At 40.8% G+C, this 72,089-nt stretch overlaps 1 protein-coding gene across 1 annotated transcript; it reads left to right on the plus strand.

The window, feature by feature from the left end:
• The first annotated feature begins 459 nt into the window (after positions 1-459).
• Positions 460-33,700, plus strand: CDC7 (cell division cycle 7). The gene is made up of 11 exons (XM_021690045.2): positions 460-574; positions 17,463-17,546; positions 19,277-19,412; positions 22,947-23,040; positions 23,126-23,268; positions 24,240-24,492; positions 25,109-25,204; positions 25,985-26,163; positions 27,206-27,288; positions 29,520-29,669; positions 31,950-33,700. Exons 1-11 carry the CDS (start codon positions 460-462, stop codon positions 32,342-32,344), a joined length of 1,728 nt encoding a protein of 575 aa, XP_021545720.1. The 3' UTR covers positions 32,345-33,700.
• Positions 33,701-72,089: the final 38,389 nt, after the last annotated feature.

Here is a 72,089-nt window from a genome sequence, read left to right on the forward strand (position 1 = left end):
AAACGATTTCCTCCTTCAGTCCTCTCCCTCAGGTCAAACCGCTCTCCCCACAAGGCCTACCGCAACCTGTCCCTGCTCCCCCATTCTCCAGCTGGCTGGTGCCGGGGCGGTCTGCCACCCCGGTTCCCACCAACACCCTTTCCTCTGCCGCCGGCCGCCGAGGAAGCTCCCCTGACTAGGACATTTTCCCCTCGTTCCCCCTGCTTGTGTTTCTGGAAGGTGAAAGTGAAGCAAATGGAATCCTTAGAAATGGCCCACAGGTTTCCCACCTTTGGGGATTTAGACATAGGGTGCACTCTTAAATGTTTGCCCCTTTGGGGAGAGTGGCATTTTTTAGTGCTTGGTTCAGTGAGTGATTTAAACTTCTCATCTTCTCCAGTATTCTAATTTTCACAGCTGCTTTGTTCCCCCTGTGGACATGACCCCTTAGCTGGCATTTTGCATCCCAGTTGTTTTGTGATGGAGGCGTCTTTGGGGATTCAGATGGATGAACCAATGGCTTTTTCTCCCCAGCGTGACCAGATTCAGGTGGATGGCTCCTTAAAAAAACATGAGCAGAATTTTAAACTACCAGGTATGTGTTTAATTCCAAGGATGTGCGGGCAACAATTCTGTGATTTCGATTATTTTTTTTAAAGGGAACTTCCTGAATGGTAAAGTGAGTTGTATGATTATATGGGAGCATTTTACAAATCAGTAAAGCATCCTAGGATCTAGATTTAGGATTGGGTTGCTATCCAGTGGATGGATAGCAATGGATTACAGTCCATCCACGTCATTTTACAGATGAAGTTGCTAAGGTGGTTATCCAAGAACACAGTTTGTTGATACTCAGACTAGAATTTCTTTTCTCCTAGGCCTATGTTCTTATCTCTCCTCACCATATTGCATTAAACTTGGATTTAGAAGTCAACATTGGAGGGATTTTCAGTTAAAGTGTTGAAAAGCAGAATTCACTGACAAAAATAAATGGTTTAGCAATAGTAAAGCACTGTTTCTCCGTGTACCTTATGAAGTGTTGTTTGACCCTAATCCAGACCCTGAAGTGAGAAGGAGGGGGACAAACAGTACTTGATCTTGTACACTAAAATGTGCACCTTCATTCCTGCTCTAGCAGTGCCTGGGACATAATAGACCTTTAATAAATACTTGTTAAATAGGGGAGTCCCAGTTGACCATTTTTCTTTTTCCTAAAAGGTAGCTAAATCTTTTCCATCTTTGTTTTAAGCGTATTTAGTGCTTGTCCAAAAGATATTAATTTGACCTTCTATCCATGATATATACTTATTCACTACAAAATAGACTTTAACAACACCCTAGAAGAATGACATCACTTGCTTTTGCTTTTTGACTGAAACTAAACTCTTTCAAAATGAGTACCCTTTCTGATGTCCCTATTTTTGGTGGTGAAAGCCACTATTATTCCAGTTATCTATGCTTAAAACTTTAAAGATGTCTTCACTTGTGATTTGTATTTGCTCCCCATATTCGGTTACCCAGCTTTATCTTCTTTTTAATATGTATGGCATTGCTTCTTTCCATTCCCACTTCTACCACAGTAACTTGTTCCCTTACACTTTGCTCCTGAATTGCAATGAAGTTTCTTATCTAAACTGCCTGCTTTCACTTCTTTTCCATCCTCCAGTTCATCTGGTACACTGCTACTAGAGTAATCTTAAAATGCCACTTCATCCAGTTTCATGGATGCTGTCCCTCTTCCATTTATCCTGTTCTTCCCAATTCAGCTTTCCCCTATGTCATTGGACACATAATACAATAACAGAGTCATTGTATTATCGTTTTTGTATTTTTTAGCACTCCGTGTAATTTGTCTTTTCAGTTATACTGTAAGCTCCTTGGAGGCAGTATCTCATACAGCTCCTGGTGTATGTTGTACATTAGGCAGAGTATATGAACAGATGAATCTGACTTGGTTCTAGTATTATGTTCAAGTGAAGGCTACTGTTCTAATATTCTTCTGAAAACCTGAGAAATAGAGAGAGATGAATTTTATTCTAAATTTCTAAAGTTTTATGGCTTTTACGTATCAGAACATTGAACCTTATAAGCACTACCTTTTTTTTTTTTTTTTAAAGATTTCATTTATTTATTTATTTGACAGAGAGAGAGACACAGCGAGAGAGGGAACACAAGCAGTGGGAGCGGGAGAGGGAGAAGCAGACTTCCTGCTGAACAGGGAGCCCGATGCGGGGCTTGATCCCAGGACCCTGGGATCATGATCTGAGCCGAAGGCAGACACTTAACCAACTGAGCCACCCAGGTGCCCCAAGCAGTACCTTTGATAATTCATAAAACATGCTGAAATTTTAGTAATACCTTTTTTCTAATGACTCTTAGTAAAAGCTAAGGTTATATCAAAAACAACTTCAGTCAGGAGTAAAGCTGATGAGATCCAGGCCCATAACTGTCTCATGATCTAATATGATTTACTTTCCCTTGATGGAATAACTTTTGAGTGGTGGGAACTTTTTATGTATCTTTGTATTCCCAGAACCTAATAGTGTCTAGCACATAGTAGGTGCTTGAAAATACTTGAATGAATGGTTTATTTTCTTCTAAAGATTTTATTTATTCATCTGAGAGAGAGAGAGCACAAGCAGGGGAGGGACAGAGGGAGAAGCAGACTCCTCGCTGAGCGGGGAGCTGGACTTGGGGCTCCATTCTAGGACCCCAAGATCATGACCTGAGCTGGAGACAGATGCCCAGGTGTCCCTGAGCCACCCACGCACCCCCAGTGAATGGCTTAATGCAAGGATATAAAGTAAAATACTTAGTGTAATGGATGAATAACAGGATCTTTTGTTTGGGGATATTTGTCAGTTTTTTATAGCTTTTTTTTTGATAAAAAAATTATACATGCTTATTGAAGAAAACTTAGAAAGTATATAGAAAGCCAAAATAAGGAAATAGTATCCCACTATACAAATATGGCCACTGTTGACATTTTGTTACAGTCCTTTAGTCTTCCTGTGCATACAGAGGTACATTTAAGAAAAGAATAAATTAGGAATGTAACCAACTTATTTCTAATCTTTATTTTTTTACTTAGCAATATGTAACTTGAGCATTTCTTATGTAATTAAATCTACAGCTTGATTTAAATTGACTGCCTAATGTTTCATTGCATAGTATGCTATAATTTAATTACCTTCTTTATTGAACCTTTAGATTGTTTTCCATTTTTACCTATTAAGAAAAATGCTCCAATGAACAAAGTACTGGGCATAATATTGTATCAAATGTTTATTTTCCTTTGTATTGTTGAACTATACCATAAGGCATGCATTTGGTGTGTTATGTGGATGCTCTTAGTTGATACTACTAAAATAGGTTATATGTGCCATATGATTTGCCTGGGACAGATCCAGTTTATGCCTCTTGTCACACTGTCCTTATTATTAGCACCCCTTTTCACTCTCAAGAGTGCCTCAGTTTGGGTTAAATTACATGATCTTCCTAGTTTAAGAGATGTAAGTCAGGCAGTACATGAAACTCCAGAATAAACATCACATATATTCCTGGAGTGTCAGTTTTACTCCTTGGTAAGTAATTGAAAACATTTCATTTATATGATGAATATTAAATGTTTATTCTGTGCAGTTACTTCTCTAGGTGCTGGGATAAATCAGTGCATAAAATAGACAAAAATCAATGTCCTCATTCTAGGGGAAAGATAGACAATAAAGAAATATTCAAAGGTGGTTAGTACTGTGAAGAAAAAATAGAAGGGAAGTGGAGATAGGAAGCGTTGGTGGAGGAGATTGTGATTTTAATAAGTGTAATTGGTCAGAGAAGACTTCAGTGTGATAACAGTTGAACTAAGACTTGAAGGTGTTAAAGGAGTGAGTTATGTAGAAATCTGGGGGAGCATTCCCTGGCAGAGGAAACAGCAAGGGAGAAGGCCCTGAGATGGGAGGTGCCTAGCACTTAGGAGTAGCAAAGAGGTCCTTGTGAGTGGAAGCTGGAGGGTGATGGGAGTGATGGCAGAGAGGTGTGAAGAGAGGAGGTAGTTCCTCGGCTTTTATACGAAGCGAGTTATGAAACTATTAGTTTGAGCAAAATAGTGACATGGTGACTTAGCTTTCACAGGATCACTCTGGCTATGTTACAAATAGATTATACAGGCCAGCAATGATGAAAACAGTGAGTATAGTGGCTTTATTAAAACCACTTGGATATGTTTGGGAAAAAAAATAATAAAATTACTTACTTGGATATATTATGTAGCAGGAAAAAAAATTTTACTTAAAATTTCAAAACAGAAGCCTAGACCTTTATGTTTAAAATATAGGCACTTAATTTTTTGACTTGTAGACTTTTCACAGTCTTGCCCTAATCCTCAAAGTATATATTCATTCATCTCTGCCTTTAGTAGTAGTTTCCATTGTTTAACATTAACGCTCTCTTCCGCTGTTTACTCTTATCTCCACTTTAGATTGGAGGATTTTGCATTCAGTTTGGTTGTCAGAAAGTTTTGCTGTTGTTTAAAAATGTCAGAGTTGCTGTGTAGTGACAGGAAACTAAGCATATTTTGAGTTTTGTAAAGACAGGTAAGTACATAGCAAGTTAGTAGTGAGTGGTATGGAAGCACATTGAGCTTACACAGTCATTCACATGGTTTGTGCATTACAGTAGTTCCTTATTACATATATTTTTCTCTGGTGATTTCTTATAGTTAACCAGCATCTCTACTACTAACTGCCAGCTCATGCTACTACAGAGGGAAGTTCCAAAATATGGAACTTGTAGACTTGGAAGTAAAGTTCGTCTAACCTGACCCCTTTGATTTGCAGGTTAAGAAACTGGACATTAATGTAGTTTAGTGATAAGAGCTGGATCTAGGCTCTCTTCTATATCAGCACTCCAGTAGTACCTTCTGTGATAATGGAAATGTCTCTGTTGTCACCTGTGGCTAGTGTGACTGAGAAAATTTTTAATTTTTTTAAATTTTAGCTTAAATCTTGAATAGTCGCATGAAACTAGTAGACAGCACAACTCTGTGTCATACTCCTACAGAGCTTTTGGTGTTATGATTTATTTATTTATTAGAGAGAGCATGAGAGGGGGGAAGGGCAGAGGGAGAAGCAGACTCCCCGCCGAGCAAGGAGCCCGATGTGGGACTCGATCCCGGGACTCCAGGATCATGACCTGAGCCGAAGGCAGTCGCTTAACCAACTGAGCCACCCAGGCACCCTGGTGTTATTAATCATATATACACATAAAACAAAAGATGCACACAAACACTTCAATACATTTAGTAATAAAAAGACTACAAACAGGCTTCTTAACATACTCCGTCGTATGGAAGTATCATTGTTAGATACACCATTTTATATACTGCTCAGAAATGCTGCCAGTTATACCATGACACAATGCTTTCTTAGCACCGGAATTTTTTATTTTATACTTTTTGAAAGAGTTCTTTTAGATCTAATTAGATAAATAATTGTATGTCTCTGGTACATAATTAAAAAGGAAAACAAACATTTCACCTCTTTCTCTTCTGAATCAATTTAGGACTTAGACTCACCGACATCCTATTTTCCCCCCTCACAATATTGTTCTCTATACATTAGTGATGCAGAATTTCTTTGAAGTTTATTTATTATTTATTTATTTATTATTATTTTTTTAAAGATTTTATTTATTTGAGACAGAGAGAATGAGAGACAGAGAGCATGAGAGGGAGGAGGGTCAGAGGGACAAGCAGACTCCCTGCCCAGCAGGGAGCCCGATGCGGGACTCGATCCCGGGACCCCAGGATCATGATCTGAGCCGAAGGCAGTCGCTTAACCAACTGAGCCACCCAGGCGCCCCTGAAGTTTATTTTTTTAAAGCCATTGTTAATGGACTCCTAAAAGCCCAATTATGTGGAGTTGTCCTACATTTGATTTCTCCTTCACCACCTTTACCATTTCTCCCTACAACCATCTGCGCTTAAGGGTTAAATGTGAATGCGCCTTTATGATTCCTTGGATTTTCTTTAAGGTACTGATACCTGTTCTGCAAGTTTGTTGATGCTGGCTGACAATAATTGTAGGTTGCATCCCAATTTCAGAGTTTTAAAAATTGTTTTTCAGAATCAAGGTAATATAAAATTGAACATATCATTTTAGTACCTTTCATGGTACCTTTCCTATAACACTGGAATTTGAAGCTGGTTGGAATTGACACTCATTAGAAAAGATTGTAATTGACTGTGGCAACTATCACTGCTAGAAAGCTGGCTTTACCCCCCAGGCCTTGGTTTTGGTTTTTAGAGTGAAGTAGTGTGGTAGCTGATAGTGAGGTAGCTGCTACTGTCTTTGGCTTCACTCTTTTGTAACTTCTAAACTTTTATTTTTTTTTTTCCTCACAGCTATCTCTGAATGCCCCATAATGATAGTAATAATTCATTCATTGAACAAACATGCCAGTCGTTTCTAACTAGGAGCTGAATGTACTATGGTAAATTACATAAATAGGGAAATGTACTGGTGGAGCTTATATTCTAGTGGGAGGAGGCAGACAGCAAACAAACAAAAAAACAGGATGATTTTATAGTGAGTAAGTACTCTAAAGACAATAAGCAGGGTAATGTGAGTAATGAGAGGAATGCTGTTTTAAATAGGGTGTCAGAGAAGACTGAACATTGAGCCAGCCACATGAAATTATATGAGAAAAAGATTTCAAGTAGAGGGAATAATAAAAGCAAAAGTGCTAAAGAAATAATGTTAATAACAATAATTACAACAATAAGAATGATCACTTTTATTTAATATTTACTACATGCCAGGCATTGTTGTTAAAAGTTTCTCTTATGTATATTATTTCATTTAATCCTCACAGTATCTCAGTGGCATGGGTACAGTTATTACCCCTTTTCTGTAGATGGGGAGACTAAGGTTCAAAGTGATAAGCTGTGTGCTCAAGGAAGGTCATACTGCCTGTTAAATATTGGAGCCAGGATTTTAATTTAGGCCTCCCATCTCCAAAACTGGTACGCATAGTTACGGTTATATTCTTGCCTCTTGTATTGAAACCCATAAAGCTTCTCCACTTCACCTATGAAGTAGATGGGAAAGTAATCCTCATATGGATTGATATAGTGGAAAGAATATTGGACTAGATCTTCTTGGCCTGTTACATAGTTCCAGCTCTTTTTTTTTTTTTTATTCATTTGAGAGAATGTGTGTGCACACCCACCCACACACACTAGAGCATGGGGGGAGGTCAGAGGGAGAGGGAGAAGCAGACTTCCCACTGAGCAGGGAGTCCCATGCGGGACTTGATCCCAGGACCCTAGGTTCATGACCTAAGCCAAAGGCAGCCACTTAACCAACTGAGGCACCCCTAGTCTCTGAAAGATCTTAATGTTGTTCTTCCTCTCCCTCAAATTTGTCCTCTTCTTATCATCCTGCTTAAAAATCTCCATGGCTTTCACTTGCATTCTCTGTCTTTCCCTTCTTCAGCCACATTGAATTTCATTACTTCCCTCACCCACCTCTCCCCACAAAATAATCCACGTCTTTTTCCTTTTCCATGTCTTTACATACATAGTTCCTTCTTCCTAAAATGCCTCATCCACTTTTTCTACTTGGTGAGTGCTTCAAAACACAGCTTAACTGTCAACCTGAAGCTTCCTGGTACCTTCAGATGTGTTCATTCCCCTCCGCCTCCTTCTATCTAGTAAAATATGCATTCGTGTATTATTATAATTACTGTCTTGTATTCAGAGTGAGCTTTTAAAATCTGTCTTTTCCACTAGACTGAGCTCCTAGAGAACAGGGGCTGCACCAAATTTGTTAAATTTTTTTTAACTACCCATTGCTAAGCATTTTTAAAAATACAGTGTTTGTTAAATGGACAAATGATTTCACTTCCCTGAGTAGGGTTTCTTATCTGAAAATCAGGATAATACCTGTTCTGCCAATATCTCAGTGCTATTGTGAAGATCTGAAAAGATAATACATTGAAAACGGTTTGAAAATGTCTTTTTTTTTTTTTTTTTAAAGATTTATTTATTTATTTGAGAGAGCGAGAGTACATGAGAGGGGGGAGGGTTAGAGGGAGAAGCAGGCTCCTTGCTGAGCAGGGAGCCCGATGCGGGACTTGATCCAGGGACTCCAGGATCATGACCTGAGCCGAAGGCAGTCGCTTAACCAACTGAGCCACCCAGGCGCCCCTGAAAATGTTTTAAACCATTATATACACTATTCAAATTATTATTATAACTGAAAAAGTAGCTGATGGTTGGCTTAGATACTGTAATAAAATCCAATGACTTTTTGTTATTATGTTAATCACCATACATTACATCATTAGTTGTTTTTTTTTTAAAGATTTTATTTATTTATTTGACAGAGAGATACAGCGATAGAGGGAACACAAGCAAGGGCGAGTGGGAGAGGGAGAAGCAGGCTTCCTGCCGAGCAGGGAGCCCAATGTGAGACTTGATCCCAGGACCCTGGGACCCTGGCCTGAGCCGAAGGCAGACGCCTAACGACTGAGCCACCCAGGCGCCCCACATCATTAGTTTTTGATGTAGTGTTCCATGATTCATTGTTTGCGTATAACACCCAGTGTTCCATTCAATACGTGCCCTCTTTAATACCCGTCACCAGGCTAAACCATCCCCCCACTCCCCTCCCCTCTAGAACCCTCAGTTTGTTTCTCAGAGTCCATAGTCTCTCATGGTTCGTCTCCCCCTCCGATTTCCCGCCCTTCATTTTTCCCTTCCTGCTATGTTCTTTTTTTTTTTTTTTTAACATATAATGTATTATTTGTTTCAGAGGTAGAGGTCTGTGATTCAACAGTCTTACACAATTCATAGTGCTCACCATAGCACATACCCTCCCCAATGTCTTATCACCCAGCCACCCCATCCCTCCCACCCCCCCACCACTCCAGCAACCCTCAGTTTGTTTCCTGAGATTAAGAATTCCTCATATCAGTGAGGTCCTATGATACATGTCTTTCTCCGATTGACTTATTTCGCTCAGCATAATACCCTCCAGTTCCATCCATGTCGTTGCAAATGGCAAGATTTCATTCCTTTTGATGGCTGCATAATATTCCGTTGTATATATATACCAAATCTTCTTTATCCATTCATCTGTCAATGGACATCTTGGCTCTTTCCATAGTTTGGCTATTGTGGACGTTGCTGCTATCAACATTGGGGTGCACGTACCCCTTTGGATCCCTACATTTGTATCTTTGGGGTAAATACCCGGTAGTGCAATTGCTGGATCGTATGGTAGCTCTATTTTCAACTTTTTGAGGAACCTCCATACTATTTCCAGAATGGCTGCACCAGCTTGCATTCCCACCAACAGTGTAGGAGGGTTCCCCTTTCTCCGCATCCTCGCCAACATGTGTCGTTTCCTGACTTGTTAATTTTAGCCATTCTGACTGGTGTGAGGTGGTAGCTCATTGAGGTTTTGATTTGGATTTCCCTGATGCCGAGTGATGTTGAGCACTTTTTCATGTGTCTGTTGGCCATTTGGATGTCTTTTTTTTTTTTTTTTAAGATTTATTCATTTATTTGAGAGCGAGAATGAGAGAGAGTACATGGGAGGGGGGAGGATCAGAGGGAGAAGCAGACTCCCTGCCGAGCAGGGAGCCCAATGCGGGACTCGATCCCAGGACCCTGGGATCATGACCTGAGCCGAAGGCAGTCGCTCAACCAATGAGCCACCCAGGCGCCCTGGATGTCTTCTTTGGAAAAATGTCTGTTCATGTCTTCTGCCCATTTCTTGATTGGATCATTTGTTCTTTGGGTGTTGAGTTTGTAAGTTCTTTATAGATTTTGGATACTAGCCCTTTATCTGATAGGTCATTTACAAATATCTTCTCCCATTCTGTCGGTTGTCTTTTGGTTTTGTTGACTGTTTCTTCTGCTGTGCAAAAGCTTTTTATCTTGATGAAGTCCCAATAGTTCATTTTTGCCCTTGCTTCCCTTGCGTTTGGTGATGTTTCTAGGAAAAAGGTGCTGTGGCTAAGGTCGAAGAGGTTGCTGCCTGTGTTCTCCTCAAGGATTTTGATGGACTCCTGTCTCACATTTAGGTCTTTCAACCATTTTGAGTCTATTTTTGTGTGTGGTGTAAGGAAGTGGTCCAGTTTCATTCTTCTGCATGTGGCTGTCCAATTTTCCCAACACCATTTGTTGAAGAGACTTTTTTCCGTTGGACATTCTTTCCTGCTTTGTCGAAGATTAGTTGACCATAGAGTTGAGGGTCCATTTCTGGGCTCTCTACTCTGTTCCATTGATCTATGTGTCTGTTTTTGTGCCAGAACCATACTGTCTTGATGATGACAGCTTTGTAATAGAGCTTGAAGTCCGGAATTGTGATGCCACCAGCTTTGCTTTTCTTTTTCAACATTCCTCTGGCTTTTCGGGGTCTTTTCTGGTTCCATACAAATTTTAGGATTATTTGTTCCAGCTCTGTGGAAAATGTTGATGGTATTTTGATAGGGATTGCATTGAATGTGTAGATTGCTCTAGGTAGCCATTGACATCTTCACAACATTTGTTCTTCCGATCCATGAGCATGGCACGTTTTTTCCATTTCTTTGTGTCTTCCTCAATTTCTTTCATGAGTATTTTATAGTTTTCTGAGTAAAGATTCTTTGCCTATTTGGTTAGATTTATTCCTAGGTATCTTATGGTTTTGGGTGTAATTATAAATGGGATCGACTCCTTACTTTCTCTTTCTTCTGTCTTGGTGGTGGTGTATAGGAATGCCACTGATTTCTGTGCATTGATTTTATATCCTGCCACTTGACTGAATTCCTGTATGAGTTCTAGCCATTTTGGGGTGGAGTCTTTTGGGTTTTCCACATAAAGTATCATATCATCTGCAAAGAGTGAGAGTTTGACTTCTTCTTTGCCGATTCGGATGCCTTTTATTTCTTTTTGTTGTCTGATTGCTGTGGCTAGGACTTCTAATACTATGTTGAATAGCAGTGGTGATAGTGGACATCCCTGCTGTGTTCCTGACCTTAGGGAAAAGCTCTCAGTTTTTCCCCATTGAGAATGATATTCGCTGTGGGTTTTTCATAGATGGCTTTTATGATATTGAGATATGTACCCTCTATGCCTATACTCTGAAGAGTTTTGATCAAGAGAGGATGCTGTACTTTGTCAAATGCTTTTTTCTGCATCTATTGAGAGGATCATATGGTTCTTGTTCTTTCTTTTATTAATGTATCACATTAATTGATTTGCAGATGTTGAACTAAACTTGCAGCCCAGGCATAAATCCCACTTAGTTGTGATGAATAATCCTTTTAATGTACTATTGGATCCTGTTGGCTAGTATTTTGGTGAGAATTTTTGCATCCATGTTCATCAAGGATATTGGTCTGTAATTCTCCTTTTTGGTCTTTGGTTTGGGGATCAAGGTAATGGTGGCCTCATAAAATGAGTTTGGAAGTTTTCCTTCCATTTCTATTTTTTGGAACAGTTTCAGAAGAATAGGTATTAATTCTTCTTTAAATGTTTGGTAGAATTCCCCTGGGAAGCCATCTGGCCCTGGGCTCTTGTTTGTTGGGAGATTTTTGATTACTGCTTCAATTTCCTTAGTGGTTATAGGTCTGTTCAGGTTTTCTATTTCTTCCTGGTTCAGTTTTGGTAGTTGATACATCTTTAGGAATGCATCCATTTTTTCCAGATTATCTGATTTACTGGCATATAGTTGCTCCTAATATGTTCTTATAATTGTTTGTGTTTATTTGGTGTTGGTTGTGATCTCTCCTCTTTCATTCATGATTTTATTTATTTGGGTCATTTCTCTTTTCTTTTTGATAAGTCTGGCCAGGGGTTTATCAATCTTGTTAATTCTTTCCAAGAACCAGCTCCTAGTTTCGTTGATCTGTTCAACTGTTCTTTTGGTTTCTATTTCATTGATTTCTGCTCTGATCTTTATTATTTCTCTTCTCCTGCTGGCTTTAGGCTTTATCTGCTGTTGTTTCTCCAGCTCCTTTAGGTGTAGGGTTAGGTTGTGTATTTGAGACCTTTCTTGTTTCTTGAGAAAAGCTTGTATTGCTATATACTTTACTCTTAGGACCGCCTTTGCTGCATCCCAAAGATTTTGAACAGTTGTGTTTTCATTTTCATTTGTTTCCATGAATTTTTTTAATTCTTCTTTAATTTCCTGGTTGACCCATTCTTTCTTTAGTAGGATGCTCTTTAGCCTCCATGTATTTGAGTTCTTTCCATCTTTCCTCTTGTGATTGAGTTCTAGTTTCAAAGCATTGTGGCCTGAAAATATGCAGGGAATGATCCCAATCTTTTGGTACCGGTTGAGACCTGATTTGTGACCTAGGATGTGATCTATTCTGGAGAATGTTCCATGGGCACTAGAGAAGAATGTGTATTCTGTTGCTTTGGGATGGAATGTTCTGAATATATCTGTGAGGTCCATTTGGTCCAGTGTGTCATTTAAAGTCTTTATTTCCTTGTTGATCTTTTGCTTAGATGATCTGTCCATTTCAGTAAGGGGGTGTTAAAGTCCCCCCCTATTATTGTATTGTTGTCAATGTGTTTCTTTGCTTTTGTTATTAATTGGCGTATATAATTGGCTGCTCCCATGTTAGGGCATAGATATTTACAATTGTTAGATCTTGTTGGGTAGACCCTTTAAGTATGATATAGTGTCCTTCCTCATCTCTTATTATAGTCTTTGGTTTAAAATCTAATTTGTCTGATATAAGGATTACCACCCCAGCTTTCTTTTGGTGTCCCATCACCATGGTAAATGGTTTTCCACCCCCTCACTCTCAATCTGGGGGTGTCTGTGGGTCTAAAATGAGACTCTTGCAGACAGCATATCAATGGGTCTTGTTTTTTTATCCATTCTGATAGCCTGTGTCTTTTGATTGGGGCATTTAGCCCATTTACATTCAGGGTTTACTATTGAAAGATATGAATTTAGTGCCATTGTATTGCCTGTAAGGTGACTGTTACTGTATATTGTCTGTGTTCCTTTCTAGTGTATGTTACTTTTAGGCTCTCTCTGCTTAGAGGACCCCTTTCAATATTTCTTGTAGGGCTGGTTTCGTGTTTCCAAATTCCTTTTGTTTTCGTTTGTCCTGGAAGCTTTTTATCTCTCCTTCTATTTTCTTTCTTTTTTTTTTTAAGATTTTATTTATTTATTTTACAGAGAGCGAGACAGTGAGAGAGGGAACACAGCAGGGGGAGTGGGAGAGGGAGAAGCAGGCTTCCCGCTGAGCTGGGAGCCCAATGCGGGGCTCGATCCCAGGACCCTGGGATCATGACCCGAGCCAAAGGCAGATGCTTAACAACTGAGCCACCCAGGTGCCCCTCTCCTTCTATTTTCAATGAAGGCCTAGCTGGATATAGTATTCTTGGCTGCATATTTTTCTCATTTAGTGCTCTGAATATATCATGCCAGTCCTTTCTGGCCTGCCAGGTCTCTGTGGATAGGTCTGTTGCCAATCTAACGTTTCTACCATTGTAGGTTACAGATCTCTTCTCCTGAGGTGCTTTCAGGATTTTCTCTTTGTCTCTGAGACTCGTAAGTTTTCTATTAGATGTCGGGGTGTTGACCTATTTTTATTGATTTTGAGGGGGGTTCTCTGTGCCTCCTGGATTTTGATGCCTGTTTCCTTCCCCAAATTAGGGAAGTTCTCTGCTATAATTTGCTCCAGTATACCTTCTGCCCCTCTCTCTTTCTTCTTCTTCCGGGATCCCAATTACTCTAATATTGTTTCGTCTCATGGTATCACTTATCTCTCGAATTCTGCCTTCGTGATCCAGTAGTTGTTTATCTCTCTTTTTCTCAGCTTCTTTATTTTCCATCATTTGGTCTTCTATATCGCTAATTCTCTCTTCTGCCTCATTTATCCTAGCAGTTAGAGCCTCCATTTTGGATTGCACCTCATTAATAGCCTTTTTGATTTTGACTTGGTTAGATTTTAGTTCTTTTATTTCTCCAGAAAGCATTTCTCTAATATCTTCCATGCTTTTTTCAAGCCCAGCTAGTATCTTTAAAATCATCATTCTGAACTCTAGTTCTGACATCTTACTCATGTCCGTATTGATTAGGTCCCTGGCAGTTGGTACTGCCTCTTGTTCTTTTTGTTGAGGTGGTTTTTTCCGTCTTGTCATTTTGTCCAGAGGAGAATAGATGAATGAGAGAACAAAATGGTAACAGGTAACAACGTCCCCAGAAAAATATACACTAAACAAATGAGAAGAGACCTGAAACCGGGGGAAGAGAAAGGGAAAGAAAGAAAAGAGAAAAAGAAAAAGATAAAAACAAACAACAAAAACAACAACAAAACAGAATATGATCAAATATGATCAGGCTGGTGCATAGATCAGTGCCACACACCAGATTTTGGGCATATTTTGGTCTGTTAGAAGAAAGTGACTTCCAAAATTTTAAAGAAAGAAAAACTTATATATGTACAAAAATAAGGGTTAATACGATGAAGGGATGGAATATGACTGTAAAGATGAAAATTATAAAAGATTTTATAAAAGGAATTGATAAGAAGTTGGTTGAGGGCGCCTGGGTGGCTCAGTTGGTTAAGCGACTGCCTTCAGCTCAGGTCATGATCCTGGAGTCCCTGGATCGAGTCCCGCATCGGGTTCCCTGCTCAGCAAGGAGCCTGCTTCTCCCTCTCACCCTCCCCCCTCTCATGTGCTCTCTCTCTCTCATTCTCTCTGTCTCAAATAAATAAATAAAATCTTAAAAAAAAAAAAAGTTGGTTGAAAAAAGAGGATTTAAAAAAAAAAAAGAGAATGTGATCAGGCAGGAGACTAGAACAAAGCCATACACTAGAGATTTAGGGTATATTTTGGTCTGTTAGAAGAAACTGTATCCCCACGTTTTAAAGAGAGAACAACTTATGTATATATATATATATATATACACATATATATACCAAAAATAAGGTTAACTACTATGAAGGGATAGAATATGACTCTAAAAATGAAAAATAGGGGCGCCTGGGTGGCTCAGTCGTTAAGTGTCTGCCTTTGGCTCAGGTCATGATCCCGGGGTCCTGGGATTGAGCCCCACATCGGGCTCCCTGCTCTGCGGGAAGCCTGCTTCTCCCTGTCTCGCTGTGTGTCTCTCTGTCAAAAAATAAATAAAATCTTAAAAAATATGTATATATATTAAAAATGAAAAATAAAAAGGGATTGATAAGATGTTGATTAAAAAAGGGAAAAAGAAAAATTCAAAAAAGAAAAAGTAAAAAAAAAAAAAATTAACTTTGAAAGACTAAAGAATCATGGGGAAAAAAGCCATGAATTTTATGTGCAGTATTCCCCTAGCGCTGGAGTTCTGCTGTTCTTATTGATAGGTGAAGTTGGTCTTGGCTGGCTGTTCTTGCTGATCTTCTGGGGGAGGAGCCTGTTGCTGTGGTTCCCAAATGTCTTTGCCGGAGGCAGAATTTCCCCGCCCTTGCTGGGTCCGGGCTAGGTAATCTGCTCAGGTTTGCTCTCTGTAGCTTTTGTTTCCTGCAAGCTTTCCGTACAGCTTTGGAGGATGAGAGTGAAATGGCGGCCTCCCAATCTCTGCCCTGGAGGAGCTGAGAACTCGGGGCTCTACTCCTCCATGAGCCCCAGAGAAAACCAGTCAATCACTCCCAGCTCCCTGGTCTCCGGCCGCACTCCGTGCTCACCTTGCCTGTGACCAAGCGTTTCTGTCTCTGGCACCTGACCCAGTGTGGAGTCTCCAAACCCAGCAGATGCCTGCAGTGTGCTCCCACGCTGCTCCTCCCCGGGGGGAGGAAGGGGAGTCTCCCCGGATCTGCCGCTTGTTGGGTCCCTGATGGAAGAGCAGTGGCCCGACTGTGCCACGGATCTCGGTTTATGGCAACCCCGAGCTGAGAGCCCCCTCCTCGGCTCCGTCTCTGCCCCCGGCTTCCCTGCTCCAATCCCTGGGAACTCTGCCACACTCAGGCACCCCTGGTCTTTCTGTGACCCCGAGGGTCCTGAGGCCCCACTGTCCCAGCAAGGGTTCCACCCCCTGCTTAGCCACTGGAGTGACATCCCCCAGCAGAGCAGATTTCTGGAAGTTCCGATTTTGTGCTCCGCTACTCTATCACTTGCCAGAAGCAGCCAACGGAGGCCCCCTCCCCCGCTGTCTATCCTCCCGAATATCGCCTCAGATTCACTTCTCCACACGTCCTACCTTCCAGAAAGTGGTCGCTTTTCTGTTCAGAGAGTTGCTGCTATTCTTCTCTTAGATCTCCTGTTGAGTTCGTAGGTGTTCAGAATGGTTTGATCCCTATCTAGCTGAATTCCTTGGGACCAGACATAATTTAGGTCTCCTACTCCTCTGCCATCTTGCTCCTCCCTCCCAAAATCCAATGACTCTTAATAAGTATGTAGTTTTCTTTTATATCCAGTAGTTTATCACAACAGGTATTATTGCCTCTCCTTATTTTAACCACGTGTATTTTTGCAAAGAGCTTATATTTATTTAAAAGTAGCAATTTATTGGGGCGCCTGGGTGGCTCAGTCGTTAAGCGTCTGCCTTCGGCTCAGGTCATGATCCCAGGGTCCTGGGATCGAGCCCCACATTGGGCTCCCTGCTCTGTGGGAAGCCTGCTTCTCCCTCTCCCATTCTCCCTGATTGTGTTCCCTCTTTCACTGTGTCTCTCTCTGTCAAATGAATAAATAAAATCTTAAAAAAAAAAAAAGGTAGCAATTTATCGTATTTGCTCTCAAGAATAGAGGATACTATTGATAATTGGGACAATTTTTTTTTTTTTAAAGATTTTATTTATTTATTTGAGAGAGAGAGAATGAGAGACAGAGAGCATGAGAGGGAGGAGGGTCAGAGGGAGAAGCAGACTCCCTGCTGAGCTGGGAGCCCGATGCGGGACTCGATCCTGGGACTCCAGGATCATGACCTGAGCCGAAGGCAGTCACTTAACCAACTGAGCCACCCAGGCGCCCCTGGGACAATTCTTTAAAAATATTTCTAACATTCCTGAGAGCTTTGGTAGACTTTTCTCTTGGAGGTACACTGTGAATATTCAATATATAAAACTTTCCCAAGTCTGTAAGATTTTGTGTCTTTGGGGGAAAGAAATAGTTTTAAAGAAGATTGCATTATGTCCTTGTCATGCCATCTAGTGATCACAGGACAAATTGTTAGTTTTTTAATTTAGCTTCTTTATTGTGTTGTACTCTGTGCAGTGACAATGTATCTGCTAGTATGTAATTCCAGAATAATACCAGTTTGATGTGTGTGATTCTGGGACTTACCAGTTTTATCTGTTTGTTCAAGAGGTGTGTGTGTTACAGCAATTTAACGGGATTTTAAGTATTTTTATCATGATTTTGAGATTTAGCATAGCAATTTTTAAATTTGTAATTTAATTACTCGTTTTAGGATTTATTTCGAGTTGATTTTAACTTAAAGTATAAAATATACTCTCATTAATTATAACTATAAATTCTTCCTCCTTGATAGGTGTTAAAAAAGATATTGAGAAGCTTTATGAAGCTGTACCACAGCTTGGTAATCTGTTTAAGATTAAGGACAAAATTGGAGAAGGTAACTTAGAGATATACTTTATTTTTAAGTTTCTTTTCCTTACATTTTCCTTTGTATAATCTTGATTTTCATTACTATTTCCTATTGAAAAGTATATCCTTTCTAAAATATTAAGACCATGGTCATATTACTAATTATGACATCAGGTTTTCATTTTCCCCTGGAAAGAGTGAAAGAATAAGTATTTACAGTAAAATGAATAGTCCTATTTTAATCTTTATGCTGTTATACCATTAAAAGTATTGATATACTAATATATCATTAATAATAATTATTAAAAATGAGAAATTGTAAATTCATATGGAGGAATTTGATCAAAGGAAGTCAGCTCCTTTTCCTTTCTCCATTATAGTTAGGTAGAACTGTACATTGAAACATGTATGAAACCTAACGTGGCAAAATAGATGAAAATAAAGTGGTACGATGTTTATAAAATAGTCAGTATTGGGGTGGCTCAGTTGGTTAAGTGTCCGACTCTTGGTTTCGGCTCAGGTCACGATCTCAGGGTCGAAGGATTGAGCCCTGCATCGGGCTCCACACTCAGTGGGGAGTCTGCTTGAGATTCTCTTTTCCTCCCCCCCAATAAATTTTTAAAAAAAGAATGGTGTTAACATAAATGTCATTGAGAGACTGGCAATCTTGTTGACTGAATGAAGGGTAAATTTATCAATTGTGAAGTGAATGAGAAGGTAAAAGATAATAGAAGTTTTTGGTGGCTATATTGGGAAATGCCTAAATAGTTAAAAACAAAAAACCTTCCACTTACTTCATTGTTTGCTTTTGACAACGAAAAGCGTCAGACAAGAAAAGGCTGGGTCATTGGGGGCAGAAGAATTAGAAGATGAGATGATTTGGGATGTAAGAAGTAGATCTTTCCATCTTTTCCTTACCTTTTTTGTTTTTTTAGAAATTTTTAAAAAAGATTTTATTTATTTCAGACAGAAAGAGCATGAGCAGGGCGGAGGGGTAGAGGGAGAGAGAGAAGAAACTCTGTGCTGAACAGGGTGCGGGACTGAATCCCAGTGTGTTCTGACTTAGTGCTCAGAACTCTGTTCTGGAATCCACTGGTGTCCTCCTAACAAATTGATAGCTATTCTTGGAGGGGGGAAGGAGGAGGAGAGTGTTCTATGGCTAAATAAGTTGGAAAATGTAGTAGGTATAGCTCCCTTTTGGTTATTCGTGATGTACTTAAAACACATTAAAGCTCTGGAAAATTTTGTAGTAGAGAAATTTATCAATTTGTTTTAACTCAGTATTTCTCACATTTAACTGGCCACTAACTCTTTTATGTTTTCTGTTTAGTTTAATGCTGAATTTAAAAGCCTAGGTGTTTTTGTAGGTTTTTTTCCCTGAAGACTATTAACATTTCTGCTTCTAACAGACCTGTATCCACATCGTAAGAAAGTAATTTCAAATGACAGTATTATAGAAAAATAGTTATTAGAATGGATTGTGACCATGGAAAAATTTTATTTTAACCCAGGCAAATAGATTTGCTGTAGAGCTTTGGTAAATTAATATACCCTGTAAAGAACTGAGAGCAGTTAAGAATTTATTAAAAATTGAAAGTTGTATTTATGAATGTTACTCTTCGTGTTTAATATCATTAAATATATTAATGATTAGGATAATTTTATGGATTCCAAACAGTTTTTAGGATCTATTTTAGCATCGTTTCATTGACATTTTTAAAAACCAAATATTGAAAAATCTAATAAATTGTTTTACAGGCACTTTTAGCTCTGTTTATTTGGCCACAGCACAGTTACAAGTAGGACCTGAAGAGAAAATTGCTCTAAAACACTTAATTCCAACAAGTCATCCTATAAGAATTGCAGCTGAACTTCAGTGCCTAACAGTGGCTGGGTAGGTAATTTAAAGATATTTTAATTGAACTGGCTGTGTATAATTTTTAAGATTTTTTAAGGGATATCTAACAGGGATGATGAGGTTATCCATGAATTAAACATTTTTCAGTCAGATGTTTGCAATTTGGTAGCATTTTTCCTCTAACGTTGGGATGGTTAATTAAATTTATATTTTTAGAGTGGATTACCCTTGAGGCTTAGCTTGACTTCCTGTTCTCTTACTGCTTTTTCTAATCTTCCTGCTAAATCCTAAACCATGATCTAGATATTTTTTAAAATGTGGGGAATTCATATTTCATTATCTCCTCAGCTATTGACAGCCTCATTTCATACTTTAATTTTGAACAACAGAAACATCTGCCATGTCTTTCTTATTGGTCTCTCTCTTCTAGGTCATTCCTGTCAACCAAGGTACATGATCTGGTATCTCTTATGCCCCTGTATTGCCATCCCTCTTCCAGCTGCTCTGTCAAGTCTTTGCTGCCCTTCCCAGCCAGACTTCCCAAAAATGATCTACATAAACTGTTTTCACTTTCACACCCCACCTTCACTACTCACAGTGTCTGCTGTCCTCTGTGCTAAACCGAAGCTGCTTTAGATAGAGTCAACCATGACTTCTGTTTTGCCAGTTTTCTTTTTCTGTTCATACGAACATAGGCAGTGTTTAACATCATTGATTTGAACCATTGTCTTTTTTTTTTTTTTTAAAGATTTTATTTATTTGACAGAGAGAGAGACACAGTGAGAGAGGGAACACAGCAGGAGGAGAGGGAGAGGGAGAAGGAGGCTTCCCGCCGAGCAGGGAGCCCGATGTGGGGCTCGATCCCAGGACCCTGGGACCATGACCTGAGCCGAAGGCAGATGCTTAACGACTGAGCCACCTAGGCACCCTAGAACCATTGTCTTTTGACTTCTGTACTGCCACACACTCCTTGTTTTCTTCCTGCTTTATTTGGCTTTTCATTTTCAGTATCCTTTGGCCAGTTCTTCCTCTTCTACCTGACGTCTAAACGTTGGAGTGCCTATCTTGGGCTTTCTTGCTCCGGACTCTTCTGTAGGTAGTATGTATTTCCATGTGGCTTTCATGTATGGTAAGGATTCCCATAAGTATGTGTCTTGCCTCAGACCTCTTACCTGCAGATTTGTATATACCCACCTGCTGATTTGACATACCCACTTGAGCACCTAATAAATATCTCAAACATATTCTGTAAACTAAATTTTAATACTCCTTTGCCTGCCCAAAAACCCCTATTGCAACAGCCTATTTTATCTGCTCATTTTGGCATCGATCATCAGGTCTTGGCCATTTTACCTCCAAAATATATCTAAAAATCCATCCATGTTTTTCTGTCTTCTCAACCACTACCTCAGACCAAGCCTAGACTGCTAAACTAGGCTGCTTCTTCTCTTTCCCCCTGAAACCCATCGTTAACAAAACAGCCAGAGTGATTTTTAAAGTATAAAAATTTGTGTGTGTGTGTGTGTGTGTATATATATATATATAATGTAAATTGTATACTGTTAGTTCCATCCCTTAAAATCCTTCAGTGATTTTCCAGTGTCCTTTGAAAAAAAAAAAAAAAAATCCAGCCTTATCAATACCACTCTCAATGCCACTCTTCCCATCTCCCTCTCTCTGTGCTCTAGTTTCTTTAGTTCCTCAAATTTGTCTCAAGCTTTCTCATCTTAGTGTCACTACCCATACTGTTCCCCAGTAAGACCTCTCCCAGTCTTTGCATACTGACCTCTCTTCTTTCTGATCTGAGCAAGAGTGGCACCACTTCAAAGATGTCTTCTGAGGGGCACCCAGGTGGCTCAGTTAAGCATCTGACTCTTGATTTCACCTCAGGTCTTGATCTCAGGGTCCTGAGTTTAGGCCTCGAGTTGGGGTCCACTCCAGGCCTGGAGCCTACTTAAAAACAAAAAACAAAGATGTCTTCTGAATTAAATTAGATTCACTTATTTGTTATTTTCACAGCACCTTTTGATCTCTTTCAAACCCTTATAATCTGTCATGTGTTATTTTATTATCTGTTATTGCTCATTAGATAATAAACTCCATGAGGGCAGAAATCATGTTAATTTTAATTCACCTTCCCTTTCCTAATATCTAACATAATGTCTGCCACATACCTGTGCCCACTAAATATTTATTGGATGAATGGACAAGCCTATTTCTTTGTTTCACCCCTCTGTTTATTAGAGCAGACAAGAGGATGAGATGGCCTCTCTAAGGCAGAATTACATATGTTCTAATCACTTGAATATAATTGTTACTTTTTCCATATTTTAAATATTTTCTCTACCATTTTTCCTTTCTGAGTACTTCAAAAAAGTGCATGCTAAAAAAAAAAAAATCTTTATCTGATCTTGCTTCCTTTCTAGCTCCCACACTGGTTTTTCTTTGCCAGATATTTCAGGGAAATTGAGTGTTCTGCTTCCATTGTATCCTGTTTTTCCTCAAGTCCTGTTTGGCCTCTTCCTTTCCACTTAAATTGCTTTCTGAAAAATCACCAGTTAATTCCTCTTTGCCAAACTAAAAGACCTCCCTCAGTCCTTATTCTCGTGACCTTCATATTGATTACTACCTTCCTTTAAAACTCCTCATCTGGGTGACATCCCTTTCTGGGCTTTCTGCCTCTTCTTCCTTATTTTGCCCTCCAACTTGAGACTTTTCTAAGACTCAGGTTTTCTCTCAAATCATTTTCAGAGCTTTAGGTATCACTTCTCAAGTACTGTCACTGACCTCTCACTTCTCACATAAGATATAATTTTGTATCTAGAAATTTTTATCAAAATGTCTTGTTTTTCAATGCTTCTTTTCCTGATTTCTCCACATATTTTGTTGGTATCCATGTTGTTTTACTAATTGGGCTCAAAACCATGGAAGTCAGCTTTACCCTGTTTTCCTCATCTTTTATGATGCACTATAGCATAGCAATTTAGAGCACAGATCTAGAGCAGACTATCCAGATTCAAATCCTGTCTCCATGACTTACTAGTTTAGTGTCTTTGGGAACGTTCCTGAACTTCTCTGTGCCTCAATTTCCTTATCTGTACAAAAGGGGGAGGAAATAATGGCATTGTCTTGATAGAGCTGTTGTGAGGATTCAGTGAATTAGTTAATAAATGTAAAGGCTTACTTAAATCAAAGCTTGACATAGTGAATGCTCAATAAATGTTAGCTATTATTTTTTAATTAACTTATTTATTATTACCATTTTATTGGCTACTAAGACTTGTTAATTCATTCTTGTTATTCGTGTTGTGCTTCTCATTCTGTCATTTCCCCAATTTAAAACTATAATTATCTCATGTTTGAATTATTATAGTAACCTCATAACTGGTGCTTTCTTTTTTAAACTTTATCGTGTACAGGTTAAACATGAATACTATCCTACAAGTTGGTTTTAAGTAGTTTTCTAGCATTATTTATGCATTGCTAAAATTTCATTTTTAAAGAAACTGAGCACAAAATTTCAATTCTTTTGACCTTTCTTCTAAAGTTCATTATGCATTTTTCCACTAGGGGGCAAGACAATGTCATGGGAGTTAAATACTGCTTTAGGAAAAATGATCATGTGGTTATTGCTATGCCGTATCTGGAGCATGAGTCCTTTTTGGTAGGTTTTAATACTTCCTGAATTTTTATTGGCTAAATATTTAATTGAAAACAATTCTATGACCTTATTCATAACTTTATTTTAGGACATTTTGAATTCTCTTTCCTTTCAAGAAGTACGGGAATATATGTTTAATCTGTTCAAAGCTTTGAAACGCATTCATCAGTTTGGTATTGTTCACCGTGATGTTAAACCCAGCAATTTTTTATATAATAGGCGCCTGAAAAAGTAAGTATGAAAAGTTACCAGAATATAACTACACTTGAAAGAATTTGTGCTATGGGGTTCATCTCGGAGATACAGAACATACTGCAACAGCCGTGCACAGAATTTTTTTTTTTTTCTTTCAAATTTTCATTGTGGTTGGGGAACGGAAATACAGTGAAAGAAGAGATAAAATTGTATTGGTAAAGCAGTGTACATCATTAGATATACCATGGTTCAGTGGAAATAGCACTTAGCTAAAAGAAACTTAGAAAAGGTCTAGGCCTTTTTGACCTTCACATTGCTCTTATCTCTGGCTTTTATTTTTCTTTTCTAGTAAAGGAGAGGATTGCCCACATGATAGCCAATTTCCTGTTTCAACGCTAAAGTTGTGTTTTTATGTATGTTTATATTGTATATGTTTATATATGTGTGTGTGTGTGTTTTATACGGATAGAGACATTGTAAGCTGAAAACCTAACTTTAATACTGTTCAGTATACAATCGGTCACACTGAGGATGGTAGGGAGTATAGAATTATAACTTCTTTTCTTGAATTTTATACTTCGGACTTGTCTCTTTAATTTTCTTTAATTAAATCAAATTTTAAACACATGATTTTAAATTTTTTAAGCTTGTTTAATTAAAAATTATCTACTATGATGCCATCTCTGCCATTGTAAGAGAACAAAGGATTGGGCTTCTATCCTGCAGTCCTTGTCTGCCTTGTTAGCACAGGCCATTGGAGAAAGGGCAGAAAGATTTTTGTGTGTGTATGGGATGTATCATTTCTTAATTTTCAAGCCTAGTTAGCTACTAAATCATTACCTTGTCTATAAACTCATTTTTCTTGTCTTTTTTCAAGAATGTTATAAATTCTTAATTGATCCCGTAAAGAATTAACTTTTTGTATGAATATGACTTGAGCGTATTATGATGTTATTAAGCTTTAGTTGTTACAAAGAAGTAAAAATGCTTACTTTTGTCTGTCTTAGGTACGCATTGGTAGACTTTGGTTTGGCCCAAGGAACCCATGATACGAAAATAGAGCTTCTCAAATTTGTCCAGTCTGAAGCTCAGCAGGAAAGTTGTTCACAAAATAAATCCCATGTAATCACAGGAAACAAGATTTCATTGAGTGGCCCAGCAGCACCTAAGGAGTTGGATCAGCAGTCCACCATGAAAACTTCTGTTAAAAGGCCCTACACAAATGCACAAAGTCAGATTAAACAAGGAAAAGATGGAAAGGTTCTATCTCTTTTATTTCTTAAATACTAATAAGGTTTTAGAAATGTACTTCCTCATCCAACAGAGGGAGATATAATACTAGGATAATACTTGCAATTAAAAAAATTATTTTTACATTTGTTACACATCAAATGGATTAGATTCCACTAAGATTTATAATGGATTGTTTTACCATTTCAAAACTGAAATTACTTGGTAGATTTACAATGTCTCTGTTATTACGTTATGTAACAAATATGGAAAATAACAAATTTTCCCTGCATGTTCTAAAGTTGATTAATTATCCTTTTTAAAAGAAAACATTAGTTATAGGGGAAAAATTCTGAAGTGTCTATCTCCATTTTAGCTGCACAGCAAATATGTAACATCCATGCAGGTGGTTTTTAAATTCTTTAGTTATATATTATTTGTAGATTATGATTAACATTGTATGGGTGTTAAGAGTTCTGTCTAGACTATTCTCTCCTTTCACAGAAGTGTTTTGGTGCCTGAAAATGACTTGGATGCAGCTGTTTTTGTTTCATGTCACTTAACTCTTTCAAAACTGGCAGAGTACGGCTGGCAGAAAGTGTTACAGATATAATCCTTATTTTCCTTGTTTTTGTTGGTATTGTAGGAGGGATCTGTAGGCCTTTCTGTCCAGCGCTCTGTTTTTGGAGAAAGAAATTTCAATATACACAGCTCCATTTCACATGAGAGCCCTGCAGTGAAAGTAAGTAATGTAGCTTAATAGTGCAATCATCAGTCGTACAGTGAAGAGAATTTAGGGATTGGTAGATTAGTATTTATTATCACTAAGTTTTTAAAAGTAGAGTTTTGCTGTGGCAGACGGTATTAACTGCTTTGAGCATCTTGTCAACACTTTTATTTTCTCCAGTTTTTTTCCCTGAACTTTTCTGGTGGAATTTTTCATCATTTTTGGTTAGCTGACTGTTGTTGCTCTTTTCTAAAGGAACATTTAGAACATTAAGGCCTTTTCTCTCATTGGCTAGAATGTGAGCTCCTAATAACTAACACATTTCTGACACACAGGTGATAGTGTAAAGATGTTTGTCAAGTTTACGAAATTGTAATCAATATTAAATGGTTTTAAATTGACTTATGATATCCTGTAACAGCTAGATAGCATGAGCAACAAATTAAAACTCTGATTTTAGCCAATGTAATTGTGCAGTTTACAGTTCTGAAATGGAGTTAGACACTAGAACATAACTATGTTATACTTTTGTAACATAAATCAGGAAAAGTTCTGATAAAGTGTAAGTCAAGTATTTACCAATTGAGGACTATTTAGTAAATTTTAAAATGTTTATTCAACAGGAAAACCTAAAAAGATCTAAAATACTTTAATAGACAACTGTTTACTTAAAATCCAACAGCACATTCGGCAGTTTTAAAAGTTATGTTTCTACTGTTAACGTTTTGCCATACTAGCATTTGAAGTATCATGTTAAATATCATGAAAATAGGAAATATGACTTTTCTTTTACAGCTTATGAAGCAGTCAAAGACTGGGGATGTACTATCTAGAAAGTTAGCAACAAAAAAGAAGGCTATTTCTACAAAAGTTATGAATAGTGGTGTGATGAGGAAAACTGCCAGTTCTTGCCCAGCTAGCCTGACCTGTGACTGTTATGCAACAGATAAAGTTTGCAGTATTTGCCTTTCAAGGTAATGTGTTTTGATGGTGCTATAAAATCACCAGCATGCTGCCAGACAAGATTAGAAATTGCAATGATTTTGGTGGGTAATTAATTTAGTGTGAGAAAAGAAACAACACATGCTGATGTCGGGAGAGGTACCTTGAAGAGCAAATGATAACTATTGTCATGTATTGTTCATTTGACATTTACATGCTCTTTGAAAAACACATTTGCTCTTATATGCAAATAATTTTGGTGGGGGTAGGGGTAGTTTTTTTGGAACCTTAGAATCACACATTTTGTTTGCTAATTTAATCTTTTCTTTCTTTATTCCCACCTATGTAGAATAACCAGAACCAGATAATAGAGTGTCTCTCTCACTCCCACTTCCTACTCTTAGCCCCATAAATTCCTTTCTTTCAAAAGTTGCATGAGCTTTCATGAACCTCTCCTAACCCAAATATATGAGAATAAGTATATCAGAAACTTTCTGATATCAGTCCAAACAGAAATGAATTTTTATATCTCTGAATTCTGTTGTATTCAGTTTTGTTGTATTACATTTTTCTGTTAGGGTCCTTATCATCTACTACCTATTTTTTTTTTTTTTTTTAAAGATTTTTATTTCTTTGTTTGTTTAACACAGAGAGAGAGAGCACAAGTAGGCAGAGCAGCAGAGAGAGGGAGAGGGAGAAGCAGGCTCTCCGCCGAGCAGGGAGCCTGATGCGGGGCTCGATCCCAGGACCCTGGGACCACGACCTGAGCCGAAGGCAGCCGCTTAACGACTGAGCCACCCGGGCGCCCCCATCTACTACCTATTTTTATACCTGGAAGTTACCTTAAAATTTTTCTGGAATATGGCCTGGTTATTTGTGGGGTAGAGGGGGAAGGGACCAGTAGAAACAAAATCTAGGATTTTCATCACACTGGATTATCTTTTGCTTTATAAATAACTTTTATTTATATAGATATCAAGGCAGAATTTACTATGAAATAGATCAATAAATGTTACTTTTTGGTTTTAAATAAACTTTAACATAACTAGAAAAATCTTATTTCATCATCATAAGGAGGCAACAGGTTGCCCCTAGGGCAGGTACACCGGGATTCAGAGCACCAGAGGTTTTGACAAAGTGCCCCAATCAAACTACAGGTATGTTGCACTACAAATACAGAACTCAATTAGAATTGGTTATCCCAGGTATATTTTATTTTATGATCTTTATGTTTTACTAATATTAGTGTTTTTTCTGCTTTTAATAAATTATATAAGTGGTTCTAGCAGTGTGGGCAGTCCCATTTTTGAGATCATGCTATTAATGAAAATTTCTACTAGTGTTGCCTTTTTTTTTTTTTTTTTGGTAACAAATTTTTTCCTATAGATTACATCTTATCTATTTACAAGATGATTTTTGCCAGGAATTTTGTTTTGGAAGAAAAATTGTGTTTAGTAGTCTTTGCTAACTTGAGACTTGGCAGCATTTTATCTGTTTGCCCAGTACCCCAAAAGTCTTCTGTGATGCGCTTGTGTGATTAAAATTATTTTTTGTTAATGTGAAAATAATACAGTAGCATTCAAGAGTTTTAAAAAAGGAAAAGGTTTATAATCTACAAAAGTTATCATGGAGCCAAAACCCAGGAAAAGTCTTGAGTAAATGAATCCTACCATTCGCTTGGATTATGGACTTCAAAGAAATACATTCACCCATTGTGTATATTCTAACTTGCTAATGATACAAAAAAATGAATGAAAGTGTCTGCTTACTGTCCAAATAATAATTAATAACCTGTTGAGGATGGTTATAAATCTTTACACAAGGTATTTTAGGGATACCTAACTGTTCTTACCTGAAGGGAGTATGGAAGGAAATTTACAGAAGGAACCTCTGAGAAGAGATGTAAATTGGAGTGGGTGGTTGGCATTGATAAATGAGCAGAGGATCTCAAGAAACAGAATGGTCTAGTCATATAGGAAACAGTAAGTGTAGTGTTGCTAGAATGTAAGATGGAAATGAAGGAATCGTGAGAAATAAACCTGATAATAGGTAGACAGGTCAAATCACACATGTTAAACAGCTTGGACTGTATCCTGTAAGTGTTGGAAAGTTATTCAAGGGAAAGACATGGTATTAATTATGTTCTAACTGGATCATTCTGGCAGGTATACAGAGCGGATAGGTTTTGGAGAGTGGTGGCTTACAGTGGATTACAGTGGTCCAAGTGAGAGATGCTGAAAGCCTGAATGAGGGCATCATTAATAGGAATGAAAAGAAAGGTGAAGGATTGGAAAGGTGGAACTTGGTAGATAATTGGGTGTGGGATTTGGGTTTGGGATGGTGAAGGAAAAGGCACCCGGGATGTTTATCAGATTTCTAGCTTAGGGGACTTGAATGGGTATCATTCACAAAGGTGGAGAATAAACAACTGGTTTACAAGGAAAGATAAGGTGGATTGGGGCATAATTGGCTTGAGATATTTGTGAGACACAGAAATGTCCAACAGAATAAAAGTCAAGCTCAGGGAAGTCCGGGCTGGAAACATAGTTGAATGCCATCAGTGCAGAAAAGATCATTAAAGCCATGAGGTAGATGGATCCAATCAGGGAGAGTATACAGGGGAAGAAGAGGTTGGAACTCTGGGGAACCTCAGCCTTAAGGCTTGGAGAGAATGTCGAAGGAGGAAGCAGATGTACAGAGGGAACGAAGAAAGGCAGGTGATACAAAAGCCAAGGGAATGGAGAGCAAATAACTTGGACTTACTAGGAGGTCAACAATTAGGAGAAATGTCCCTAAAAGAAAAAAATAGTTTCTAAATGTGAGCCTGGGCTGGTCTTAATGTTAATTGCCAGAATTCTAGAGATTAAAGTTTCTATAGCAGAAGTTAGGGTTAGTACCTGGCTGAAGAAAAGCTTCTGATGTTCAATACTTTTCACTAAAATAAACCACTTTCACTATGGTGGGTAATTCTTGAGGAGCATCCAGATTTTTCCCATATAGCTATTTTTGTATTTCTTTTGATCTTATAAAATACATATCTACTTACTGTTTTCTAATGATGAAATATCCTTTAAACTTACTAACATGTTGCTTAAGAAAGAAGACATTGTATTTTGTATTAAGAATGTTGGACCAGGGTTTCTCAGTCCTGATATCACATTATAGCATCTGAGGAACTTAAAAAAAATACTGATGCCTGAGCCATACTCCAGAACAATTAAGTCAGAATCTCTGAGGGAGTGGGCCTGGGCATCAGAATTTTTCTAAGGATCAAGATAATTTGCACAACAAAAGTTGAGAACTATGGATGTAACATTGGTATAAACTGACTACTGGTGATAAAATTACAGATTTGGGATTTTTTTTTAAAGTTTGTTTTCTGTTACAGCAATTGACATGTGGTCTGCAGGTGTCATATTCCTTTCTTTGCTTAGTGGGCGATATCCATTTTATAAAGCAAGTGATGATTTAACGGCTTTGGCTCAAATTATGACAATTCGTGGATCCAGGGAAACTATCCAAGCTGCTAAAACTTTTGGTAAGCAGTTTTATTTTCTAGAACAAAACAAATGCCTTTATTATCTCCTATAAATCAAATTATTATGAAATTCTCTTTACAAATAAACATATTTTGTGTTCGTAAAATTCTCTGATGTTAGGTACAAAATTTCTCTTGCTCTAATTAATTGCATTGTGTAAGAAAATAATTTATCACTTTTCTTCTATATAATCATTTAATCTTACCGAGCACAAAGTGCTATTTAAATATTTAAATTAAAATTCAACTTTATAATCTTAAAATAAGGAATAATTCCCTGTAGTTATGGTTTGACTTTATTATATATTTTTAATAGTATGTTTTAATTTATTATATATTTATTAAGCATCAGGTGTTCTTGGGCCTGCCTTAAGTGATCTCAGTCTATACTAACAATAAACAGTTAATAAAATATGTGTTAGTTGTTAGATTCCTTAGGGTTAGGGTAGCAAGAGGAGAAATGAGCAGAACACCTTTGCTGATGGAGTTATTATTGTAAGCATATATTGGACATGGGAAATCCTCTCCTTAGCTATCCAAATTCTTACACTTCCAAGACTGGGATATGCAGTGTACTTCAATAGGGCACCTGAGAATTATCTCAGCCTTGTTCTGGCCAATGACTTGAAATCAAATGCTCACCTTGTATTTATTCTCCATGTACAATTATAGTTAATGTTTTCCAAAGTGGGTGCCTGTGATTGAGTCAGCATGCTACCACATGATATAGAACACCCGTGTGGGACAAAATTTCAGGCAGCCCACTTCAAAAGTAGCTGGGCTGCTTTGTGCCCAGCCCCAGGATCAGTGGGTCTTCCATCAGGGGTCCAGATCAAAATTATCTGAGGAACTTTCTCACCCCACTCCTTCCTGGAAAATAAGATTCAGAAAAATATGATAGGAAGGTCCAGGCTTGTTTGAAAAATCAAGTGATTTTGACCAAGAACAACTTCAAAGAACCACTGCAAAAATGATTGCCCCTTACTTAGACACCACTGCTACGGTCTAATCCCATCAGAAAAACTTGGTGGTGGTTGTGAAGAAAGCTTTGTGATAGAGGCTTACCAAAAAGTGTTTCTGCATCAAAGTCAATCCACAACTTGTAGCTTTCTTGCACCTACTATAAGAAAATTTTATCTGAGGTAATACGGTGAAATAGTACACACATACAAAGGGAAAGTGACAATAAATGGAAGGCAAGATTGAGAACTTGGAAATTATATTCTTAGACATTCTTACATATACTTATTCTCAACTGATTGAGAAAACTTTTCATCTGCTGTTGAATAACTTCCTGAGAACTTTATGAACATGAAGTTTATCAGAGAGTGAACACCAAAACATTTTGTTGAAGAGCTTAAATCTCCCCTATCTGTAGTCAAAGAATGAGGATCAACAATGGAAGCACAACATGCGACACAAAAACATTCTAGGGTAAGTGTCAGGATAGCAGGCAAGGGCTTTTAAAGGTTTATCATTGTAATGCTTGTTCTCATATTAGAAAAATAATAATGCCACGTAGTACTTGTCTCAGTTTTATTAGTAGGACTTCTTCAGCTGTTTCAGTCAAATCTTACTGTAACTTTGGGCTGAGTACAGAAGGACTCAAAACTTCAGTAGTCACAGTTCTCCTTTAAGACCCAAAGAAATGACTTGCTTGGGATTAGCAGTGGGAGTACTTTTACTTCTATTGTGTATAACTTACCTCACTGTCCTCAACTCATAGAGCTGGCCCCACTGTGGATTGTCATCAAGTACTTGTTGAGTTCTGTCAAAGAAATTCAGAAAAACCTTGAGCTAAAACAAATGCCTGACATGGTCTGTAACAAAATATTTTTTTAAAGATTTATTTATTTGAGAGAGAGTGGGGGAGGGGCAGAGGAAGAGAATTTCAAGCAGACCAGCTGAACAGGGAACCCCACATGGGGCTCAATCCCAGGACCCTAAGATCATGACCTGAGCTGAAGTCCCATCTTAACCGACCGAGCCACCCAGGCGCCCCCACATTTCTGTTTAATAAGGAAATATAAGGCCAAGATAATACACTACTGCCTGTTTGTGTGATTTCTACTTACTACTATGTAGTACAAAACAGAACGTAAATATGAGCATGTGGTGCTTTCTCACACACAGTGTAAATATATCCACAAAGTGCATGGTTGGACTTGCATGATTCTTATGAGAGAGAGATTCTTATAGACTTGCATGATTCTTATGAGAGATTCTTATGATTCTGATATATTCAGATAATATAAAATACATGTACTTTCTCCTTTTTAGGCAAATCAATATTGTGTAGCAAAGAAGTCCCAGCACAAGACTTGAGAAAACTCTGTGAGAAGCTCAGAGGTATCGATTCTAAGACTCCCAAATTAACAAGTGATATACAGGGGCTTGCTTCTCGTGACCCAACTTTTTCAGAGAAGATTGACCATAAAGCCTCTCACCTTATACAAACACCTCAAGCACAGCACTCAGGGAATTCCTTGTATAAAGGGGACAGTAATGGCTGTGGGGGTAGTTTGAATACGGATACTACCGATTTAGAAGGCTGGAATGAGGTACCTGATGAAGCTTACGACCTGCTTGATAAACTTCTAGATCTAAATCCAGCTTCAAGAATAACAGCAGAAGAGGCTTTGTTGCACCCTTTTTTTAAAGATATGAGCTTGTGATTATCGTTCATCATGTAATGTTTGATGTTTTGTGTTATGAGACGGGGTGAAAAAGAGTTCTTTGTAATAGCTGTAACTTCTTGATTGGAGACCAGGGCAAGCAGGATGAATAATTTATTTTAAAATTTCAGTATTTGCTCTTTGGCAGATTCTAAAATATGGATTAAGATTACTTAAAATGCCTGGGATAGTTCTTTGGGCTAACTACGTGATCTTTGAGTTAGATCTACCCAAGTAGAATCAGATCTTTAGCTTCCCTAATTACTTGTCACTGCCATACACAGAAAAAGAAGCTGTTTCAGCCTAGTACATAGGAGTTTCAGGTGTAAGTCTTAAAATTAATGGATGTGATCAGGACTAAATGAGTCAAAAGATGTTACTGGTTTCTTTAAACTGTGAGCTATGTGTACTTCTGGAAAACTCAACCTGGTGCTGGTGCTCTAACCATTCTGTAGGTAAAGGAGATCATTTCCTCTTCTAGAGACATATACTTCCGAACACTAAAACAATTAATGAGAAAATGTTGGGGGTAATATCACTTAAAATTGAATTTATCCATTTTTCAAAGTATTTTGTTAAAGCATATTTTGTGTGAATTGCCATGTTTTTCTTAATGGTTTCTCTCTTGATTTTTCCACTTTTTCTTTCCCCACCTAACACATTCTCCTTGGAAATAATATGGTGCTTTCCACAAAGTTTCTGGGTCTTTGTTAAATATTGCATGTGTTTACAGTTGGGAATTCACTGTGTACACTGGTTGTTTAAAGGGAAGCTGCAGAGCCAAGGTGAATACTGATATCCAAAATGGTTTTCTTTTTCTCGCCGTCTTAGGTGTAATTAGGTAGCTGGCTAAAAGGAAAAATAAATACAACCTTGAGAATATTGTTGGAGATTTTTTTCCTCTGCATAGTGTCATCAGGATCTCTGTATTCTGTTATAACTAAATTGGTCCTGCTCAGAGAAGGTTGATTACTAGAGTCTTGGGTGTGTTGGGAAGAGAGAGATAAGTGGGTAAAGTAGAAGAGGACCAGAGATGGAGGCTTACTATATTCCAAAATGATAAATATCATTGACAATATATCAAACTCTTTCTGTGGGAGATAAGTCTAGGGGTGTATGGATCTGCTGAGAAGTTTCCCATTTAGTAGGGATAGAGTATAGAAACAGCCTAGGGATATAAAACATACATTGTTATTTTGTGCATTCAAGTCAGTATGTCCACCTACTCTCTTTGGTAAGTATAGTATATACAGAAACCACTACCGCTGATGTGCTGTCCTCTCATACTGTAATCTTTAAAAACAACAAAACTTGAATGTTCTTGAATTTATATGTTTAATAAAGTTATTCTTTTATATTTTTTATGTCTGACTACTCATTTGAAAAATACCCTTTAAAAAAAAAGTATTGATCACTGGAAATATTTTCCTTCTGAGACTGATGCTTTCTCCAGCAAATAGTAGGCAGTAGATTAACAAAAATTGACCTGGCTCAACTAGTATGTGAAAGATGGAAGCAGATTTTTGTTATAGAAAGGTGCTCATTGACCTCATCTATAGGAAATTTATAAGCAGATAGTAAAGCAGTAAGTCATCTCAGTAATCAGAAGTCTTAGCTAAAAAAAAAGTTCATGGTGTGATTTCACAATCAAGTTAACATATTCTAAGAAAATTAACAGAAAGAAAAATTTAACTACCAAAAGTACAGGGCAGGAGATGTTCTCAAAGAAAGTTTAATATTCAGGGTTGTTTGAAGTTTTTATTAATATCACAGAAGAGAACTTGGCTGATATGCAAGGGGAGGTGGGAGGTAAAGGGAGCCACTGTGTTAAAAGCCATCCAGTGATGTAAATTAGTTCTCAGGGAATTTCAATCCCACTAGAGTGTTGGGTGCTATATAGATATAAATTAGGCGCTTCCATACGCATATTCAAGTTTTTCAGCCTTCTAAATAATGGCATATATCAGTCTAAAAGATTTTAATTAGTCAAAATAGTCATTTTTAGGGAAAGATGAAGAAGGTAACTAGTTAATGCCATTTCCTATTATTATGGAAGTTCCCAGAATATTCAGCTATTTTTCATTGTCAGCTTTTTAAAATTCTTACTGCTCAGACTCGAGATAAAACTGTTAAGGGTGTTTTCATTTAATAAGCCTTAGACATTTAGAACTATTAATATAACAAGCTTCAAGTATTGGTTTTCGTAACAGGCTGCAGCTCTGTAGCATTTTTAATGAAACTTTTCCTTATATGGAGATGATTATGGTTGTCTTAATGACCTAAATAAAAATGTGGCTCAAGAATGATTATTCCAAAGAATGAAACTTTGTTTCAAAATCTGAACAAAAGTCATCAAGTGATGTTAATCTCATGTTTCTGGCATCAGCATTTTAGGAACAAAATGGTGTTACAGATGTCAGAATATTGATTGCGTAAAATCTTGAAACCCACAAGACATGTAGGCTTAGGTCTTAGTAATTTCTGCTGTTTATGTAATTTCAGCCCTGCGCGTCACCGAAAAGTTATTTATCTTAAGAAACTGTGGCCAAATTTGGCGGGTAATGCTGTCTGCCAGTGTCTGCAGATGTATTGTTTCCGCCTACATTGTGCGTGCTGTCTGTGGTCTTTAAAGAACACTACCTAACACTAGGCAGAGATGTCAACTCCCCGTTCAGATTTTTTCCTTTGTTCTTAGAACGGAGGTTGCCATTTCCTAATTTTGTCAAATTTTGTGTTTGAACTGTCTTCCTTTCTTGAAAGGTGGACGTTATCACCCATGTAGTAGATAAGTAATCAGGAGTAGTTAATGCTGTGTCAAATTACAGTAAGATTTTCAACAAAGTAACCACAAAGGTCAGTGTTAAGGCAAATGTTTACTAAATAATGACATTTTAGATAATGAAAAGGCTCTGATCTTAGGAAAGCAGTTGCAGGTTTGGTGAGAAAATTATAAAAATGAAGTCAGAAAAGTGATGTCAAAATAGTTCAAGCTTAATGTGACCTGCTCAGTTTTTTTTCTTAATAGAAGAAAATGAATTAAAAGAATTGCCCTTGACCACTGTTTTGAGTGCTTTTAAAAAATTAAAATAATGTCTGACAAAATCTTAAAAAAAAAATAAGGTCTGGTAAGGAATTCAAAAGGTTAAGAAAAATCTTATTGGGGGAGTGTGTACATAGCTTTTATAAGGCAAGGAAGATGACTAGAAAACATGTTGTAAACGGTTTAGAATTCTGATTTAAGCATGCACTGTATGCAAAATGCCCTTTTAAATTTAACACACCATCCCAGCCCTTAAGTGGATTCCATCTTGGACCCTACTGAAGCAATTCTTCAAGGAAAGTAACAGTTTAGCACTAGGAAATTTAATACTCTCTTATGAAGGAAAATAGAGAATAACTTACAGATTCATCTCTAATTCTAGATGTAGAGAAGGCAAGTGTCACTCCCTCTAGTAAGAAACCAAGATGAACCAAGGGATGGGCTTTTGAGATCCTGAAATCAGTAATAACCTATCAGCTGGGGAATGAGTGGCACAACTCAGAAAATGGAAGAGCCACCTGATAGTTTTTTTGTTTTTTGTTTTTTTTTTTTTTAAGATTTAGAGAGCATGTGTAAGTTGGGGGTGAGTGGGCAGAGGCATAGAAACCCAAGCAGACTCCATGGAGAGTGCAGAGCCCGAATCAGGGCTTGACTCACAACACTGAGATCATGACCTGAGCCAAAATCAAGAGTTGGGCGTTCAACTGACTGAGCCACCCAGGCACCCCAGCACCTGATAATTTCTTTCTAATCAGAATTTTTGTATATATTCCTTAACCTACATTCTATTGATGATGTGTTTTTATAGGTGTATATTTAGTGATGTACTCACCCTTTGTATAAATTCCTTCTGTAACTTCTCTGAAGATTAGAAATGACTCCAACTCAGACAAGATTAAGACAGTAAATCAGAAGCAGATGTATGGCTGTGTAGCCTCACTTTGTTATTTTAGCTCTGTCCATAAGCAAAAGGAGCAGGGGGTGGGGAATCACCAAATTTTTCTAGATACTTTAATACTTTTTTACCCAGAAGTTTCTTTATTTCTTCTGGCATGTTGCTGGTCTTCCTACACTCAAATATTCTGATTAAAAACAAAACCAGCCCCACTGTATGTATGTGTATATATGTGTGTATATATATATATATATATATATATATGAGTAATCTTTGGACAAGTATTAGCAATGCTCCTTTACACTTTTCCCTCAAGGTTTGTGAAATGAATGCCTGGTGTTCTGTGAGTGTCCTGTCATTTTAATTTCTTATTTTGAAACTCCACAGACAAATGGCCATATGAAATGTGTACTCCTAATATTGAAACCCATTATCACTTTTATGTGTAAAAATAAACACGAGCATCTTACATCTCTTAGTTGTATGTTTTGAGGAAGTATCTTTCTTATTTGTCCCTATGCAGTGTGACAACCAGGCCTGGCATTTATTGAGGAAGTGTTCAATAAGTATTTAAGTGAATATATTTATTTTTGTATATATTCCTTAACGTACATTTTTTCTATATAATTAAATATATTTAATTAAAGTCAAATTTAATTTGCTTTTATATTTTATAATATATATTTTATAATATATAATTTGCTTATATATTTAATTAAAGTCAAATTTAATTAATTTGCTTTTCTGGCAAGATATTAAGCCAAAAAACCTCTCTTAATACGGGTGCCTATTTTCCTAAATTTGGTACAATTTATTTGATAGGGAGCAACATAAAAATGAAATGCCTCATTCCTTTTTACATTATCTCTTTTCAGTAGACTGTGCCGACCCCCAACAAAAATGTAATTTAAATGAAAGCAATATTTTGATGTCAGGCTTTAGGTTCTGAAGAGCCCTAAAGGGGTCTGTGGACTTTCAGTTGCCATAACCTGCAATGCCTCTCCCTCATCTCTGCATATCCCAAATGTGCTCTTAGTAGGCTGTCGGAAGTCACATTCTTCCCTCTACAAAACCTTTCCTCATCAATCCAAATGATCATTTCCTGATTTCTGATACCCAGATGATAAATTTCTGGAACATAGAGACTGTTTTATGTCCCCCCACATTTCTTACCACATTAGAGAATCAAGTACATTGTCAAAACTTTGGGGTTGACTAGGAACCTGACACCAGGAGGTATTTCCAAACCCTACCAGGACAATCCCAGCCTAAGGACAGCCCCTTTTGTTCTTTTTAAAAGATTTCATTTATTTGAGGGAGAGAGAGAGAGAGCGAGCATGAGCAGGGGAAAGGGGAGAAACAGACTCCCTGCTGAGCCCCACACAGGGCTGGGATCCCGGGACCCCCAAGATCACCCGAAATCAAGAGTCTGACGCTTAACTGACTGAGCCACCCACGCACCCCAGCCCTTTTATTTTTAAACAAGATTATACTGTTTTCCCTCTCCTGATTTCCCAACTCCCCACCCCACCCTAGCCGTATCAGTTCTAATTTCCCTCCACTCCATTTTGCTGGTGTTCCATTCCCATTGCTTTGACCTCAGTGGAGACAGAATAGCTGGTGGACATTCGGTCTCGAATAACCTTTCACATCCTTGTATAAGAGGCAAGTGAGCAAAAATTTCATAATTATTACAGTTGTGTTTTTACCTCCTACAATGTACCAGGTGCCATAACAATCAAATCGATTTAAGGACTTGTAAGTATGCATCAAGTACTATGGGAAAGCATTATATACACACTTGATAATACTTTGCTGAAGTGATTCGTTTTCATACTGTAGGACCCTGTTCATCTCTGATTTTCCTGAGACTGCTTCAGGTCCAAAACTGTCAGTCCTTGATGTGTTCTGTGAATTCCAAAATTTCTGCATCCAAATTGCATTTTTAAGAATGTCTCTCAACTAGAAGTAGTGTGAAAATGTTAGAAATGTGTTCTAGTTTTTTAGCTTTAAAAATATGTCAAGGATGACCACTCTCGCCACTACTGTTCAACATAGTACTAGAAGTCCTAGCAACAGCAATCAGACAACAAAAAGAAATAAAAGGTATTCAAATGGGCAAAGAAGAAGTCAAACTCTCCCTTTTCGCAGACGACATGATACTTTATGTGGAAAACCCAAAAGACTCCACCCCCAAATTACTAGAACTCATACAGCAATTCAGTAATGTGGCAGGATACAAAATCAATGCACAGAAATCAGTTGCTTTCTTATACACTAACAACGCAACTGTAGAAAGAGAAATTAGAGAAACGACTGCATTTACAATAGCACCAAAAACCATAAGATACCTCAGAATAAACCTAACCAAAGAGGTAAAGGATCTATACTCTAGGAACTACAGAACACTCATGAAAGAAATTGAAGACACAAAAAGATGGAAAAATATTCCATGCTCATGGATCGAAAGAATAAACACTGTTAAAATGTCTATGCTACCCAGAGCAATCTATACCTTCAATGCCTTCCCGATCAAGATTCCAATGACATTTTTCAAAGTGCTGGAACAAACAATCCTAAAATTTGTATGGAATCAGAAAAGACCCCGAATCGCCAAGGAGATGTTGAAAAAGAAAAACAAAGCTGGGGGCATCACGTTGCCCAATTTCAAGCTATATTACAAGCTGTGATCACCAAGACAGCATGGTACTGGCACAAAAACAGACATATAGACCAATGGAACAGAATAGAGAACCCAGATATGGACCCTCAACTCTGTGGTCAAATAATCTTCGACAAAGCAGGAAAAAACATGCAATGGAAAAAAGACAGTCTCTTCAATAAATGGTGCTGGGAAAATTGGACAGCCACATGCAGAAGAATGAAACTCAACCATTTTCTAACACCATACACAAAGATAAACTCAAAACGGAGGAAAGACCTCAATGTGAGACAGGAATCCATCAAAATCCTAGAGGAGAACATAGGCAGCAACCTCTTTGACATCGGCCACAGCAACTTCTTTCAAGATACATCTCCAAAAGCTAGTGAAACAAAAGCAAAAATGAACTTTTGGGACTTCATCAAGATAAACTTCTGCACAGCAAAGGGAACAGTCAACAAAACAAAGAGGCAACCCACAGAATGGGAGAAGATTTTTGCAAATGACACTACAAATAAAGGGCTGGTATCCAAGATCTATAAAGAACTTCTCAAACACAACACCCAAAAAACAAATAATCAAGTCACAAAATGGGCAGAAGATATGAAAAGACACTTCTCTGAAGAAGACATACAAATGGCTAACAGACACATGAAAAAATGTTCATCATCATTAGCCATCAGGAAAATTCAAATCAAAACCATGCTAAGATACCTCCTTATACCAGTTAGAATGGCAAAAATGGACAGGGAAAGAAACAACAAATGTTGGAGAGGTTGTGGAGAAAGGGGAACTCTCTTACACTGTTGGTGGGAGTGCAAGTTGGTACAGCCACTTTGGAAAACAGTGTGGAGGTTCCTCAAAAAATTAAAAATAGAGCTACCCTATGACCCAGCAATTGCACTACTGGGTATTTACCCCAAAGACACGGATGTAGTGAAAAGAAGGGCCATATGCACCCCAATGTTCATAGCAGCAATGTCTGCAATAGCCAAACTGTGGAAAGAGCCGAGATGCCCTTCAACAGATGAATGGATAAAGAAGATGTGGTCCATCTATAAAATGGAATATTACTCAGCCATCAAAGGATGAATACCCAGCTTTTACATTAACATGGATGGGACTGGAGGAGATTATGCTAAGTGAAATAAATCAAACAGCGAAAGTCAATTATCATATGGTTTCACTTATTTGTGGAACATAAGGAATAACATGGAGGACATTAGGAGAAGGAAGGGAAAAATGGGGAGAGGGAATTGGAGGGAGAGATGAACCATGAGAGACTATGGACTCTGAGAAACAAACAGGATTTTGGGGTGGGGAGGAGGGGATTGGTTAACCTGGTGATGGATATTAAGGAGGGCACGTACGGCATGGAGTACTGGGTGTTATACGAAAACAATGAAGCATGGATCACCACATCAAAAACTAATGATGTCTTGTATGGTGACTAACGTAATAAAATTTTTAAAAATTTAAAAAAATAAAAATAAAAATATGTCCGCATTAATGTGGCATTTGAGGCTCTCTTTTGCTTTGTGAACCAACTGATGTATGTATTATGAGTATGAGTAAAATGGACAGTCTTCCAATGTCTTTTAAACACCAAATGGGGCCTTGGAGCACCTGGGTGGCTCAGTCGTTAAGCGTCTGCCTTCAGCTCAGGTCATGGTCCCGGGGTCCTGGGATCGAGCCCCGCATCGGGCTCCCTGCTCCGCGGGAAGCCCACTTCTCCCTCTCCCACTCCCCCTGCTTGTGTTCCCTCTCTCCCTGTGTTCTTTCTGTCAAATAAATAAACAAAATCTTAAAAAAAAAAAAAATACACCAAATGGGGCCTTAAATGTTTTCATTGAGGTGAAAAGCATAGATGTAACAGCTGGAGGACCAATGCCCCTTTACTCACCTGTTACCAATTAAAAAGAAACCACATCTAGAGGCAGCATAACAAAGCAGTCAGCCAAAGCTGGCTCTTCCCTGTACTTTGAGCCTTGGTTTGCTTCGCTGTAAAATGGGGTTTCTATACCTACCTCATCGTTTGGAGGAATGAGTGAGAGCATGCTCCCTAAGTATAATGTTGACACAGTATGTAATTGTTTCCCTTCCCTTCTGCCCCTTACATTTCCCGCACTCCAGGGGACTCTGGTCTAAGAATATATATATATTTTTTAAAGATTTTATTTATTTATTTGACAGAGAGAAACACAGCGAGAGAGGGAACACAAGCAGGGGGAGTGGGAGAGGGAGAAGCAGGCCTCCTGCAGAGCAAGGAGCCCGATGCGGGGCTCGATCCCAGGACCCGGGATCATGACCTGAGCCGAAGGCAGACGCTTAATGACTGAGCCACCCAGGTGCCCCTGGTCTAAGAATATTATGTATTTCTTCCTTAACCATTTTTTTTTTAAGCTCCTATTAGGGCTTTTAAACCATTGAGTGGAAAATTGCCATAATCTGGGATGCTGTGAGCCTGACATTAATATTTATTTTCTATGCATGATGATGTTCTATCCACCAGATGGCAGGAGTTCCTTTGGCATGTTCTATCAGCGGTCCAGACATGTTTGGACTAGTGTATCAGTAAGGCTATGAAAACAAAAAATAACATACACAAAAATAATGGCCCTTATACAACAAAAAAAATTTGCCAGGCAAAGGGGAATGGGGTGGGGGTCGGGTGGCTAGTGATCACCTGCCACACCTTCACCTTTTCCAGGCACAAGTTTCTCATATGTTCTCTTTCTCTCCTGGGCTTTTTCATACCCTCCTTCCTTTGCCTGGAATACTTCACTAAACCCTGGCCTCGGTCACCTGCATATCTCCTGTTCATCCTTCAGAGCTCAACTCAGACATCACTATCTTTAGGAAGCCTTGACCTCTCATTTTGAGTTCAGTGCCTCCTACCTAGCTTCCTCCCTGATCCTCCGATCCTGCTCATCATTTGTATCCTGTTCAAATGTTGCCTCCTCAAACAGGCCTCCTGATCTATTTATCATTTCTTCCTCAATAATCTAGAACAGTGCTTTGGACAAGTGGACAGTCAAAACCCTATGGTACTCACTCCTGTGTGGAATTTAAGAAACAAAACAGAGGGTCATAGGGGAAGAGAGGAAAAAAAACAAGATGAAATCGGAGAGGGAGACAAGCTGTAAGAGACTCCTAATCATAGGAAACAAACTGAGGGTTGCTGGAGGGGTGGGGATGGGGTAACTGGGTGATGGGCATTAAGGAGGGCACGTGATGTAACAGGCACCGGGTATTATACACAACTGATGAATCGCTGACCTCTACCTCTGAAATCAACAATATACTAATTGAATTTAAATTTTAAAAAAATGTTAAAAAAAACCCTATGGTAAGGAATGACTACTTCCACAGCACCCTGTAGCCTCCAGTCATTTCCATGTGGCACTTACAGCATATATCATCAGGCTCTCGTCTGTATCACCTACTAGATTTTCAACTTCATAACGAGAACCGTGCCTATCTTACGCACCACTGTATCTTCAGTGCCTAGCATATAGTGAGGCCCCAATCAATATTTGTTGGAAAAGGAGCATGTATAACTTAAATACACACATAGGTGCATGGTAGGACTACAGAGAAGCAAATTGTTTTCTGAGGAACTCAGGGAAGCAGAGGACTCATGGTAGCAGGGCTACTACTTATACTAGGTTTTGTTTTGTTTTTTCCTACAATAGCCTCTGCGTGTTTATTGTCAGCCCCCAAACAAAAGCGTTCTAAGCTTTCTGACCCAGGGGTGGGGACTGAACACCCGGCTAAAAGAAAACCACCTTTGAGAGATGAAGCTTATGTGTGGATTAAGGGTGAGGAGATGTCGGCTATATTTTTGTAAGTCTCCAAGTGTACGTGCTGGAGGCTTCTCTGTTCCTAAGTTCCCAAGTGGAAGGCAATGCCGTCGTGATTGGCCTGTCGTGGCCCTGCTCTCTACTGCCGATGGAACACCGATTCTGTTTTGCTTCCTCTCCCCCATGGTGAAAGCCAGGCTAAACAATGCCCCCTGTTCCCAAACAGGCTCCCCACTCACCTGCTTCTTCAGCCTCCCCTTCCTGCGCGTCCCCACGCCCCGGCCTCCTCCTGCAGCCACCGACTAAAGACAGGCCAAGGGCCTGGTAGTAAGTGAAGAAGCCATGGCGCTCCCCACTCTACAGCAGATCCTCAACTGCTTTTCCCTGACCCCAGGGAGTCATGAGGAGCACCTGGTGCTCTCAATAAAGCCAGGTTGTTTTGATGATCCCGATGGGACCAGGATGTTTACATTCTTCTCACTCTCACCACCACAACGTGAGAGGGATCCAAATATGTTGCAACCGCGTGGCCTTGGGCCTGCAGCTCTTGAGTTATGAAATGTTGTGGCAAACTCTCCTTGTACAGAGATGTTATCAGCAGAAGACTCTGTCCTGAGCCCTATCAGTAAGAATGCTAGAGGGCTTTCTCCCTGTCTGTGCCCACAGATTTTCTGAAGAATCTCCCTGATGGAACAAACATCTGAAATCTTCATAGGAGTCTAGGCAGGACTCCTCTGGCTCCCCTTTTTCCTTCCCAGACACCATGTTTATCCAGGCCATTGCAGTTTAGCAGTGGCACACGAGCCCCCTGAACCTGATGCTTCCCTAAGTGCATGTTTCAGGGGTGACAGATGCTTGGATTGGCGGCTGGGCTGCAGTGGGTAGAAATAAGAACGTTGTGTTTCTTTCCACGTGGAGTCATGTATAGTTTCCCGGCATGTGATAAAGTTGCAATAGGAAGGAAAATCTGAACTTTAGTTTTTTGCTTTTCCTCTGGATATAAATTTTAGGGAATCTCATCGTATTGTAAAATCTCTTAGGACTTTCTCCCCCTTTCAGAGCCTTGCATTGTCATGCCTTTATTCTGCCTTGCATTGTCCTGATTTATATGCCTATCTTATCCTTGAGCCATGTCTTACAGATTTTCACATTCCAAACTCATCCTTTTCCCCACCCAGGTTCTCACATAGTGCTTTACACTGAGCAGGCATTCAGTGACTATTGTTAAGTGGATTTGGAGCTGTTTTCACCCAAGCCTTCTATTACCCAGTTTGATTTGAGGAGCTTAGTATTTAAAATACTAGAAAGATGGCTGTAGGAGACTCAAGTTGGGCTATATGCTCAAATCTCAACAGCTCCCTTTTCCTTCGGGGAACTCTCCAATACACAGGAGTGGTCCCCCAGTGATCATATCAGTGTTGTTACCCTGCCCCCTCCCAAACACACCCACATTTGATCCAGGGCTTACACCTGACCATGTGGGGTCCCTCAAATTTTTACTTCCAGATATTTGAAACTTTAAGGGATTGAGCTGAGTCCTATTAAGAACTGGGATCTTAAGGAAGATTCAGACTTATATCCGCAGGGCTGCCCTGGATCACACTTTACCTGCAATCAGGTCCTTCAGCTCCTTTCGTTATGTAAGCTGCCCCAGCATCCTTCCAGGAAATCCCTTTTGCGCACAAGTAGGCCAGGGTTAGTTTCTGTGGCACATACTCAAAGGACCCGAGCCAATGCAGTGATGGAAAAGGGCACAGAGAAAGCCTGCTGGGCTTCAAGGCCTGCCATTGCCTTCTACTTGCTGTGTGTTATGGTACAAATCACACATTCAGCTTTACCCTACCAGTGATCTAGGCAGGCCAATGCTGATGAGAGTACACTGAAGGATGGATGGAACTGTAAGATGCAGGAATGGCAGAAGGAATTCATTCTGAGAGTGACAAATAGTCCAGGCAAAGACATGTATGTAGGAAAGCAGAAGGAGCTTGTTTGGGAAGCAGAGAGCTCCTCTGGAGCATGAGATTGCTTATTTTAAAGTATAAGTTTTATTATTATTTAGGTAAGGCAAGGCCAACTGAAGATTAGGAGAAGACTGCCCTTGAAAAGGTAGTTATACTCACAATCCCAGGAGAAAGGGCACACCACGCCACAGGGGGCCACATGAGGAAGCATCGAGGTTAGTCAGCAAGCAGAAGGAGCAGGGTAAAACATGGGCAAGAGCCTTTACTGTGGTTTCCATGGGGAGGAATGGGCAAGACAGGGTGAGCAAGTTTAGAGCTGGCTAGTTGGAACAATTTTAGGAGGCCCAGGGGCCTAGGGCCTGGCCCCAGAGTGTTTCAGTTAGGGGAATAGTAGCCTTGAGAGTAAGAGACAGAGAGGGGAGATAGTTGGGGTGTGGGCTCTGGATTGGTTGGTTTGCCTTTTTTTTTTTTTAAGGTAAGCTCTATGCCCAATGTGGGGTTTGAACTCACAATGCCAAGATCAAGTGTTGCATGCTCTACTGAGTCAGCCAAGCACCCTGGTTTGCTTTTTTTCTTTTCTTTTTTTGAAGTAAACTCTACACCCAATGTGGGGTTCAAACTCATGACCCCAACATCAAGAGTCTCCTGCTCCACCAACTGAGCCAGCCAGGTGCCCCTGGTTTGCCTTTGAAAGGCGCATTCTGGGGCTAGTTGTTTACTATCTCTAGGAACTGGCTAGCCCTAGGAGGGGCAAACCCTCCAGGGTCAGCAAGGCCCAGACGTCAAAGAATCACAATACAGGGGCGCCTGGGTGGCTCAGTTGACTGAGCATCTGCCTTTGGCTCAGGTCATAATCCTGACGTCTTGGGATCAAGTCTCACATTGGGCTCTCTGCTCAGTGGGGGGCCTGTTTCTCCCTCTCCCTCCGCTGCTCCCCCCTACTTATGCTCTCTCTCTGTCAAATAAATAAATAAAATCTTAAAAAAAAGAATCACAATATAAAAAGACCCCAAAAGCAAAAAGCCATGGCTGATACATTCCTGTAGGAGACTTGAGGGAGGAAATGGGAGTTGGGACTAGATCATGAGGCACCACAAGCATGAAAAGCTAAGGAGTTTGGGTTTCATTCTACAAATTCTTCTGCAGCACCCTGAAGGACTTTGAGCAGGGGCATGATTATTAGAAATACTATTCTGATGTCTTTGGACAGGATGAGGTGGAATTTAAGGATCAGATCAACAGGACCTGGTGACTAACCGGAGTGGGGAGGAAGGAAGAAAGGAGTAAACACTAAGTTCAATATTTCAAGCCTTTGTGATTGGAAGATACTTCACTATTAATAGACACAAGTGCCTGAGGAGAAGGCACCCCCAGTAGGAGACGTGGGAGAAAAGTGGGCAGAAATGACGAGAAGGGTTTCACGGATGTCAAGAGGGGAACTGCACCAGAACACCAGAACATCCATGTAACCCTGGCCAGCAGGCGGTCTCCACGTATTGCTCCTTTGTGTGATTATCTGGCACTGTGGGTATCTCAACTCCTCAGCTATGTCAGAAGAACCCTAAAGGACTTGTGTCTTACTGTCTTTGTCTCTCCCCAGCACATAGCCCAGAGCCTCGTTCCCTTTGTCCTTGCCATTTGGGAGGTTAACCTAGACTATTTGTCAGAAGGCACATCCGCCAGACTTGTCCACGTGAACAAGGAACCAGTCTCTTTCACTGCCTGGCAAAGGTGTCACAAGGTTACACACTCAGGACACAGATAACAGACTTAATACCTGTGAGCACTGGCTTCCTCCTCTGCCAAGGAAGGGGCTTTCTAGATGTTCTCGAAGGTTTTCCCTTGTGCTAACATTTTATTAATCATTTCTAAAAATGCACGAATTTTGAGACTGTGTGATGCCAGAAAGTAGGTGCCTAATAGATCAGGGCAGTTGCCTGATCTTGTCTTGTCCGTATCACCGTTAGGCATACGCCTCTTCCACCTTGACTCCTACCACACAAGGTTGTTGGTCTCAGAAGCTGTCAATTCTAAAGGTGTAAGTGCCTTCCTAACCTTGGCCTCCGTTTATGCCTGGGTAAGCCCATCTGTTGGGGTGAGTGGCTTCCAACTTCTGCCACAGACCCGATAGGCAGAATCCAGTCAGGACTTCTCTGGAGTGTCCTGATTCTACTGTAAGAACGTGGCGAAGATCATTCAGTGGTGAAGGTACTGTGATGAAGAAGAAAACAGGAGACAGAAAGGGGAAAGGAAGTCACATTTACTAAGGCCCTTCCTTATGTGGCCTCTAATGGATTCTTTGAATCCCCTTATTAACCACTCCCATAGTGCCTTGTACCGTTTATAGTAACATCATCAGACTTGTAAACCCAAGTTCACTGTCTCTCTTCCCATTAGAAGTGTGTGTTTCTTGAAGACAGGGACTGTATTACGTCTGTCTTGTTCACATCTCTATTCTGGATCCTCACGGAATATAAAGATTATGGTGGCTGTGAGTAAATGCTAAATGAAAGAGAGAATAAATATATTTAATCCTAATAGTTCTACAAAGTAATAGTATTTCCATTCTACAGAAGAAGCTGAGGTTCAGATGGATTTAGTAGCTTGCCTGTGGCCACATGGTTAGAGTTGGAGTGGGATGGCTGATGGTAGATGACCGAGGCTGGGCTCTTTCTACTCCCCGAGCGTGTCCTCCGTGAAGCCTGCCCTAAGCAAGAGCCACAGCCATGCTCTGTGTCTGTTCTTTGAAATGGAAATAGACCACAGCTAAGCAAAACAACTTATTGGGATGATCTCAGAGGCTCACAAAATAAGAGAAGAGTTAACAAACCAGGGCAGAGGTGGGTATAAGTAAAGGTTGAACAAGGGCCTGGAGTCAGATCCTCTCCAACAGACTTGGTTCCATTCTTATCGATAACTCAGCTCAACTCAGAATCCACGAGGGAGATTTTAATTGGCCAGAGGAGGGCAGCATACCTGTATTGACAGTTCCACCAAGATCATACATAATGGGGAGAGGAACTTCCCCCCCAAAATACCCACACGATCTTACCAGAAAAAAATAGGAATGGGTGCTGGGCATCCAAAAATATAGCGGGTGTCCTTTACAAACTGTTACATGGAGCACCGCCAGGATCCTGAGCCAGAAATTAGTTGTCCCCTCAAGCTGCTACGTTTCCCTCTGCTCCTCCAGAAGGTGCTAATGGAGGAGGGGAGAAGGGGTGGAGGAATCTCTCACAAAGCCATCTTTGAATCCCAGATGGGCTCCTCCTTAGAAGTTCCTCAAGTATTGAAGAAAGTGAGAACTCACTTGTCTCCCAACCCAATACCCCCCTGTCAGACCTGGCCTAGCTGACTTTGTTTGTTGCTTCTGTTGTTATTCACACTTCCTGTGGGATCATTTCAAATCCCTATTTCCTGATAGTCCAACATCCTTCTGCAATCAACTGGCAGGGGGTGAAGCCTGCCAAAACCTCAGGTAGCAGCCCTGCCCAGCACCATTTTCAGCAACATCCTGTGTTCACAGCTTTTCAGTTCAGCTCCAAATGCCAATTTTGGTTTGTGAAAATTTCCATGGTCTCCTGCTAGGCTGATGTTCACATATCCCAGTGCATAGGCCCAGTGACCTTGGCCAGACCAAGTTCCTCTAGCACCAGCCCCCAGCCCCCACTCTGTGCTCTGTGCTATCATTAGCTTACACAGAACACCTTTAATGTTGGCAGTAAGCTCTGACTTGCGGAGCATCCTGGCAACCCTGTTTGGTAAGTGGGCATATCTTAGGGACCTAGAGAGTTTAAGAAACCCCCTTATAGTTATATGGTGTGACTGGTAGAAACAGTACTGGAAACCAAGGCTTTTGGCCCCTGGTCCCAGGCTTCTTCATTAATAAGGCTGCTAAATCAGGTCAGTGAGAGGCTTGTAATTCTGTTATAATACACCCAGAGAGCCCGTAATTTTACAGTTCCAACAGAGCCCTGAATTTTCTGTAGAACTAATTGGTTTAGAAATTTCTCTCAGTGAGTACCTACTATGTCGTCAGACTCTGGCCTAAGCACTTTACATACATTGCCTTCAATGCTCACAACGACCTTAGTATTTCCTATTAGCCCCACTTCACTGAGGCTCACAGGTTAAGTAATTTGTCTCAAGTCCATCCAGGTGGTAGGTGGTAGATGCCAGATTCAGACCCAGCAGTCTGGCTCCAGAGCCCCTGTGTTTTTCCCCTGCACTTCAATTCATAACTACCTCCCATAGGTGTTTTCTCCCTTCCTGTAACACACACACACACACACACACCCTTTGGGGTGTGTTACAGAAAGGTCTTTGGGGAAAGACCTTTCTAGGAGACTCCCTGTCCTTCGGTTTAACAGCTTTTTCCCCCCTCCATTTTAAAGGTACGAAAACAAGGTGCAGAAGAACTTGCCTAAGTGTAGGATTTTTAAAAAAGATTTATTTATTGGGTGTGTGTGAGAGAGAGAGAGAGAGAGTGTGTGTGTGTGTGCAGAGGGAGAGGGAGAGAGGATCTCAAGCAGACTCCCTGCTGAGTGTGGAGCCTGATGCGGGGCTCCATCTCACGACCCTGAAATCACCACCTGAGTCAAAATCAAGAGTCAGTGGCTTAACCAACTGAGCCACCCAGGCACCCCTGTTTTAACAGGTTTAATGAAGTATAATTTACATACTATAAAAGTCACCCATCGTACGTGTACAGCTTGATTATTTAAGTAAAGTTAAACAGCAGTACAATCACAATTATCATATAATCCAGTTTTAGAATGCTTCCATCCCGCCAGAATGGTCCCTCCTATTCTTATGTAGTTCACTGCCGTTTCTAACTCTACTCCTCTATACTCTTTCCCTTTCTAAAAATTCCATATAAACAAAATCATACAAAAATGTAGGCTTCTGAGTGACTTTTTCTACTGTGCATGTCTTTGTAGTTCATCTGGGTTTTTGCATGTATCAGTAGTTCATTCCTTTTTATTTATCCCCTCGTATGGATAAACCAGATTTTGTTTATTTACATACTAGTCGACAGACATTTTATTATTTCCAGTTTGGGGTGTAGGGAAGGAAAAACCATTTTCCCTCTTCTTTTCTGACTACTTGGCCAAGACCCTTATAATAAAAAACAGATTAATAAGGAAAAAACACACAGAAGTTTATTAACATGGATACATCAAGTATACATGGGAGACACCCAGGGAATAATGGGTAATTCCCTGAGGTGGGCTAAACCTCCAGCTGGAATACCATTTTCAGCTGAAGTAAGAAGAAAGTTGTGTGTGGGGAGGGAGTGTGGGGGTGGAGGCCAGTTAGGGGAAGTTACTAGAAAAAGCATGGTAGAACAGGGTAAGGTTTGTTATGCAGTTTTAGGTCAGTGCCTTCTTTGTTAATAAGGTTCTCTTGTGATTAAGAATTATCCTTCCCTTCCTGGTACAGAAAGGGAGACATCCTTACAAATGGAGATTTCTTTCATAAATGTAAATTTCCCTTACAAAGGGTAAATTTGCTGTTTTCAGAGCTTCTTCTGTGTCTGATGTTCTTAAAATAATCCTTATACCAAAGAGGCATATTTTGGGGTGGCATATTCTGCTACCCTTCAGGGGCTGTTCTAATGTAGCTATGAAATTTTGCATGTGTTTGTGTGGATATATGTCTTCATTTCTCTTGGGTAGATACGTAGGAGTGGAATGGCTGGGTCATCTGGGAAATATATATTTAACATTTTAGAAACAGTTTAGAAACAATTTAGAAAATTTAACATTTTAGAAACATTTTAGAAACATATAGGAACATTTTAGAAATGTTTAGAAACATTTTAGAAACTGTTATCCAAATTAGCTGTACTATTTTATGTTTCCAAAAGCCATGTATGAGAGTTCCAATTTCTGCATATCCTTGTCAATAATTGATATTGTCAATCTGATACCTTAATCATTCTAGTGTAGGTGGTAGCAGCTCATTACTCTTTTAATTTGCATTTCCTTGTGACTGATGTTGAGCATCTTTTCAGATGTTTATTGACCATTTGTAAATCTGCTTTGGTGAAGTGCCTGTTCAAATCTTTTGCACATTTAAAAAAATCAATTTATCTTCTTATTGTAAGAGTTATTTCTATATTCTGGACAAAAGTCCTTTATCGGATATATGTTTTGCAAATGTTTTCTCCTATTGTCTGGTTTGTCTTTTCATTTTTTCAGTGGTATCTCCTGAAAAGCCAAAGTTTCTATTTCATGAAGTCCAATTTATCCATATTTTCCTTTAAGGATCATCTTTGCCTAATCCAAATTCACAAAGGCTTTCTCTTATGTTTTCTTCTAGAAGTTTCATAGTTTTAGCTCTTACATTTAACTTTATGATTCATTTTGAGTTAATTTTTGCTTATGATGTGGGGTAAAGATATGTTCTTTTTTTTTTTTTCTTTTTTTGCTGTGGATATCCAATTGTTTCGGCATCATCTATTGAAAAGACGATTGAATTGCCGTGACATCTTTAGATCAAAATCAACTGACCATAAATGTAAGGGTTTATTTCTGGAGTCTATTCTGTCCCAATGATCTATATGCCTATCTTTAGGAACAATATCGAATCTTTCAATTCATGAATATAGTATATCTCTACATTTGTCTCAATCTTCTTCACTTTCTCTCAGCAAGATTTTGAGGTTTTCAGTGTATAGGTCTTACACTTCTTCTACTAGAGTTATTGCTAAATATTTTTTTCTTTTTATGCTATTGTGAATGGAATTTTTAAAATTTCATTGTTTGGTCATTTGTTAATAGTGTATCCTGCAATTCTACGAAACTTGCTTATTAGTTCTAGTAGACTTTTGTAGACTCTTTAGGCCTTTCTACATACAAAAGCACGTCACCTGCAAATAAGAACAGTTTTACTTCTTCTTCTCCAATCTGTATATACAGTTTTTAATGTCTTTTTCTTGCTCAATTGTACTGACTAGGATCTCCTGTTTAAAGTTGACTTGAGGGGTGCCTGGGTGGCTCAGTCGTTAAGCGTCTGCGTTCGGCTCAGGTCATGATCCCAGGGTCCTGGGATTGGGCCCCACGTGGCTCCTTGCTCAGTGGGAAGCCTGCTTCTCCCTTTCCCACTCCCCCTGCTGGTGTTCCCTCTCTCACTGTGTCTCTCTCTGTCAAATAAGTAAAACCTTTAAAAATAAAAAAATAAAAATAAAGTTGACTTGAAGCGGTGAGCACAAACATTCTTGCCTTTTTCTGTCCTGCCCTTTTGACAGATCCTGGATGATCTCTTTTCAAAGGGATCCCTGATGCCACTTCCAGAAAAGGAGGAGGTACTGCAGATACCCAGGATCTCAGTACAGCAACTTTCTAGTGGTGGCCTGAGACTCTTGTCATCTCTCTTCTCCCCAACCCCTGCCCCCCTATTGTAAAGCCCAGTTCCCTGTCCCCACAACCAATTCTTTGCCCAAAGCTCTTCTGCTTTCTTAGGGTGTCCCCTCAGCAGCTCCTCCTGCTTTATTGGCTTCATGCCTAAGATTTTTGAAACCTGTAAGACACTCCTTTTTCTCTCTGAAAATTTCCTCTCAGTCCCAGTTTTAGTACTTCAGGGTAGCACCTGCTTTCTTGGCCCCCTTCCATGGGGTTCAGTGAGGGGGAATTAAAAATCAACTAAAGTGCTTGGGATTCTGATGAAAGATCTCCTGAAACCCCAAAAGGACCTGAGGATGAGTCTCAGGAGAAGACCCTGACAGCTGAGACCCTCCTAGGCACTGTGAGGTCCTGCAATGAGCTCCTTTCTAAGCTCCAACTGCCTGCACTTTCTTCTCTCCCATGCTCTTAAGAGCATCTGCTAAACCCAAACAGCCTAATCCCTCTAAAGCACCATAAACTCACCATGTTTATCTCATGGTCTTCGGTTGTGCTGCCCCTCCCTCCTGGAATGCCTCCCCACTTTCCTCTGCCTGTCCACAGCCCACCTCTCCCTCAGCACCTAACTCCAGTTCTCCCTCTTCCACAAAGATTTTCCTGATGGCGCTGGCCCTTGGGGAGCTCTCCACCTCTCCACAGTTGTACTCAACTGCCCCCCAGTCATAGCAGGTTTGTGCTGTATAATTAATATGGATTTTCCTAGACCACTTGGATGTAAGAAATGTCACATTTGTTTGTTCTAAACCATGACCTCTGGCTGAGACCTACCCACCAAAAATGATGAGAAATTCAATTTTGGCCACCAACCTCCTCTTTGAGGTTCTTGTGGCTGTGGGGTAAGTCTTCAGTATATACTTCATCACTGCTAAGTTATTCACTATCTATACCTTATAGCTCATCAGTTAGTTAAGCAGTGGAGCAAAAATCCAGTTGTTATGCTAAGCCCAGTAATGCCTTGTTGAGTAACCGATAGATGGGGTGCACTGGATTCCCTCCTACTACCCCTGACTTGCTCTTTGTGCCTTCCCTCCCTACAGAGAGCAGCCTCCCAGCTCTCCTTGATTCCCCGCAGAACCCCTCAATGGCCATCCTGGATTGGCTAACATTGACCCTGTGAACATAGAAGTGGGTGGTGCCAGTCCTTACAGCCCAGCAGGTGGTGCTGGGGGAGCTATGGACCCTGAGGCCAGCAGGGGTGGCCAAGCCCCTCCCCCAGCAGTCCCTGCCTCCCAGAGGCTCTCCTGATGCCCTTGGGCAACCGCATCCTTGACCCTGGAACGCAAAATTGTCTCATGGTTCATGCTCTTTCTGCCTGCAAAGTACATGCCTGTCTCACTGTCTTGCCAGCATTTTCACAGCACACAGAGGGCCGTGAATTACAAAAGTTACTTTTCTTCAGTCAGTTCAAGCTAGCCTGGCGCTCGTCCCTCATTCTCCTTTGTCAACGAGGCAAAGACTCAGTTGTTCACCCAGCTTTGTCTTGCAGCGAGGCAACCCTTTCCCGGCCCTTCCTCTCTCCCCAGAAGCCCTGAATGTGCCTTTCATTTGACCCTGCTCTGAAGTGTGTGGAAAATCAAGACGCAGGGCCACTCCGGGGTAGATGGGAACTGGGACAGGGAGGGAGGACGTTGGTGGCAACTGTTTGCAATTGGCAGCTCATTAGTTGGGTGTTATTTTACTGCTGGGCACGCATGATCAAAATAACACCCGTGGGAATGTCTCCAAAAGCCCAGGCACTGTGTGTCGCTGGGCCATCAGAGTATGGAAGGCAGGATGTGGGCTGGTTGCTGCCCCAGGGGCTCGCCCTCAGAACTAACAGAGAAGAGTGCCCTGTGGGTCCTTGACAGATTGAGGTATTTCTTTCTGACTTGATGGCTTTTGAGGGGAGGCTGCTCCTAGAGCTTGTTCCTTCCTGCCTCTGTACCTCCACCTTTGAGTTCCTCAACTCAGCAGCCTCTTTCATCCATTTCCACTAATCCCCCTGGATTATCTCCTGCAAAACTCAGTGTGAAATTCCCTTCTACCTGCAAGTCTCTCTTCTAACACCATCCAGTCCAGTTCCCTACATGTTTGATTTCGTTCGCATGTCCGGGCTTTGAAAGGATCTGAAATCTTACCTCTTAATCCAAAGTCAGAGATTGTTCTTTCTCCATCCTGCACAGTGCCCCATTCACTTCTTGGCCCAAAAGATGCTGACCAACCCCCGCAAAGCCTCACATAGGCTTCACAATGAAAGCCAGGACACCTGAAGGAAAACTCCAGAGCGATTCTTGGACCTGGTAGAGCGACTGCCCTCCAAGGCCCCGCATCTCAGAACTGCCGGGTCCCCTGATGCGTCCTCCTGCATGGAGACCACGGTGTGTTCATCAGGTTGACAACTGATTTTCTGTTTGTACCCCCTTGACCCAAAGAAAAGGTTTGGTGGAAAAGGCAAGTGGAAACTCCTGAAGGGGAGCGAATTATTTCAGAGCAGATCTATGGTTACTAGAAGAGAGTCAGGGTGTTTGTGGGAACAAGGAGGACTGTTAACAACCTATGGGTTGGTCTGAGGAGGACACCCCAGGATCTCCCACGACCCTTTATTCCATGCCCACCCATATACCCACTGCCTCCTGCAGAGGCCTCCCTCAGGAACCGGTTACCATGAATGTTCAGTTCCTACATCGTGTTTCTGTTTCTTCTAGTTCTTGACATTTCGAATTTTTAATCCTGTTCTAGAACCTTAGTTTGCTTCCTGGCCTCCAACCTGACTCCCTCATTAACCTTTAAACCTTTAACAGATAATTCTTTCAGTACTTTCTGTATAACCCCAGTAAGCACTGAGGATTCATCATGAATCCAAGACACAATCCCTATCTCATGGGGCTTACAGCATTGTGTGGATGCCCTTACTACACGTCAGGGACCGGGCTAAATGCTTCACTTCAATAATCTAACTTAATTTTCACCGTCATAATTGTGAGGTTGTCCCCACTTTCTAGTTGAAGAAGCTGAGCTCAGAGTCAAGTAACCCCCACAGTCCCATCTAATTAGTGGCACAGGCAAGGTTTAAACACATCCAGTCCAGTTCCCTACATGTTTGATTCAAAAGTCTGTCTTAAACGGGACTATAAAAGACTGTCCTCTCATCCCTGTTTCTCCAGTGCTCAGGACAGTGCCTGGACATGGGTCACACAGTCAACATTTGGAGACGGAAGGAAGAGTATTGTTTTGAGCATCCCTTGGGCTCCATCCTTCACCCACAGAGCCCCCTCAAGCTCAGCTCTGAGGTCCCTCAACACCTCTGGGGATCACAGTTTCCCTGATTCACAGACCCTCCCCCAGCCCCCATCTAGGGCCTTACCTCTGCCTCCCAGGGACAGACAGCCAGACCAAGGAGCCCCTTTCCATCTTGTCTGAGTATAATGTATATGCAGTTGGTTCAAGACTTCTACCTGAGAAAATGCCAAAGAAATATTAGCCTGAAGCTTTATAATTTAGACAGAAGATAATAACAATGTTGCAGGAATTTAAGTAGCTGGATACGGCACAACCTCCACTCTGCTGGTGTTTTCTGGGCCACTACACTATGCCTGCTGCCTCCCCACGACCACTCCGAGGTGAGAAGCTGGTGTCCGCCCTCTCTTCCAAGCTACCTCCTGCTGCCTCCTCAGCAGAGATCAGAAGACCTTCCCTTTTCTAGTCCTCTGAAGGGAAAAGGCACAGGATAGGCCACAAAGAATGAATTAGGTTTCCTGTAGGGCAGATGAGATTTTAATCGTATTGTGATTCTACTGCAACATTTCTTGTTCCTGTGTACCTAGTGGATAGTGGAAAAAAATCCTGGAGACTAAAATGGATCAAAACTGTTTAGACAACGTAAATGAGAATACTTCCCTTTGTTAGGCCTATCAGAAATCTTCTCAGGACTGGGAAACACAGGGTACAGATTAGTCCTATCTCACAGACTAGGAAACAGAGACAGAGAGCAGATGAGTGGGGATCTGGAGTCACACCGATGGTTCATACAAGAATGAGGCAGGACCCAGAGGATTGACCTACTTTCCTCTTTCCACCACCCCCCATACCCTCTCCTGAGTTGCACATTTTGATCCTCTTTGTTATAAGAAGACTCAAATGAAATATACCTATATGTTTTCAGAGCCCATGTTTGCTTGCTTATTTTTTGTTTTTGTTTTTGTTTTCTGCCACTCTAGAAGCAGTCCATCTTTTATGATAATTACAATGAATGCTAAGACTGGAGAATTGGAAAGGTTATGGGTAAAACCTTGAATTTTAGAGTCAGGAAAATCTGTCTGTACTTGGACAAGTTTATTAACCTGTTTCTGGGCCTATAAATAGAAATTACTAACCCCTCCATCCTTGGCACATGCCATGAGGAATTAAATGAGATGATGTAGGTAAAGCACTTGGCGGAGTGCCTACCACTCAGTAAGCACTCAGTAAATGTTAGTCACTCTGTTACTGAAGCTGTAGACTCCTCTTTAGTGCTTGGTTGGTTAGCTTGGTTTGAGATGAGCCCACCCATGCAGCTTCCTGAGGAGTCTACCTTGTTTGGTGAACCAGCAAAGCTAGTCCTTGGAGGGCCCAGTTCCATCAGTTTTGGTTTGGCATTTTTTTTTCTTGACCCATTTTCTGGCTATAGCTTCTAGCTTCAGGATTGCAACCACATCCTTTTTAGTCTTAACACTCATTGGACATGACTTTCAAAACTGAGATTTTAGTTGTCTGAAGACAATATTAGATCATAGAACAGACACACTACGTGTTCTTATGATTTCCTGATAACTCAAATCTGAAATGTCCATGCCTCAGGGTCCAGAGCAGTTAGAAGGCCCACATTCAAGAATTCATGTCTCTTTTGAAAGAGAGTTCTTGCTTCTTTTAGCATCTACAGCAAAAAAAATTGCCTCTTGAGCGTTGAATTATGTAAGACATGTTGCAAAAAAGAGATTTAATGTATATGAATAACACTAAATTCAAAACCATTTACATAGAGGGACTTTGTCAACAAGGAATTCTCAGGAATGGACTGTTCCTGAGTGTCTTTTGAGAAAATTTAATTTCAAAAAGATAAGATATTGATGCCAATTGACATTGGTTTTTCTTTGCTACAAAATGATAAACATGGCCACCTCACGGTTCTCATTTGGGACACATCCCAACCTTGGCCATTTAGCACATTTACAAATCTGTTTTAAAATAAAACATTTGCTTTTTTATTCCTGTTTGGCCACATGTCATTCACTTATTCGTAAACACGTATGGAGCTCCTACTATGTGCTAGCCACTGTTCACCATCCTGGAGATAATGTTGAACAAAGTATTTTTTCCCCCCATTCTAATGAGAAGAGACAGCCGATAATAAAATTCATAAACAAGAAGACTATCAGACAGTGAGGCACACTACACAGAAAATTAGAATGGGTGATTCAGTAGAGTGTAACTGGGTGACTGCTTTATATCAAGCTGTCAGGAGGAAGCAAGTGACAAGAGCAGCCTTCCTGGAAGGGGAAAGAAATCTAGACACAGGCTCTAGGATTTGAATGAACTTGATATTCTCTCCCTGCTCTCCTTTATTCTACCTCATTAAATTGTAAACTCCAAATGGTCAAGGCCTGGCTGATCCATTTTTATGATGAGAAAGTGATTCTTTCAGCTAATATGTTACCTTCTTCAGTCATATTAAAACTCTGTAAAGGGTAAATTAGAATTTTTCAGGAAATTTCTACAATCTTGATGAACGCAACCACTATACCCAGTTGTTCAAATAGAAACTTGGGGTTCATTCAAGACTTTGGTATGAAGATCAAGATATTTTGTGTGGTAAGTTGGCTTTTTTTAGTATGTTTTTTTCTTTCCTACCTAGAAAAAGATCATTAAATGTGGTCATGTTACCTGACTTAGCCAGGATAATTTCTCCTTTTCTTTCAGTGTTAAACTTAGACATCCTTATGTTTAGAGGGTATGCATAAGTTAAGGAAGGTGAGGCTAGGTTATAACAAATAAATTCCACACAACAGTCCTTCTGTGGCTCTCCTCCAAGTGGTGACTCAGGGTTCCACATCCCTTGCATCTTATATTGATGCCATCTGGATTCACCACAGAAGGGAACGTCAGACCCTGGACAGTTGCACAAGGAGTTTTATGGCCAGGCCTGAGAGCAACATACATCATTTCTACTCTTTCCTAATAGGTTGAATCTAGTCACGTGGTCCTAACCTAATAAGGACTTCCAAGGGTGTCCGGGAAATGTAGTTTTCCTATGTGCTTGGGGAGAGGTGAATGGCATGAGATTTGGTGAACTGTAAGCATTGTCTTTGCTACAGGGAAGTCTCCCTTACTGTACCCAGCTCCTCTCCCAAGAGTTAGGTTAGGTTAGGTTCCTCTCTTTGGGGGAAGCACGAAGTCTGACTTGCAGTAGGCACTATTAAATAAGTATTTGTTGGTTGGATGGAAGGAGGGATGGATAGATTGGAACCTAAGGTATTACAGCTAGTAGAAGAGCGAACTACAATGAATATCTGTTGAATTGATGAGCTAATTAATAGAAAATTAATGCACAGTATGCTCAAGAATTATAACAAGAAACCAAACCCACCCTATTCAAAAATAGACTAGTTTGGGGAACCCTAGGACATTCTTTTTACTATTTCATATTATTTCAACATACAGCCTTGCTAGCCCAAATCACTCCATCTCTCCTCCCCTCTGAATTACTCTGGCAATCACTCTGTAGTTGTTTCAAAACTGGGAAATTATTCTGAAGGCATCCATGGCCTGTTGATGGCATTGACTTTGGCCCTCCTCCCCATCCCTCCTAATGTTACCACAAACCTGTTTTTAAGGCCCTGAAGTTGGCTATTCTTGAAAGGAAATGGGAAAACCTGAGTTTGTGGGCCAGTTTGGTCCCCAGCCCACTTCCCCAGCCAAAGAGAGTGAACAATCCTGCATTTGTGGCACCCTGAGCCTGCAGCGACCTTCCGGGCCAGCCAGGATGCTGGAGGGAACACACATTCTCTGAAATGACAGTAGAGGAAGAACCAACCCATTGCCCAAGGACTGATGAATGGGCACCTCTTTTCCCCTGGGACAGCCCCAGCAAGGCCCCATGTAGGGCTTAACTCTTTCCTATCTCCAGCTGTATATATATAGAATCCCAACTATCCTGTCCCTTAGCTGAAAATAAATCAGCCTGGAAATAGACAATAATTCATCCTCAGTGCTAACTATTGTTACTTATTTGATTTGATTATTTGATTAATGTATTTCTCCACCTCTGCACCAGAAGGCAAGGACAACGGCTGCTTTATCACTTTATTTTCTAGTACGTAGCACAGTGCATGGCAAAGAATAGATACTATGGCAATACTTATTAAATGCAGAATAACTATGGGCAAACCGGTCTCAAAACTTAGGCTCTCATTTTGCTTTGTTAAACCGTCTTCCCCAGACTGATCATTTCCCTTTCTCATTATAAACACAAAATATATATCAAGTGGCTTCTGCTTTTTGTATTTGACTCAGTGAGTCTCAGAACCATCAAGACAGAAGCTTGGGGTAAGCCCCTTCACCACCTTTCAATTTGGGGCTGATGGTGAAAACCTCTTTGCTTTCCAACTGTTCATGGGTACACATACTCTCCATGCGATAACCAATAGGACCGCTTACAAACCCGGGGGCAAATACTGTCGGGTTTAGTTTTTTTGTACAAACCAAGAGGCTTAAATTCCTGTGGTTTAACAGACTGTGGGATGAGCACAAAGTCTAGCATCTCTGTCTTGGGGCTGTCTCCCACCCCATGACTAGTCCAAAACCTCAAAGGCTCACATCATCCAAACAGAAGGGTCTGCCGGACTTCTCCACCCCAGTGGGAGATGGTGGCTGATCACTGCCACCTGCTTGTGTGAGATACCCAGTCAGAGCCTTCAGAGGATGCCGGGCTAGGGCTTTACACGGGCCACTAAAGAGCTTGGGGAGGATGATCCTCTACCTCATGCTTGGCTCAGCGTAGGTTCCCAGAATTACAGCTCTTACTGCCAACCTTCAGTTCTTCATGGGACCTTTCCTCAAAGATCCAGTCACCCAAAAGGGCTGTGTCAGATTATATAAGGCTGTCCAGTCCTGCAGACCCCAAACTTCTGTAAACGTTCCATTCCCAGGGACCATGCCACTGTAGGTCCAGCAACTTTTCCTTTCCAGCCCTTGCAACACAAAAGGTCCTCGGCATTCCTCATTTCCAGCATACAGGGCTACCGAACCTCTTAGATTGGTCACTTTGATGGTCTCCCTCAGGAGGAGGGAGATACTGCAACACCTCAGGACATTTCACCCTCCCAGACCTTACGATACCTTTCTCTGTAGAAAGAGAAGAGGAGATGAGGAAGGAGACGAATGAGAACACTACCACAGAAGCTGAATATCAGCATGTCATTCCACTACACAGCTCTTCACACACGGACTGCATAGGCATATTCCCTGCTTTTCTTGAGCAGGAGACGGACTTCCTTCTCTAAATTGTACATATTCCAAAATTTAGTGCACAACTTTACAATCAGGAAGAAAAGGGAGAGATTGTCCTGTTGAGTTGTCTGGCTTCAAGGTACTGAATCTTGGCCAGACATTGTAGTAAAAGAATCAAAATTCTAATGCAAAAGAATTTTTCAGGTGATGGGTGGGATAGGCTCCTGGGGTGTGCTTGGGGAGCTGGGGGTCAAATTGTTCCTTTTTGGAATAAGGGTCCATTTTACTTTGCTGTTGCAAGAACAGGAGTGGCGGACGATTCCACAGACACGGCAGCATGCCCTGGCTCTCGGGTCTGACTCGGAGCTCCTTTTCAGGGAGCCCTATTGCCATCTTAAAGGTGTCCCCTGGCACCTGGTCATTGCTGTCAGCTTCTGGTCGTGGTAGGAGAGGCAGGATTCCAAAGCATTGACCATCAGTAACAGGTTTGAAGGGAAAACATCAAACCATGCAGAGGTAGGAGAAGTTGCCACATGTGGTTAACTCATGAGACAAGACTTTAAGACCAGTGAAAATATCCCCAAACTTCACTCTATGAGACTGCTGTGAGAAGCACACGAATCAAGTGGAGAACTCAAGCATAGAAGTCTCCAGGTGTCACGGAAACGGGCCCCTGATGGTGCCTCCAACCCCAAGACATCAGAGCATGTGACACCTGAGAGGGAGAGGGATTGTGTTTCAGGGATTAAGAGCCTGTGAGTAAAACCAACGTGCGTGTCCCCTGGAATGTGCCCCGTCACTGAATCATGCTGCTGAGTTGTTTTTTCTTGCATGATTTGCTTCTCTAACACTCACTTCAGAGGTTAAAGGTAACTGCTGCCCGTGTCCTCTTGTAGTCCTGCCTTTTAACAGACAGGCAAAGAGCAAGAGCCCCTGGCCTCCCCGAGGATCGGCAGAGGGGAGTTTGACGGTGTGGGGGTCGTCACCGGTGTCCTTCCATTGGCTGAATGTGATTCGAGTCCATTCCATTCCAAGCAGGCACTGAGCTTGTGTGCGACGTGTCCTTGGCCCTGTGGACAGGACGTGTAGGAGGCTGCCATCCCGTGTGGGGTGATGGTCAAGCAGGGCCATGGCGATGGAGACCGACAAGTACAACACGGAGCAGAGGAGCGGGTTGGGCTGGGTCTGGGAGGATGAGCTGCACTTGTAGGCAACACAAGAAAGGGCCAGTAAGCTGAGGGAAAGCGTTGACGGTGGCATGGCTGCCTCGGTCCGTGGGGTACATGGGGTAGGTGCTGGAACTGTGATGTCAGGACGCGGGGTCCTGGGTGTGGAGGAGTTTGGATCCTTGCTCACGACTTAGGCTTCAGGCAGAAGCTCACGAGTACTGGCCAAAACCTGGTTGCCCTCCAGGTACCACCCCAGGTGCCCAGCTCTTACAGGAGCCTGGCTCAGGACTGAAGCTGCTTCCCGGAGACCTTGCGGCTGGTGCCAGAAATTCCCAGCATTCCTCCTACTCCTCAGAGACCTTCTGGAAACATGCATGTACCTGCTCCCTGAAGGGAGTAACATGGTAACAATCTGACCGCACCCCTTGCACTCAAAGTCACCAACAGCTCACATTTCTGAAGCTCAAAGGTAGGCTCTGGAGCAAGGCTGCCTGGGTTCGAAGCCCAGCTCTGGCACTTACAGCTGTGGAGCCCGGGACAGGCTGCCTAAGCAGGGAGCTGTCAGTATGTGAGGTATGACGAGCACACTCTGGCCGCGGAGGGTCGTGAACATGGGCACAGCTGCGTTCCTTTGCTCAAAAACACCACTTCAAGCAGACTGTTCTAGAAAAGTGTTGACTGACGGAACTATAATGTGAGCCACATATATAATTAAAAGAAAATTGGGGGGGTGGATTGCCTGGGTGGCTCAGTCGGTTAAGCAGCTGCCTTCGGCTCAGGCTGTAATCCTGGAGTCCTGGGATCGAGTCCCGCATCGGGCTCCCTGCTCCGCGGGGAGCCTGCTTCTCCCTCTCCCTCTCCCTCTCCCTCTGCTGCTCCCCCTGCTTGTGCTTTCTCTCTCTCGCTGTCTCTCTCTGTCAGATAAATAAAATCTTAAAAAAAAAAAGAGTAATAGCTGGTACCAGCTAAGAAATGGGCAAATTACTAAACCTGTGCCTGTTTCCTCCTCCATAAAAGAGAATAAAACCTAATGTATTCCTATGAGCCTTAAACTGAGACATCTATTTGAAGCGCACACACAGGTTCCTCAGCCTGAAATGCCCTGTCTCCTCCACCTGCAAATCCTTATTCATTCATTAAGACCTTGTTCAAATGTCACCTCCTCTGTGAAGCCTTACTTACCTTGCCTCTTAGCATCAGGTGTTCCTGGTTCTGGACCAACTTAGCACATTGTTCCAACCTGATGGTATTTCTTGCTTTGTGAATGTTTCCCAAGCTGTCTACTGGGTGAATCTGGAAGGGATTACTGTATCTTATTCATTCTAAGATGCAGATTCTCAACTTTTTAGCATCTTTAGAATCAAGATGCATTTATATTACAATTGGCAGTGTTTTGTTCTTTCTTGGTGAGTCCAAAAAAAGGGGGGAGAGAGTAATGGCGTGACTGTAATATATGGCATAGATTTGATAAATTTCAGTGTTTGCCTTTGTGTCCCCAGGCACTGGGCTCAGTAAGTGCAATAAATGTGTCGAATGTACTGACAACAGTAATAAAAGTTTACTGCAATTACCACACGTGTAAATTATTTGGCTGGCTGCCTCTCTTCCACTCTGGATGGTAACCTCTCCAAGAGCAAAGACTGTGGCCTCCTTCAAAGTAATGGGCTGGACATCTTGTGAGAAGCCAAAAGGTAACACCTGGTCTTTGAGAAAAATGTGCCCTTGAGTTACATGCAAGGAAAGAAATCCCACCTTCCTCACTACAGCATGATTAGGCTTTAAAATTTCCTTCACCAAAATATCTGATTACTGCATCAGGAAACTGAACGATCCAGCTAGAGCACCGGGTTGAGAAATGTGCACTTGTGGGACCAAGGGGGAGAGAGAGCATTTCCCCTCAAAGCTGCATGTTTCCTCAGAAACCCCAGAGGGCCTCGAACAGATTATCTTTCAAAGGACTCATTACAAGGCAAAAAGAGCTTTTAAATTCCAAGTGTTTTAATAAAATCTTTTCTACCTAGAAGCTCTACTGTCAAATTGTGCTGTCTCTCCCCAATTCATAAAATGCATAAAAATAAAAAAATCCCCTTATTGAGAGCTCCTACTATTGCCAAATACCAATCACTAGAGAGTTTAAAAATAATGCTTTGTCCAGAAAAAGTGGGGGAGGATAGGGAAATAGGGACCTTCTGATGAGTGGTGATCCGCAAACTATACTTCATCAGAAACAGGGAATTTTAAAAGACCAATGTATGAAATGTGTGGAATATGCATAGAGTTTCTATAAGCAAATACTGGCTTTTAAGTCTTTGAATTTATCTCAAAGCTGTTGTTTAAAGGTGTTCCTTGATTTCCCCTGATGAGTGGGTTGGAGTTTCAAGTAACAAAAGGACTCAGGCTTTGGGGGCTCTATCCAATTTGGGGGATCTACCGGATTAAATGCACACACAGACACCATCCCCCAAACTCCCACCATCCCTCCTAAGGGGAAATTGTATCTGTTCTAGCTTTGGCAAGCAGGGCAAACACTTGGATTGCACTAAGATTTTACCTTTTTTTCTTTCCTTTTCAGGTTGTTTTTTTGTTTGTTGCCTGAAAAGAAAACATGGCTTTACACATGCTGCTAAGGTAAATTGTTCCCTGCCTGGCCCCGCTCTCAGGTGCGCTCAGGATGTAGAGTCTCAGGGCTGGGTCCGGCTGGATTCCAGCTGCAGGGGCTCCTGGGAGCATTTGCCAACCTGGGCCCCTTCTGACGGCTCCCGCATCCTGGATATGAAAGGAAACCAATCACAGATTCTTTAACCTTCCCAATCCCCCTCTCTTCCTTCTCTCCTCAAGTTGAGTTTAAATGAAATTACTCGGCCTGATGGACCCAAAAGGATCATCAAGTAGATGGTTACCCGGTCCTTCTTTCTTCGTCCATATTAATCGTGCCCTCACCCAGCTTCTTTCTGGGGACGATTCCTGCTGCCTGAAGGGAGCCCTCCTAAGTAGGGTTACTAACAGGTTGAGCGGCTGAAAGTCATATTAATGTGACGCCATTCAGCACATGCCCTTCCCCTTGCTCAGCTCTGATAAGAGTTCACGGCCCCCATCCAGGAGGCACCCCCAGGCCCATGGAGAAGGAGCGCTGACTGTCCCAACAGGGTAGGGCCTATATAGCAGGGGATGAGCAGAGCCCAGGCGGGAGGAAGGAGGAGCTCCTAACTGTCTACCTAGCAGCTATCTATCCAGTGCTTGCTGTGTTGAGGCACCTCTCATACAGGATTTCATTCCATCTGTATTTAAGAGCCAGCTGCTGAGTTTGACTCCTGAAGAAGGTAGACCCATCACACCCGGCCCTCCTTCCTGACCAGCAGTTTTGACCAACCTTTTCCCCTTAGTTCAGCTGAAACAAACCTGGGATTTTTTTTTTCTACCCGCAAATAATTTTACTGGAACTAAAGAGGAAGCCAAGGAGGGACAATACAAAAACACAGAAGCAGACGAGTTCATAGTCACAGATTTCTTATCTGGGAGAACTTCCTGGGGAATAGCTCCCTTTCTCTGACCCACAGCCTTCATTAAAAGAGGCCTTCATCCTTTGTGTACAGTGAGATAAACACATTTTCAAAGGGGATGGGCCCCTCTCTTCCAGAGATATTTCTCCCCCTTCATCTTGCTCCATTGTCTCCCCCAAGGTCCTGACACTACCTAAGAAGAACATGATCAACATTAATTCAATACATACTTTTTAAAAACCTCACAATACTATAAGCCCAAATTGGGAAACATACAACAAAATAACTGTCTTGTCATCATTAAACATATTGAGGTCATGAAAGGTAAGGAAAGAGAGAAGTATCCCAAAATGAGACATGACGAGATGGGACACCGGCATGCAATGTGTGATTCCACACTGAATCCTTGTGCTTTAAAAAAAAAAAGTGTAATTGCCGGAGAGTGAATGGATCCAAGGATTAGATGGTAGTATTAGGCTAACGTTAATTTCCTGATTTTGATCATTGTATTGTTACATGGACAAATGTCTTTATTTGTAGGAAAAACATACTCAAGTATTCACTGGTGATGGGGCAACATACACTCAAATGATACAGGGAAAAAATGTTCTTTGTATTCTATTTGCAAATTTTCTTTAAGTTTGAGATTGTTAAACAACTTTGTTTAAACTACTCTCTATCCAGCAATCCCATTTTAGGAATCTGTTCCAAAGATACACTGTTGAAAATACCAAAAGAAAGAGAAAGAAAGAAGAAAGAGCACAAGATTATTATTAGTTTTGCCATTGAAGATGAAACAACTCAAATACCCATTATTAAAAGAAGAAGTAAGAGAGGAGTAAGCAATGTGTGTATATATCACCATGGAGGGGTCTTTAAGCTATAGTCAGCAAAAAAAGCAGAGTTGAGAAAATTGTGTATATATGTGAGGAAAGGAAGTGTATATCTAGATGTGTATATGTATGCATAACATTTAAAAAAGAATAGAAGAATAAACATAAAATTTTAAAAATAAATGATTGCCTGTAAGATATAGGAGAAAACTGGATGAAGGAAATAGGAAATAAAAGTTAGACTACTTTAAATATACTGTGTTTTATAGATTTGACTTTGGAACCATGCAAATATTTTATTAAATTACATTATTAAAAAAGTAATCCTGGAAAAGAAAATGAAACAAATGACCCTAAATGTGAATACAGTCTGCATAACCTCACACCAAGGAACTATTCCATGGGACTTTAAAACTTCAGTTTGGCTCCAGGTCCCTGACGGGACATACTTTAGGGGCAGTAAGAACTACAAGAGCAAGAAGACAACCCATTTAAACTCTTTTCAGGAATCCTACCATTGGTGGCAATGTTGGTATTTTTCTGAGGGGTGTGTGTGTATGTGTGTGTGTGTGGTATGATAGAACAAATGTGTAATTGTGTCATTTTTGAAAACCAGGATTGTCTTTGAAAACTAAGATTCTCAACTTTGGGAGAAAGGAGATGTACGATTGAAGACGTTAAGCCGAATCCCTGTGATCCTGATTTTAAATTGGAAGTATTAGTATGAACTCATGATGTATTTATTTTAAGAAATGAATATATTTCCTGGTTCAGTCTACTAAAAAGGCCTAGAAGCAATGAGTGGCCAGTTAGCATAGAACACCCTGATGCCCAGAGTGAGCTCAAGCAACACCATTTCCCACTAAAAGACACACGGCTCTTTGAAGAAACAGCTGATTTCAGATTAAAGCAGGAAATGCACAAGATATGCCTGGAACATCTTGTCACTCCAGATAGAAAGTTATTGAAAACTACTAGGATTGCATGAAGGGACTAAAAAGTCAGCTTTATGGATAGATCTAGAGGGTATTATGCCAAATGAAGTAAGTCAGACTGAGAAAGACAAATACCATGTGATTTCACTCATATGTGGAATCTAAAAAAAACAAGACAAATGAATAAACAAACAAAAGCAGAATCAGACCTGTAAATACAAAGAACAAACTGATGGTCACCAGAAGGAACGGGGTGTGAGCTGGACAAAATGGGTGAAGGGGAGTGGGAGACACAGGCTTCCAGTCATGGAATGAAGAAGTCACGGGGATAAAAGGCACGGCATAAAGAATATAGTCCATGTTACTGGAATAGTGCTGTCTGGCAAGCACATCAATAACGCAAGAGACATTGAGTCACTATGTTGTACACCTGAAACTAATGCAACGTTGTGTGTCAACTGTATTCAAATTAAAAAAGAAAACAAGCTAACTTTGAGGGGCTCCCATGGGCCAAAAATGGGGCAGTTTGAAAATGAATAGTAATAGTAACTGCAATAGACTAAAATGCATCAAATATGTTTAAATTCATGAGTTCATGTTGATTCTAAAAGATAATCAGTGGCGCGGTCACACTTGAAGGCTGGTAATCAATTTTTTCTTTCTTGTTTTTTAATCAGTGGAAAATAGGAGGGAAAAAAATCAAGCACTTCTCTTGCCTTTCCTACACTGATGATTGCACTGCCTAACCAAGCAGTACATGAGAAGTTTCTCTTCTCTTTATAGAAGTATTACAGCTAATAAATGAGGAAGTAATGGCATTTTGCAACTTCCAATGAATTAAGGGATCTAGGAATTGATCCTCAGTAGAGGATCAGAGAGATCATTGATCAGAGAGAAGCCAGATACTATGTACTTCCTGCTGGGAGAATACCACATCTATAAAGCAGTCCTACCAAAAAGTAAAAATCAGAGCTGAAGCTGATGAAGCCTACAATCCAATGACCAATTTATAGGAAAAACAGAAGACAAAGAAACATAAAATAAGGAACATAATCAACTAAAAAAAACTTCTTAAAAAATGATGATGTTCATGAGACAACTTAATCTGAACACTGACTAAATATTCGATGCAACTGAGGACTTACCACTATTTTTTTAGATGTGATAATAAAATTGTAGTTATGTGTTTTTTTGTTTTTGTTTTTTTTCCCCTAAAGAGTCCTTCTCTTTCAGAGATTCCTACCGAGCTGTTTATAGAAGAAACTCTATGATGTCTGGAATTTGCTTCAAAATAATGCAGATGGGGTGGAGGAGGTGAGTGGGGGTATATATGAAACAATTTTGGCCATGAGTCCACAGAAGTTGAGGCTGAGTGATAGATGCCTGAAATCTTGCATATTCCATCTTTACACATGCTTGAATTTTCCACAATGCAAGCTGGGGAGTGACACCTACTATGTACCGGGGACCAGGCTGGACGCACTGCACCTAAGCCATGAATTGGCATTCCAGAAAAACATAGGGTTTTCCCTCCTGACTTGCACATGTGGGAAGGGAGAAGAATTTGGTGGCAACGCCCTTAACTCTCCCCTTGCTTGATGAGAAGAACATGCAGTTTCTTTTGCCAAGTTGGAAACTGAGAGCAGAATGCAACCCTGTCTACAAGGCTCCTGCTCGATCCTGCCGTAGGCCGGAACCATGCCACGGGGTCCAGCTGCAGAGCGTTCCCATCTACCCAGAAACACATGCCGATCTGCGCGAGAGCAAAATAGGCCCACATGTGGGGTTTAACAAAGAACCACCAGACAAAAGCCCCACAGACGCATCTGACCTCTCCCTTGGCCTCTGGGCCTTCCATGGAAATGTGAACTTTCCTTTAACACCCGCTGGACACCCTCTGGCTGTTAACAGCGGTCCTATAGAGAGCGGGCCGTGCCCTTTGGCCAAGTCAGGGGCAGAGGGCCCAGTGCTCCCAACTGCTGACATTCACACCACAATCTCCTCTTATTTCTGGGTCCCACCCTATGTGCAGTTTAGCTCCAGGCCCTTGAGGGTAGAAACATAAATTCAGCGGGACAGTCCCCTGCCTGGAGTGGTGACCTTCATTGCCCAGGCCTGGGACATTTTCCCAAGAAATGCAAGAGAAAGCAGCCTCCTCAGAGAGGCACGCGACCCCACGGAAATGCACAGCAGTGGAGGGGGCCTGGGCACAGGTCTTCCCGGGCTTGTACTGACTCACATCTGGATGGTGGTGATGGAGCATTCCTGTGGCGCCCCGTATGGCTATCCCTTCATTCAAGCACTTACTGAGCCTGAGCATTAGAAACCTGGGGACATGTATGGAAAAAAAAAAAAAAAAAAAAGACAGTCTTTGCCCTGAACAGCTATCAGGCAACCTCATTTAGGTGAGGGTGCGATCAGACCACGACTGAGGAGTTCAGGGGAGGGAGAGACACTTTCCAACTACTTCAGCGATGTTGCGGGAGGTGAAGTGTGAAGCAGACCCTATGAGGTGAATAAGATTTCCATTTTAATAGTCAAGAGACTGGGGGGAGTGGGATGCAAGGAGAACAGAGCAGAATTCCCGGTGGAGGGACTGTCTTGAACAAAGTAATGCAAATGGGATTTTCTAAAATCCTCTGCAAGTAGAATGAGTAAAACCACTGGTGGTAGGGGACCTCCATGAACGCAAGCGGTACTGCCGACCCTCAGCAATGACCATGGCCTGTTTTATCATCTGGTTGCAACTCACCAGTCTTTCAGACGGCTGGCGATCTTCTCTGCCAAGAAAGATAAAAGTGCAGGGGTCACGGTAGTCCAATATTGCTTGCTAATACAAGGAGCAGACGAAGCGAGCCTGGAAGGAGAATTTGAGGACTGGGTCAAAATGATGTGCAGCATAGTTCCACTTACCCGTACGGAAGAGCCTGTTTGTTAACCTCCTGAATCCAGCTCTTTCCAGTCTCATGTTGGATCAACTATCTCACCAGCTTCTTGGTAAACAATGGGAGATCCACATGGTTTGGTTTTTATGAACCTTGGTACTATTAACATGTTGAGCTTGGTAATTCTTTTTTTGTAGGGGCCTGTCCTGTGCATTGCGGGATATCTAGCAGCGTCCCAGGCCTCTACCCACTAGCTGTCAGTAGCATTCAGTCTCCTAGTTGTGACAACCAAAATTGTCTCCAGATATTTCCAAATGGCCTGGGAGTCGCCCCCAGTTGAGAACAACTATAGTACATGAAGAAACCAAAATCATCCTAAAGGCTTACATTTAGTGGGTATTTATTATGTGTAAGGCTATTAAGAATTACATATGTTCATACATTCTCCCATTTAATCCTCACAAGATCCTAGTGAAGTATAGGTATAATGAGTAGTCACGTTTGACAGATGAAGAAACTAGGGGTGAGAAGGGTGTATCAACATACTCAGACTCACCCTCCTCATGAACAGCCAATTCAGGATCTGACCCAAGCCCTCCAACAATGGCACCCTCCCGCTTGTCACCAAGCTGTGTTATCCAATGCCCTAGAGTCCCCAGGACTCTCTCGCCCGATTGAGAAACCAAACAATTTGTTGGCACCACCAAGATAGAAGCCCCTACCAGCAGTCCCAACTCACTTGGTGGGAATCAGACACCGCAGTCCCCCAGGATGGCACACACATTGCCCAACATAGCTCTGAGAGCCCTTCGGCTGCCACGTGTTTTTACTCTGTGCCCTGCCATTTTCTGAGGACCAGGTGGCTTGCCTGTAGCCCATGTTGACAATATCCTTTCCGAAACGACATCATGTTGACTGCTTCTTGGTGGAGCACCAGTCACCCTATGGCTTCAACACAGAGGAGGGGGATGTACCCAGAAAGGATAAACAATTTCCCTGTCAAGTGCATGGCATGAAGGTTGGGTACAGAGTTGCAATGGCCATTATGCCTGCCTCCCCAACATCCGTTCTTCCTCCCTTAGTAACTACACCGATTGTTATTCAGGTATCCACACCATCCCTCATGCAGCCTCGATTTTAGACACTACATAGGTGAATAGTTCATAAACATTCACTGACAAATCTGAGTTCAGATCTTAGTTCCACCGAGTACTGGATGTGCAACCTTGTCCAAATTAGTAAACTGTTTGAGCCTCAGTTTCTTCATCTACATAACAGTATAAAGAAAAAAACCACCATGCAGAATTCTCATACAGATTAGAAATAATATGTTCTGTAAAGTTGCTAGTACAAAATAAGTGCTTTTTTAGTGCCCTTGTTCTTGTGGCCAGCCATTAATCCCTCTCTAGGGAGTGGTTTGCAGGGTGGTTTCTTAGTGTTATTTACGGTCAGCTGAGAGCAAATGGAATGCAGAGATGAGCATCTGATGGTAGGAGAGGCTGGGGAAAGATGCCAAGCACAAGTGCCCAGGGCCTGGACTCCAGGGTGGCGAGTGTCAAAACTTAGGGGGTGATCATTTTGCAACATTTACAAGTATTGAATCATTATGTTGTATACCTGAAACAAATCTAATGTTATATGGCAATTATATCTCAATTTTAAAAACTTTAGAGGTGCTGAGAGGGTGCCTGGAAGTTTGCTGCTTCGGCATTTCTGAACACAGGGTGCCATGATCATAACATAGATACCAACCGCCAGAGAAACACTCTGGGGGGTGGGCAGGATTTTTAGTGTCCCCCAGGTCATATTGTGCATACTCCACTGACAGAACATCCTGGAACCCTGCTCCAGAATGCTTAGCACCCACAAGCCCACAGTAGAAAGATGCTTAGCTATCTGACATGCCCAAATGTTTCCTATTTCAATTCTAGTTCATTAATTTGGCTCCCAGTGAATGAACTTTGGTGGGTTGGTCTTCAGTGGGTTGTGAGCCAAGACCAGTCCAAAATGGTCTCTGAATTGAATCTCCCATTGCTTTATGCCAATTTCTGAAATACAGATTTACTTATTTCCTACCAATCTATATCCATCAGAAACCCAAATGATGAAACTGATTTCTGGGTATTTCCTTCTTAAAGACTACAGGAAATATTGTGCACAGTCGTCCAAATCATACAGATAACAATGTGTACC

The sequence above is a fragment of the Neomonachus schauinslandi genome, chromosome 4 (assembly GCF_002201575.2).
Source record: "Neomonachus schauinslandi chromosome 4, ASM220157v2, whole genome shotgun sequence".
Classification (NCBI taxonomy): domain Eukaryota; kingdom Metazoa; phylum Chordata; class Mammalia; order Carnivora; family Phocidae; genus Neomonachus; species Neomonachus schauinslandi.

Coding starts and splice junctions, on each gene's coding strand:
- CDC7 (XM_021690045.2), top strand. CDS start 460: ATGGAGGCGTCTTTGGGGATTCAGATGGATGAACCAATGGCTTTTTCT. Junction 25,205..25,984: donor ATGAGAGCCCTGCAGTGAAA/GTAAGTAATGTA, acceptor TTTCTTTTACAG/CTTATGAAGCAGTCAAAGAC. Junction 26,164..27,205: donor TGCAGTATTTGCCTTTCAAG/GTAATGTGTTTT, acceptor CATCATCATAAG/GAGGCAACAGGTTGCCCCTA.